The sequence below is a fragment of the Cetorhinus maximus genome, chromosome X, assembly GCF_964194155.1.
Source record: "Cetorhinus maximus chromosome X, sCetMax3.hap1.1, whole genome shotgun sequence".
NCBI classification, from domain to species: Eukaryota; Metazoa; Chordata; class Chondrichthyes; order Lamniformes; family Cetorhinidae; genus Cetorhinus; species Cetorhinus maximus.
The window spans coordinates 3,266,874-3,338,962 of NC_135917.1; the positions used below are offsets into that span (position 1 = coordinate 3,266,874).

A 72,089-nucleotide genomic window follows, 5' to 3' on the forward strand; every position below is an offset into this window, starting at 1 on the left:
TTTGGCCAGAAGTCTTGCCCTTGCTCAACGGACCTTTCCTTCTGTCTCCAGAATTCTCATACCATCTGGACTCGTTCTGACCTCTTACCCTCTTTTCATTGGGAACTGCTGGCCATCTTAATTTCTCTACTCTGTTCACTCACTTTGACCTATCTCCCTCTGAACTTGCAGTGCTCCATTCTCTCAGGTCCAATCCTAGTATTGTTATTAAACATGCTGATAAGGGTAGTACTGTTGTTGTCTAGCAAACTGACCTCTACCTTGCAAAGACTGAACACCAACTCTCTAACACTTCCTCCTACCACCCCCTGGACCATGACCCCACCACTGAACATCAAGCCACTGTTTCACAGGCTTACTGACCTCATCTCCTCTGGAGTGCTTCCCTCCGTAGCCTCCAACCTTGCACAGCCCGCTCTATCTCCTTCCCAAGATCCACAAACAGAACTGCCTTGATAGACCAATTGTTTCATTCGTCCTGTTCTTGCCCACTGAACTGATTTCTTTCTATCTCAACTCTCTTTTTCTCCTCTTGTACAGTCTCTTCTCACCTACATTCATGACTCTTTTGCTGCCCTCTGCAACTTTTAACAGTTTCCAGGCCCTAACCGTCTCTTTTTCACCATGAACTTACAATCCCTCTAAACTTCCAGCCCCCACCAGGATAGTCTTGGGGCTCTCCACTTCTTCCTTGAATGGAGACCCAACCAGTCCCTATCCATCACAACCCTCCTCCACCTGGTTGATCTTGATCTCACATTGAACAACATCTCCTTTGATTTCACTGATTTCCTCAAAATAAAAGGTGTTGCTACGGGAACCCATATGGATCCTAGCTATAACGTCAACTGTATCCCTCTTCGCAGATGCTGAGTTTTTCCAGGTATTTTTGTTTTTGTTCTAGATTTCCAGCATCTGCAGTATTTTGCTTTTATCTTTGGATCCTGGCTATGCCTGCCTTTTCGTGGGATATGTGGAACATTGTTGTTCCAGGCCTACTCAGATCCCCTTCCTCAGCTCTTTTTCTGGTACATTGATGACTACTGATGTCATTTCCTGCTCTTATCCTGAACTGAAAAATGTAACCAACTTTTCTTCCAATTTCCACCCTTCCCTTGCTTTCACATGATCCATTTCTGACTCTTCCCTTCCTCAACTCATCTGTCTCCATTTTTGGGGATAATCCCACAGATTCCCACAGCTTCTTTGACTACACTTCCTCATACCGTGCCTCCTGGGAGGACTCGATTCTATTCTCTCAGTTTCTCTGTCTTCGTATCTGTTTTGACGATGCCACCTTCCATGCCAGTGTTGCTGATAATGTCTTCCTTTTTAAAGGATCCCCTCTAGGCCCAGCTCACATCTTTTTTGGGTTTCACAAGAAATGTGTCTTCGATGGAATAACACTTAGCCTCCTATCCCTTGCATATTTCCAATATGTAGATGATATGTTTGCCAAATTTGAATCACAGCTGCATATAAGAATTTCTTTACACACCTTAATAGGCTCCACCTTGTGCTCAAATTCACCTTTGAAATGGAGCAGCCAAATGAGCTCCCTTTCCTTAACATGCTAGTTGAGAAATCTGCCAGGAGGTTCTCTACTACCACAAGCCCACCTTCACTGGTCAATACACATTGGGATTCCTATAGTTCCACATGCTATAAGATTGGCCTTATCAGCAACCTCGTAAATAGAGCCTGAACCATTTGCTCACCGTGCAAGTTTAACGCTGAAATAGGTCGCATCAAAGCCATCCTGCGGGATAATGGCTACCCTGATCAGATCATTGCTCGCTATATATTGCACAAACTCATGAATGGGCCTAAGGCTGCCACTTTCGGTCCCGAAAAGTGCCCAATTTACCTCAGATTACCCTGGAAGGATAAGGTATCTCAAAAATTTGAGCATCAGGTGAAGCCCGCCGTTTCACGTTATTAATGTGCAGTAGCAACACAAGTGGTGTTCATCACTAACAGGATGCTGCCGTCAAGCCAAAAAGACGTACTACCGATCACACAAATGAGTAATGTGGTATATGAATTTCAATGCTGGTGTAATGGTAGGTATGTAGGCCGTACGTCCCAAAGACTGATGGATCGTATCAAACAGCATGTCCCTTCAGCTGTTCACAACAGGCAAGGTACTGATTGTACCCAACCAGCCCATGCTTGCAAAACTCAAAACATGTGATGTGATTCTGCCATTGGACAACATTTGCTAAATAATTCTGAGTGTGCTAAGAATTACACTGACAACCAATTTAAGATTATCAGTTGGGCTTGCAGTGTGGCTCACTTACGTGTGCTAGAAGCTACATTTATTAATACACAAGGCCCTGCCCTTTGCAGACAGAAAGAACATGTACACACATTGCGCTTTTTTCCAACTAAACAAAATAGGTGACAATCATTCTCTGGTTCATTTCCCAGGGCAATGCCTTGACCAATTAGAATCAGCCTGCCTGGTTTGAATTTACACAGTTAAGTGGTGCATTCTCCATGGCAACACCTCTAACAATCAGAGTCCACTTGCCAACCAATCAGTATTCTCTTCTCATGCAATATAAATTGTTGTTCCCTTTATATTTTGTATTCTTGTGTATTGTCCTGATGGGTGCAAGACAAAAAGCTTCGACAACATGTGCCTTTTTTCAGCAATAGTCTTCCTTTTTCTTCAACCAAGGCTTTCCCATCACTGTGGTTGACAGGGTCCTTGAACATGTACATTCCATTGCATACACTTATGCTCTCACCTTTTCCCCTGCCTCCCAGAACTGTGATAGGGTTTTCCTTGTCCTCAGTTCCATCCGACCGGCCTCTATATTCAACAGATCATCCTCTGCTGTTTCCGCCCCCTCCAGTGTGATGCCACCACTAAACATGTCTTCCCCTCCCCTCAGCATTCCAAAGGGACTACTCCCTCCGTGACACCCTGGTCCGCTCCTCAAGTCACCCCAACACCCTGCCTCATACTAATGACAGCTTCTTGTGCAAGTGCAGGAGATGGAACATTTGCTTCTTCCCTTCTCATTGTCCAAGGCCCCAAACACTCAAGTGAAACAGTGATTTTACATCTATGTCTTTCAATTTAGTATACTGTATTTGCTACTCCTGATGCAATATCCTCTATATTGGGGAGACTAAATGGAGATTGGGTGACTGCTTTGTGGAACACCTCCATTCAGTCCACAAGCGTGACCCCAAGCTTCCAGTTGCCTGTAATTTTCATTCTCCACTCTCTTTCCTTACCCGACTGCAGTGTTCCAATGAAGCTCAATGCAAATTTGAGGAACGTGTCATCTTTTGAGTAGGCACTTTATAGCCTTCTGGACTCAACATTGAGTTGAACAACAAATCATATCCACCCACGGTGGTTGACAGGGCCCTCAACCGTGTCCAGCCCATCTCCCGCGCATCCGCCCTCACACCTTCCTCTGCCTCCCAGAACCATGATAGGGTCTCCCTTGTCCTCACTTATCACCCCACCAGCATCCGCATTCAAAGGATCATCCTCCGCCATTTCCGCCAACTCCAGCATGATGCCACCACCAAACACATCTTCCCTTCACCCCCCCGGTGGCATTCCGCAGGGATCGTTTCCTCCAGGACACCCTGGTCCACTCCTCCATCACCCCCTACACCTCAACCCCCTCCCACGGCACCTTCCCATGCAACCGCAGAAGGTGCAACACCTGCCCCTTTACTTCCCCTCTCCTCACCGTCCAAGGGCCCAAACACTCCTTTCAAGTGAAGCAGCATTTCACTTGCACTTCCCTCAATTTAGTCTACTGCATTCGTTGCTCCCAATGCGGTTTCCTCTACATTGGAGAGACCAAACGCAGACTGGGTGACCGCTTTGCGGAACACCTTCAGTCTGTCCGCAAGCATGACCCAGACCTCCCTGTCGCTTGCCATTTCAACACTCCACCCTGCTCTCATGCCCACATGTCTGTCCTTGGCCTGCTGCATTGTTCCAGTGAAGCTCAATGCAAACTGGAGGAACAGCACCTCATCTTCCAACTAGGCATTTTATAGCCTTCCGGACTGAATATTGAGTTCAACAATTTTAGATCATGAACTCTCTCCTCCATCCCCACCCACTTTCCGATCCCCTTTTTTTCCCCAATAATTTATATAGATTTTTCTTTTCCCACCTATTTCCATTATTTTTAAATGTATTTCCATCCATTGTTTTATCTCTACCTTTTAGCCTATTTTGATCCCTTCCCTTCACCCCACCCCACCCCCACTAGGGCTATCTGTACCTTGCTTGTCTTGCTTTCTACCCTTAATTAGCACATTCCTTAGATAATATCACCACCTTCAACACCTCTTTGTCCTTTTGTCTGTGACATCTTTCGGTTATCTCCACCTATCACTGGCCCTCCATCCAGCTCTACCTGTCCCACTCACCCCCCAAACCAGCTTATATTTCACCTCTCTTCTATTTTTACTTAGTTCTGTTGAAGAGTCATACGGACTTGAAACGTTAACTGTGTTCCTCTCCGCAGACGCTGCCAGACCTGCTGAGCTTTTCCAGGTATTTTTCATTTTGTTTTGGATTTCCAGCATCCGCAGTTTTTTGCTTTTAAATCATAACCACCACTCCCCATTTTTTTTTTCCAGATGTTAGTGATGATTCTACTGTCACATTCACACCATCCTTTGTTTCTCCACTTGCTCCATTACCATCTTCTTTTTCCTCACACCATCAACCTTTTTTTGTCATTTACTCACTCCTGCCTCCCACCCTATCACAGACCTTCCTTTTGATCTCCCCCCTCCTTTGTACTTGGCTAAAACCTGTTCCCAGCTCTGATGAAAGGCCACTGACCTGAAACGCTTCTGTCCCAAATCCGTGTCTCCTTTCTCCACAGATGCTGCCAGACCTGCTGAGTAGTCCCAATATTTTCCGTCTTTATTTCAGGTTTCCAGCTGCGTCCGTGCTGCTGGGGGGGGGGGGGGGGGGACTGTTTAACGTGACCAGACGTTTAATTTGAAAATTTATCTTGGAGGGAGCGGAGTTCAGTTTAAGTAAGTTTTAATGTAAATAGTGGGTGAAATTCTTAATACGACTGAAAGAAATTAAGCAAACGAATCGCAGCTCTTTGGTGCTAAGCCGCTCTTGTCTGGGAGGACCTGTTTGATGCTCGTTGTGTTTGGAGGAGTGAATGAGTGAAGGAGCTGAGCCATGTATGTAAATACGTTCCTTTTTTTCCTGTCCATTTTTGTAACCGTTCTGATCCTCTGTGTTGTTTATTCCGACAGTTTAAATAATCTGAATGAAGGTTTAATTTTGGTTTCTTGTGTATGCCGTTGTTTCATGCAGCAGGAAGTTAAGGCCTAGAAATCCCTTGACAGCCTTCGAATCCCCCCCCCGACCAGCTTGCTACTGTTATACGATGTGATTTACAGCAAATAGCTCGTTAAATCAGACATTTATAAGCATTGTTTTGAGAATTCATGGACCATCCATACATTTGAAACACTAAAGAATCAACATTTGCTATTAATGAGACTCTTGTTTCCGGGTGCAATGCTTTAAATTTTGCTTTTTAAATACAATAGCTTATATTTGTATAATGTCTTGAATGTGCCAAAACGGTCCAAGGACCTTTAATGGGGAGGGGATTGAGCCCTCAGTGAGGTGACCCAAAGTGTTAGTTGGAGAGGTTTTGAGGAGGATTTTGAGGGCGGGGGAAGATGTAAGGTGGAAAGAGTCTAGCAAGAGAATTCAAGAATATGGACGTTGATGGCTAAAGGCCCTATCATCAAAGGGAGGTTAAAGCGGGTGTGATGTACCGGAAGTTCGGGTTTAATTAAAAAGTGAGTTGCAACCTCGGACTGGAGAAGATTCCTGAAGTAAGCTGGGGGTGAGGCCATGGAGAGATTTGTCGATGAGAATTTTGAAATTGGTGTGCTGTGACTAGGCAGTGGAAGTCGAAGGGGAGTGGGACTGAATATGGAGTAGGATGCCAGTTTGACTTTGATGGAGTTCTGGGTCCAGTGAGGATAACATTAAAGTCAAGCTTGGAGGTGATAAACGCAAAGAGGGGAGTTCAGCAGCCATGGAGATGAAAGTGGTTTTTACAATGAATGCAATCTGAAGTTTGAAACTCTTTTTATGCTTCAACAGGGTACATGAGGTTACACACTGTCAGCTTCAGCCTGTGCATGGTGAAATGCAGTTTAGGGTGCAGATTTTCAAGTGGGAGCTGAACTTTTTGTTTTATTCATTTTGAGCTGGACAAACTTTTGGCTTATCCACAATTTGATATCCAGCAAGCTGTTGCACAACACAGAGTTAAGAGGATAAAGCTAACTATCATTATATAAAAGCTGACCCCCATGCTTGAAAATCTTGTCATTTTAAAATTAATATATTTTAGAATATAGGACTCAAAATGCTGCATAACTCTGAAAAATGTTGGGGAAACCCCACATCAAGGTCTTGCTGGACAGATTGATTATCAAATTAAGCAAATCAACTCTCCAGAATTTGACAATGTATCTGGAAAAGAAAGATGGACTAGAAATCGAGAGGCCCAGGTGAATGATCTGGGACATGAGTTCAGATTCTACCATGGCAGCTAGTGGAATTTAAATGCAATTAAAATCTGGGATTAAAAGGTAATCCCAGTAATAGTGACCATGAAACTGTTGTTGATTGTTGTAAAAAACCTATCTGGTTCACTAATCTCATTTAGGGAAGGAAATCTGCCGTCCCTACCTGGTCTGGCCTACATGTGACTCCAGACTCACAGCAATGTGGTGGACTCTTAACTGCCCTCTGAAATGATCTAGCAAGCCATTCAAATCAAGGGCAGTTAAGGATGGGCAACAAATGCTGGCCTTGCCAGCAATGCCCACATCCCATGAACATAGGAATTAAGAGCAGGAGTAGGCTGTTCAGCCCCTCAAGCCTGCTTCGCCATTCAAAAAGATCATGGCTGATCTAATTTTAACCCCAACTTCACATTCCTGCCTACCCCTGATAACCTTTCACTCCCTCCCTTACTTATCAAGAATCTATCTATCTCTGCCTTAAAGATATTCCAAGACTCTGCTACAACCACATTTTGAGGAAGAGAATTCCAAAGTCTCTCAACCCTCTGAAAGAAATTTTTAAAAATGACCCTGAATATTTGTTTCTCAGACACCACTATACAATTTTGAAAATGTGCTTAAGCATAAAGGTTACAATTCTTTTTATGTAGCTGAGCTATTTGACATGCACTAACTGATGTCATTAGTGGAATTGCCCTGTTAGAAATTAGAAATTTAAAAAAAACTGAATCCTGAAATTGGTAACTGAAAAATTTCACAATTGTGAACCAAGGTTTTTTGAAGGAATCCTTTCTTTTCCTCCCTCCTGCCAATCCTTTCCTGAAAATAGTGACTCATCTGAATGTACAGTTCCACAACTGCTGATAACTCTCCACTGTCTCACCCAAGTGGACATTCCTCATTTGTGAACCTGAGCAGTGAGTGTCAGTAGGCTATTTGACCATGAGGAGTATTGCAGCCTACCTGATCCTGTTTGTACTTAGTATCCACATAGGCATATTTCCAGCAGTTTAATAGAATTAGCCACACAATGTTATCACTGATGCTGATGGCTATTATAGTATCAGTCTCTCTCAAACCAGGAACATTACTGCCTATGGGTTGTGTATTTTTATCCTGAGCTGTTGAGAGTGGAAAATGTTTAATTTTTTCTTGGAAAGTTGCAATTTCTGCTCTCGCCACTGTCCTCTGCTCCTTGCTCCTAAAGTGTTGGCTTGATGTTTGCTAGGAGCTTGGTGGAAAACTATGAAAATCAGCCGTGCAAGTGCACAATCCAAATGTTTCTAAGATTAGGTAGTTGCAAACAGCAGTATTATAGACACCCAGGCCTCTGCTAATGCTATGATGTAACCGTTTGCCAGGAGCTATGTGACAGTGGTTTGCTTTTCAATTTTTTTTTCCCTATTTCCCACTCTGAGGCAGACCCTGGCTTTTGCTTGATCATGTGACTGAGTTCAGAAAACTTAATATTTGGAGCAGTTGCAGGCATGAGCCTGCATTCTAGCCTTGTGTAGCACAATATATTGCCATACTGAATTAGTGTACCAATCTGTAGTTAATTTGAGGGTCACTGAGGTCAATTGTAACAGCTTTACTGCTGCCCTAGCTGGAAACTGCTAACTTAGCAGAGACCTAGGGCCAAACTCAAGTCTTTGCTGGCCTGCATGGCTCTGGTAGTGCTCTGGATTAAAATTCTTGAGCATTGGAGGAGCCCTTAGTCTTTCCAATAATTCTGTTTTTCCAGAATTCCACACCAGTTTATCCTGGTGTGATGATGTATTTGTTTACATGGCATTTTAGGATCATACTTTGATGCAGTGAACCTGTTGGTATTTAATTGTTCAGCATAGTGTTACTCACTTCTAAATTATGATATTTTATTGGTTGCTATATGGAAGATGGGTAGCTGGGCAGAGGCTGCAAACTGGCTACCCTAGCACCTTTGGGTGGTGTGTGGCTAGTTTGCTGTTTGTGATACTCTGGGTGGGAGGTATCTGGATGTACAGAATTATCTTTTTAAAAATCATGGTATTGTAGGGAGCAATCACTTCTGATATTTCTCCTTTATACCAAAGCATTTCTGGTCTAAATTTAATAAGATTATTGAAATGCAGGCTGGTTATCATGATTAGAATCATAGAGGCCTACAGTACAGAAAAAGGCCCTTCGGCCCATCGAGTCTGCGCCAGTCAAACAAGTGCCTAATTATTCTAATCCCATTTTCCAGCACTAGGTCCATAGCATTAATATCTCGCATGCTCATGAGGCTGCCTTATTTTAAAGGCTGCTTTCTACGCTTTCATTGGTTGGTTGTGAATCTCATGGTGAGCTGTTTAACTCTAGATTCAACACAAGGCGCTAAACATCAATATAACTTGTCTTTCTCACCTTCTTCCCCCTCCCAACCAAATCTGCACGCATGAACTGCCTAATGTGGCTAAGTTCAAGATCATCTGATCGGTTCCACTTGTCAAGCCAGTGCTGCTGTTGAAACTCTCCTTTGTGAAACTATGACAGCTTTTTAGAAATTTGTAGGGATTGCAGCTCATCATATTGAAAGCAGATATCCTGTACTTCTGATACAATGGAGCTTCCAATAATGGGAGAATTGGGGGTGGGGGGAGCCGTGCAGGTGGAGGCTAATCATTTTTGACACTTAAAGTTCCAAAAAGAGATATTTAAAAAAACTTTCGGTAATCTTTCATCCTAGTTGATGTAATGCTACAAGGGCTAGAGTATATGCCCTGTACTCCATTTCAGAAGAAGGATCAATTCTTTGTTCTGCTGTGGGTGTGCATTCCACTATTGGTTTATAGGCTGCAGTCAGAACAGACCAGAAATGACCAGCAGTCATGTTAAGTTTCACAAATTTTGGATATTATGTTTTCCAAACAACTTTCAATTGTCATTTAACTTTTTGCTGGGTTTGATCATTTTGAGTGCTGTTTATTTTGACAATTGAATATGGAGGCTCTGCAGACACTCTAGTCAGTCATTTCTGAAAAGAAATGCAGAATTAACTATGTTATGCATTTCATTGAATTCATAATTGCTGATCTGTGTCAGGATCAGACTTAGATTGACTTGTTTTGACTACAATCTGAGATGGGAGAGCAGCAACAACTCCACATCATGGAAGAATACTCATTTGTATTCTGTGCGAAGGCACCTTGCAATGTACTCAGACAATTTTTGTACCGATTTACCTATCACAAAGGTAAGTACAGATGAGGGAGGCAGTTCATCCTTTCATTGAGCCCGGAAAATAATTATTGGCAGGCTCATTTACAATGGGTGACATCACATTGATCCCAGCCTATGTGCACCCAAGATTCACAGATATACATTTTCCAGCAGAGGTCACAGACTTTAAATCAGAAATGGGAACTCTGGCTTTTTTTTTGCTTTATTACTTTAGCCTGGGTTGCTAAGGGTCATCAAATTAATTCCAAACAAGCAGATATGTTTTTGCCTTGGTCTGTGAGTCAGGTACTCTTATTTTTAATTCCTTTTTGCAGTTTTCTCCTCTCCCAATATCTAGAATCGTTCCTCTGCTGAAAAATACATATACTTTCCATCCCCATCCTTTCCTCTAGCAGTGTTTGGAGATGTGTGAAAATGCCATGTGGTGACTAGATCTCTGATACTTTTGAAAACATGCATGTACGTTGCATGTGAATAAATAATCCACAATGAAAATTCTTAATCTAAAAATTACTTTCCAAAATTTTATATTGGCCTACATAATAGATGCAGTGGTTTAATGTGTCCCAGACTGATGAAGCAAATGTCCTTTTTTTGCTGGTGGTGATATCCAAAATAAGTTTGGCAAATCCCAAGCAAGCTCTTGATGAACATAAATCAAGAGGACAAAACAACCTATAATTTAGTACAAATTAACACTCATCATTCCCCAACTCAGACCCCAAGGATCAATGATAGGGGAAATGAAAATGTGACGCTGGTACAGTGGGAGTCAGCTTTCTGAAGTTGGTGTAGTGAAGACAAATTGTGGGGCAGCATGTGGTACAACTAACCTAGTAATGTTTGTTGCTGACACTGGACGCACAAATTTGGAAACATTTTCATTCTCTCCACAATCATCGCCTAGCTTGCTGAGCACAAAATGCAGTGGTTCAAGTAGCACTTAGCTTGTGGACTAATTCCTCCTTCTCTGTAAAGACGTACCTTGATTTTCTTTTTCAGATGTTTTTGTGTACAGTGGCTGAGAAGCACAGAAATAGTCTGTGAAGATGCCGGATAAAGATAATTTATTTAACAGTGGTAATGACGAGGCTGGCCACAGCTCAGATGATATTTGCCGAGACTTCCTGCGCAATGTCTGCAAACGTGGTAAGCGCTGCAAGTTCTACCACCCTGACATTAATGAGGTGTCCGACTTGGGCGTAAAAAAGAATGAATTTGTCTTTTGTCATGACTATCAAAACAAGGAGTGCACTCGCATTAACTGCAAGTTTATTCATGGGACAAAGGAGGATGAGGAACATTACAAAAAGTCAGGAGAGCTTCCCCCACGCCTGCGCCTTACAGTGGCCATGGGTCTTGGCCTTTCACCTTCTGATCTCTCTTTTAAAAAAGGTGAGGTCCCAATCTGCCGAGACTACCTGAAAGGTGACTGTCAAAGAGGATCTAAATGTAAATTCCGGCACTTAAAACGTGATGAATATGAGTATGAAAACAGAACTTTAGAGAGGTTGACACGAGACCAAGTTCTTTCTCCTGTAGTGCGTCGATATGACCCATTCGACGACCTCTATGACACTGATCGTTATACTGATTATGACCATGTTCTAAAGAGACGAAGAGTCGATGGTTTGCGATTTGAAACTTATGATTTTAATATGCCGAATTCACGTCCAGTTGACTATCGGTTTCTAGAGGAGGAGAATCTGATGCTCCGAAAGCGTGTTGAGGAACTCAAAAAGCAGATCTCAAATTTGATGGCAACTAATGAGGTACTTTTGGAGCAAAATGCACATTTTCGCAACCAAACTAAGGTGGTCACGCTGACTTCCACTCCCACAGCGACAGAGCAAACATTGGCAGCACCAACTGTGGGCGCAATCACCAATTACAACCATGGTATAGCGCAGACTCATACCACTTTGAGCAGCCAAGCACTTCAACCTCGACCTGTCACCCAGCAAGATCTAGTGGCAACTGCTGGAGCTTCTGCTGCACCACCTACCAATGCTGCACCAACAGCACAGCATCTTAATCCTGAGATTGCTTCTCTGCCTGCAGCGCTTGCCCAGACCATTGCCCAGGGGATGGCACCTCCAGTTTCGATGGCCCCAGTGGCTGTCTCTGTTGCACCAGTGGCAGTATCAATTGCACAAGCACTGCCAGGAATTACCATTAGCCATGCCACTACTCCAATGGTTACTTATCCAATTGCATCACAGAGTATGAGGATAACAGCAATTCCTCACTGAGGACCCTTGAAGTAAGAGTTACATAAAGGCTTTGGAAAAGGTTCTTTCTGTGTTCCTATGTTGCTTCCCATGACGTGTGTTATATAAATATGCACACCAAAGCCAAATAAAATTCTGATCCAGCATTTAGTTCTATTTGTGCCTAAACTATTCATCTTCAGCCCATTATATGTTATTCCTGAACACTTGTTTAACCCCCTCCTGTTTTAGTGCTCAGCTTGACAGCTTCGTATATCCATCGCCAAATGTAACGTAAAACCAACTGCACATGGCACAGGAGCATTTTCTTCTAAAAGGTTTTGTATTTAGAATAAACAAGTCACGGGCTGTGGTGCTGCGCAAAATAATCAAACCGACTCTGTCTCCCAAGCTTGGCCATTTGCATTCTTGACGCAAAAATAAAATTTCATAGCGAGTGAAATTGTAAATTGTCCTGGCAACGAGTGAAAGAAAATTATTTTGAAACCTTTTATTGTGGATGTTGCTGGCGCTGAATGCTGCATTTTACCAGGTCACTGCACAACAGAAAGTAATTATCTGGGTCAATCTTTTCGGGATGTTTTTATGATGTAATGGGGTGCTATATAAGTAAATTTTAAACCTTATGAACCATCCAGACATTACAGTTTAACCCTCACAATTTTGGTGATACTCATTACAATGCTTTACCAAAGTGTCTAATTAACTTGGAGGTCATTACAATGATTTTATTATGAATGAACCTAAAGTGTACTTTCATCTTGGTCATTTTTGGAGCATTGGATGCCCAGTATGTAACATTAGTCTGTTCAAATTCTGCCACACTGATGGGTTTAAAATCTTTGTTCTTTGCCAGCTGCAAGGATGATACATCAACTGAGTTACTGATTACTCTGCATCTAGCCTTTCACTGCTTGATACCCTGATGCCACTTATCCTTGCTGTGAATTCACCAAAATAAAACAAAGGAAGTTTGTGTTTACTTGACACCGGCATTAATGGGAGCACAGGAAACCAAGAGTGAGCTTGGGTAAAAGTGGTTAGAGAACAAAAGCCAACGATGGTTGCTCCTGCATGTAGTTTGGGTCAGCAACACAGGAAATGCAAACCTTTTGCAAATCCTTGTTGAAGTGGAATGCATATATATTTTCACACCAAATATTGTAATTTGTATACAAATACAAGAAATGTATAACTTGTTCAATTAAAATGTCTGGAATATTAAAAAGATACTTTACATTTAAGACAGCTTAACTGCTGACTTATTTGGGACCAGAATGGAAGCGTTTGCATACAGCCTTTGATGTACGGTGAGCCAAGCTGTCACAGATTTGAGCACTTGAACGTTTCATGATCTTTTCCCTTTTTTTAAAAAGTGACCTACAACTGACTCCATTAGAAATGTATGTGGCTTGCCTTTTGCTGGCCAGCTGATTTCAAACCAGAAAATATCTTGAGCCATCTTGAACAATGCATGGTTTTTTAATACATGTATTGATTAAATCCTGGAAGTCCATAACCAGGATTAGTGCAAAACTGCAGAAAATTAAAGTAAAAATCTGTTGGGATTTTGTGCCCAATGTTCTGATTCATTTTTAAAAACTTTTGTGCAAATCTTTCCTAAACCCACATACAGCTGATTGATTTGTCTGCATTTTCTTCAAGCTTGCCAAAATGATCTTGCAACACAATTAACAGTGTTTAATGGTGAAATAGGATTTTTATATTTGCTGTTGAAACCCCCTGATGTAACTGTGGTTATTTAGTTTCATTGATTCAGGTGCTCATTTTCTTTTAAAGGGGCGGCTGTGATATGGAACCCTAAGGTTGGTTATACTTGTGCTATTTAATCAACTAGTTATTGAGGACATTCAGCCTCAATTGTTGTTTTTTTGTTAACCTTGTCTACAACTTGTATATAGTAGATGTTTTAGTCTTTTGAAATCTGCTGTAATGTTTGTCAGGCTCTTGTGGGATCTGGAATTCAGCACCAATGATCTAATCTTGCACAACTGAAACAAGTTTAATTGAGCAAATGTGTTTTTATTTGAAGTGTTTTTAATGTTATCCACCTTACTGGAAATTCTACTCAATACTTGTAATAGCTGTGCCACAATTTATATTTTGTGAGTGGGGAGGGGAATTTTCATATCACTGGACACCCTTTCCCCTGCAATTCCTCTTTCTTCATGCTATAGTTATGAACTTCCAGGATTCCCTGTGACTGAAACTTACCCAATTACAATGCTGTGTTTACAATTTATACTGGCCAAACCATGGATATTCAGGAACCCTTCCAAACTAAAGGAAATCCCAGTTTAATTTTGAGTTTGATCTAATAATGCAAACTGCTTCTTCACGAAGAGCTCTGGGGACATGACAGTACAGTAATATATCACAAACTAATACCACCGTGTAATGGTGAGGTTAGCAGTTAAAACAGTGCAAATACTAGATATTGCATTACCTTCAAGGAATGTTCAAACTAGTGTGTATTTTTTTTAGTTATAGGATTGACAAAGATGAGTGAAAATAAGGATTATCAAATGTGCAGTGTATTCCTGTTGTAGAGTCCGAATGTTACAAAACTTGCATAAAACTGGAATTGCTTTATCGGTACTAGCTAAGTCAGGATCAAATTGAAATTTATAGTAGTTTGCTTATACTGCATATTTTCAGATTTGACTTTTTGATTCCTAGTAGACTATTTTCACAACGACAGTGATATTGCATTCAATATTAAATTAAATTTTTACAATATCCTGTTTATGGAAAACCATTTTATAAAGAAGAATTTGACTCCAGTATCCGCTACTTGGATCAGAACATAAGAAATAGGAGCAGGAGTAGGCCACTCAGCCCCTCAAGCCTGTTCTGCCATTCATGGCTGATATGATTGTGGCCTTGACCCCACTTTCCTGTCGGTCCCCCATAACATTTAACTCCCTTGTTGATCAAAAATCTGTCTAACTCAGCCTTGAATATATTCAATGACCCAGCCCCTATTGCTCGCTGGGAAGAGAATTCCAAAGACTAATACCCTTCTGAGAAAATAATTTTCTCCTCTCCGTCTTAAATGGGAGACCCCTTTATTTTTAAACTGTGTCCCCTAGTTCTAGATTCCCTCACGAGAGGAAACATCCTTTCAACATCTACCCTGTCAAGCAGCAGCCCCCCACCCCCCCCCACCCAAATCTTATGTTTCAATAAGATAATCTTTCTTTCTTCTGAACTCCAATGAGTATAGTCTCAACCTTTCCTCATAAGACCTCATCCTAGGATAAAAGCAAAATACTGCGGATGCTGGAAATCTGAAATAAAAACAGGAAATGCTGGAAAAACTCAGCAGGTCTGGCAGCATCTGTGGAGAGAGAAACAGAGTTAATGTTTTGAGTCCAGACAACTCTCTGAAGATGTTGTGATATATTACTGAAGAAGAGTCATACCCAAACTGTACACAGTACTGTAGGTGTGGTCTCACCAATACAATTGCAGCAAGACTTCCCTACTTTTAGACTCCGTCCCCCTTGCAAAAAAGGCCAGCCAACATTCTGTTTACTTTCCTAATTAATTAAAATGATGTATCTGCATGCTGACTTTTTGTGATCCATGTACAAGGACACCTAGATCCCTCTGCACTGCAGCATTCTGCAGTCTCCATTTAAATATTGTTTTTCTATTCTTCCTGCTAAAGTGGATAACTTTACATTTTCCCACATTATACTCCATCTGCCAAATTTTCTGCTCAATCTCAACCTATCTATTTCCCTTTGCAGACTCTTTGTATCCTCCTCACAGCTTGCTTTCCTACCTATCTTCGTATTGTAGCCAAATTTGCTGAGACAGTGCATTTGGTCCCTTCAAGTCATTGATATAGATTGTAAATAGTTGAGGCCCTAGCACTGATCCCTGTGGCACTCCCCTAGTTACAGTTTGCCATTCTGAAAGTGACCTGTTTATCCCGACACTGTTTCCTGTTAGTTGGCCAGTCCTCTATCAGTGCTAACATGTCACCCCCAACACCGTAAGCTTTTTTTTGTGTGGCACCTTATCAAATGCCTTTTGGAAATCCAAATACACTACATCTATTTTGCTCATTGTGTAAAGTGAGAAATTATTTTACTAAACTGTCATTATGAACCTTTGGTTTTGCTTACAGATATTCAAGAACCATATTATCCCTTGCTAGCCATAGACAAGTTTGGAATGTAAAGACCAACAGCCCAAATATGGATATGTAATGCTCAGTAAAATACCCTGACATGATCATGAAAACCCCAGACTTTGCTTAGTGATGTATGAGAGAATGATCAGCCAGATGAAAGAATCTCTCTCAAAATATACTATGTACGCAACATACACTAAGCCTGTAATTATACTGATGCTTATTATTCTTTTGCCTATGTGGCACTTGACTGTTTTCTTTTATAATAACAAAGCATTTTTGCAAAGGTTTCTGATGGTTGTAATCAAGTCTCTGAGCCTAGATGAAGGTGGTTAACATCCCAGTAAAAATCAATTTAAAACTTTAAGACTAATTTCTTTTTTAATGTGTTTTGTTTCATAAATTTGAGTGGTGCAGTATGTTGCAGCCATGGAGAGCTGTGCCACAGAATGTTGGGACCTGTAATCCATCACCTGTTAAGTTATTTATCTCAAAGGCATGTCCATCAAGATGGCTGACAGGGGGGCCCCTCCACATCTTTGACCAGTGGCCCAAACAGTCTTCATCCATCTCCACCTGGCTGAATGTTTCCTGTGACTCCACTTAACTTTCTTCCAGTAAAAGGTGTTGCTATAAGAACCTGCATGGGTCCTTGCTATGCCTGCCTTTTTATGTTGAGCATTCTTTGTTCCAGTTGCACTCAGGTTCCCTCTCTGATCTCTTTATCCAGTACATAGATGACTGTCGGCTGCTTCCTGTTCCTGTCCTAGCTGGAGAATTTAATTAATTTTGCTTCTAACTTCCATCCACCCCATACCTTTTATGTGGTCAATCTTTGACCCTTCCCTTCCTGGATTTCTGTATCTCCATCTCTTGAAATAGACAGTCTGTCCATTCATATCTATTACAAGCCCACAGCTACCTTGATTACACTTCTTCCCACCCAGTTTTTCCATCTGTTTCATCTGCTCTGATGATGCTACCTACTACATCAGAGCTTCCAAAATGTCCTCCGTTTTTCTCAGCTGAAGATTTCCTTCCATGGTCCTTGAAACCGAATCCAGCTTATTCTTGTATTCCCCTGCCCCGCTGCTCATTTGGTCAACTTGCTCTGCAAACTGTTACAGTCTCTCCCTTGTCCTCACCAGTCTTGGCATTTGATGGGTCAGCCTCCTCCACCATCAAACATATCTTACCTCTCCCCTCCACTTATTGAATTCCAAAGGGACTATTCATTCCGTGACACCCTGGTCTACAGCTCTTACCACTGCTAAAATCCACTCGCATTTGTAAGAGATATAATACCTACCCTTTCACCTCCTCCCACATTACTGTCCATGATCCCAGGCACCACTTCTGGTGAGATAATGATTTACGTTATCTTCTTACAACTTCCTTTGCTGCTCATGATGTGGTCGTCTCAACATTGGGGAAACATAATGCAGTTTGGGTGATCACTGGACACCACCTTTCTCTCCCCAGGTATGACCCTATCTGAGCTTCTGACCATTTGTCACTTGCATCCTCCATCTTGCTCCCACTGACCTCTCTGGAACAATGCAAGAGGTCAAGTGCATTGGAGCTCAGTGCAAGCTCAAAGGACAGCACCTCATCTTTCTCCTCAGTACTTTACAGCTCTCTGGCCTTAATACTGACTTTAACAACTTCAGATCTGAGCCACTGCTCCTGTTTTCTCTCAGGTAGCATAATTAGGGTGGCTGGACTAATGCTTCCAGGAATGAGTGAGACACATGCTTGAGGGGGGGAATCCCTATCAATACACAGCTTGTGGGGTGGCCTATACCCCTGGGGTCTATCTGCCTTTTTTTTCCACCACACACCCAGGCCACTGGAAACTTCTCCACCCTGCCAGATTTTTCATGTTTCCGTTCACCTCTGCTATTTTGCTGTAAATATTCACACATTCTCTGGGTCTTGGAGACATATATTTTGTTTCTGTAATTTCTCCCTTTTGTTGCCTCCTATTATCCTGCACCATTATCATTTCTGTCTGTTAATCAAGTCCTGGTCTCCACCTAATCAGTTTATGGATAATTGCTTTTTAGTTTTTTTTTCTCCTTGACCCCTTTTCCCTAGCCCTGTTCCTCCTCTTAACCTGTTGTTCTGTAATATCTTTCAGTCCTGATGAAGGGTCAAAGACCTGAGACATTAATCCTACCTCCATTTGTCCACAGATGCTGCCTGACCTGCTGAATGTTTCTAGCGTTTTCTGTTTTGATTTCAAGTTCCTGCTCTCAGTTGTGCCACACTCGCGAGGTGCCAAGCTGACACCTCCTCCTGAGGAGGCAAGTCATCACATTAACACTATTTCACAATCTGAACTGCATTTGTGTCCTTTCCTATTTCCAATACTTGAAATGCTCATTTATTTTCCTACCATTCCCAAATCAGTTGATCTGTGAGGTGGAAGAACTAAAGCACAGACAATTTTGACATTCTTACACTTGGCTCAATATTTTGAAGAATATTAGCAAAATAGAAACTAGTGCTGCAAACACCATCCTGCTGTAAATTGAAAGGATTATATATATTGTACATATTGTTTGCTATACTGTGTTTCACATTTTTTTTTTAAAAAAGTGATTCCCCTTAGAATATTCTCCCAAGCTGTAGGTTAATGTTTCAACTGATACAGGTCTCCAGGACAATAGAACTTGCACAGTTCAAGTGTATACTTTGTTTAAAATGATATAAAAGACTCTGCATTTGTTTGTATGGAATCTGTCAAATGTAGAACAATAAAGAGCATTTTAATTTAAGAGTAAAGCTCCCTGTCTAGCCCTCATTTATTTTTGAAAAACACATTTAAAATAGTTGGTTAAAAGTCTATTTCTGGTTTTTAAAGTTGCATTTATGAGACCTTAAGTAATGTCACTGTTGAAGGATTAGTTGACTCTGCTTGTTGAGTCTGAACACCGCCAAGTCTGACTTTTGTTGAGCATGCAGATTTGACTTCATGCAGGAAGGATGTGCTAGCCCTGGAGAGGGTCCAGAGGAGGTTCACGAGAATGATTTCAGGAATGAAAGGCTTAATATATGAGGAACGTTTGAGGACTCTGGGTCTATACTCGATGGAGTTTAGAAGGATGAGGGGGAATCTGATTGAAAGGCCTGGATAGAGTGGACGTGGGGAAGATGTTTCCATTAGTAGGAGAGACTAGGACCTGAGGGCACAGCCTCAGAGTAAAGGGAAGACCTTTTAGAACAGAGATGAGGAGAAACTTCTTTAGCCAGAGAGTGGTGAATCTATGGAATTTATTGCCACAGAAGGCTGTGGAGGCCAGGTCATTGAGTGTATTTAAGACCGAGATAGATAGGTTCTTGATTGGTAAGGGGATCAAAGGTTACGGGGAGAAGGCGGGAGAATGGGGTTGAGAAACTTATCAGCCATGATTGAATGGCGGAGCAGACTCGATGGGCCGAATGGCCTAATTTCTGCTCCCATGTCTTATGGTCTTATGGACCTGAATTAAATTTTGTTTGATAATTCCCATGGAGGACATTGGGATGCTTTACTATGTTAAAGGTGCAATATAAATTCAAGTTGTTGATGAGAAAGTGCTAAGTATACAATTGGATGAGAAACAGCTAAGTGTACTATTGCATGATCTTTCATGATATTCCTGCTTTCTCTCCATACCCCTTCATGCCCCTAATATCCAAAAATTTATCAATTTCTTCCTTGAATATACTCAAGTGACTTGGTCTCCACAGACTTCTGTGGTAGAGAATTGCACAGGTTGACCGCCCTCTGAATGAAGACATTTTTCCTCATCCGTCCTAAATGGCCTGCCCTGTATCCTGAGACAGTGGCCCCTGGTTCTAGACTCCCCAACCAGGGGAAACATCCTCCCTGCATCCAGTCTGTCTAGCCCTGTTAGAATTTTATACGTTTCAATCAGACCCTCTCTCATTCTTCGAAACTCTAGTGAATAGAGGCCCAGTGGAACCAATCTCCTCATACGACAGTCCTGCTATCCCCAGTATCAGCCTAGTGAACCTTCGCTGCATTGGCTAAGTTGTTATAGCTTGATCATTTACACTCTGGTAGAGCATAGGCCAGATGCAGGGGAATGACCCCACCACTCTCTATGCCAACAATGTGCCTCCATTCTCAATCTCATAAACACAGACTCTAATGTGTCAGTGTCACACTTTTATTTCCAGCACCAGGTATACTTACTTGTGCAGCACTCAAGCATCTCTGTGCTTTGGAGTCGTGCTTACTAGCATTGAAACTGGCCAGATTTGTTTCACTTAGGATCGTTTCCCTCCATCCCAAACTAGAAAATAGATATGAATCCCTTCAAAATAGATTCAAATCAAGGTGCCAAAGGTAAAAGGACCATACCTCGTGTAATTAAAAGATTTTTTAGTAATGAGTGGAACCTTGGATTAGTGTAAAAACAAAAAACTTGGATTAGTGTAGTTCCTCAGTGAATTGTAATGGCAGGAGACTGGATCTTGTTATACTTTCTTGAAGAATCTCTTGACAGAGAGAAGTCTAAGGAGAAGTTACCCCAGATCCCAGCACTTGGTTACAAAGGAAGATGCAGCAGGTCACCTGTTTTTTTTTTTATTCACGGGATGTGGGCTTCGCTGGCTGGGCCAGCATTTATTGCCGATCCCTAGTTGCCCTTGAGAAAGTGGTGGTGAGTTGCCGCCTTGAATCTCTGCAGTCCATGTGGTGTAGGTAGACCCACAGTGCTGTTAGGGAGGGAGTTCCAGGATTTTGACCCAGTGACAGTGAAGGAATGGCGATATATTTCCAAGTCAGGATGGTGTGTGACTTGGAGGGGAACCTCCAGGTGGTGGTGTTCCCATCTATCTGCTGCCCTTGTCCTTCTAGATGGTAGTGGTCATGGGTTTAGAAGGTGCTGTTTAAGGAGCCTTGGTGAATTCCTACAGTGCATCTTGAAGATGGCACACACTGCTGCTACTGTGCGTCGGTGGTGGAGGGAGTGAATGTTTTTGGATGTGGTGCCAATCAAGCGGACTGCTTTGTCCTGGACAGTGTCAAGCTTCTTCAGTTTCGTGGGAGCTGCACTCATCCAAGCTAAGTGGGAAGTATTCCATCACACTCCTGACTTGTGCCTTGTAGATGGTGGACAGGCTTTGGGGAGTCAGGAGGTGAGTTACTTGTCGCATGATTCCTAGCCTCCGACCTGCTCTTGTAGCCACAGTATTTATATGGCTAGTCCAGTTCAGTTTCTGGCCAATGGTAACCCCCAGGATGTTGATAGTGGGGGATTCAGTGATGGTAATGCCATTGAACATCAAGGGGTGATGGTTGGATTTTGTCTTGTTGGAGAGGGTCATTGCCTGACACTTGTTTGGCGTAAATATTACTTGCCACTTGTCAGCCCAAGCCTGGATATTGTCCAGGTCTTGCTGCGTTTGGACATGGACTGCTTCAGTATCTGAGCAGTCGCGAATGGTGCTGACCATTGTGCAATCATCAGCGAACATCCCCACTCCTGACCTTATGATGGAAGGATGGTCGTTGAAGCAGCTGAAGATGGTTGGGCCTAGGACACTGCCCTGAGGAACTCCTGCAGTGATGTCCTGGAGCTGAGATGACTGACCTCCAACAACCATAACCATCTTAAACAAAAACAGAATTACCTGGAAAAACTCAGCAGGTCTGGCAGCATCGGCGGAGAAGAAAAGAGTTGACGTTTCGAGTCCTCATGACCCTTCAGCAGAACTGAGTGAAGTTAGGAGAGGGGTGAAATATAAGCTGGTTTAAGGTCGGGGTGGGGGGAGAGAAGTTGGGGGGGGTGCTGTGGTTGTAGGGACAAGCAAGCAGTGATAGGAGCAGATAATCAAAAGATGTTACAGACAAAAGGAACAAAGAGGTGTTAAAGGTGGTGATATAATCTAAGAGAATGTGCTAATGAAGAATGGATGGCAGGACACTCAAGGTACAGCTCTAGTGGGGGTGGGGTGGAAAGTCTGACAGGGTATTATAGTTATAGATTTAAAAATAATGGAAATAGGTGGGACAAGAAAAATCTATATAAATTATTGGAAAAAACAAAAGGGAGGAGGAAGAAATGGAAATAGGGGAGGGAGTTTAAGATCTAAAGTTGTTGAATTCAATATTCAGCCCGGAAGGCTGTAAAGTGCCTAGTCGGAAGATGAGGTGCTGTTCCTCCAGTTTGTGTTGGGCTTCACTGGAACAATGCAGCAAGCCAAGGACAGACATGTGGGCAAGAGAGCAGGGTGGAGTGTTAAAATGGCAAGCGACGGAGGTTTGGGTCTTTCTTGCGGACAGACCGCAGGTGTTCTGCAAAGCGGTCGCCCAGTTTGCGTTTGGTCTCTCCAATGTAGAGGAGACCGCATTGGGAGCAACGAATGCAATAGACCAAGTTAGAGGAAATGCAAGTGAAATGCTGCTTCACTTGAAAGGAGTGTTCAATCGACACCAACACCCATCTGGGACCCTCCACCCCTGCTTGTCCCTCCGTCCCCACCCCATCTTCCAATCCCAGCCCCAGCCGTGTATTCACTATACCCCCTGACCTTCCCCTCTCCGATGCTGAACGTTCAGTGCTCAGCAAAGGACTTAGTTTCATACCCTTACGCCCTCATCTCAATGAGTTTCGGGCTCGGCACAATGCTGAACTCTTCTTCCGCCGTCTTCGTCTCCGTGCTCACTTATTTGGGCAGGAGTCCTCTCCCCGTTCAACGGATCCTTTTACCCACCTCCAATATTCTCCCTCCACCTCGACCCCTCCCTCTGGATTCTTAGCTTCTCTTGATCTTTTCATTGAGAACTGTCGGCGTGACATTAGTCGTCTCAATTTCTCTGCTCCTCTCACCCATTCTAATCTGTCTCTCTCTGAACTTACTGCACTCTGTTCTCTCAGGTCCAACCCCAACATTGTCATCAAACCCGCTGACAAGGGTGGTGCTGTTGTTGTCTGGCACACTGACCTCTACCTCGCGGAGGCTGAGCGTCAACTCGCAGACACTTCCTCCTACCTCTCCCTGGACCATGACCCCACCACTGAACATCAAGCCATTGTTTCCAGGACTGTCACTGGCCTCATCTCCTCTGGAGATCTTCCTCCCACAGCTTCCAACCTGATAGTTGCCCAACCTCGGACGGCCCGCTTCTACCTCCTACCCAAAATCCACAAACAGAACTGTCCCGGCAGACCGATAGTGTCAGCCTGTTCCTGCCCCACGGAACTCATTTCTCGTTATCTTGACTCCCTTCTCTCTCCCCTTGTCCAGTCCCTTCCCACCTACATCCGTGATTCCTCTGACACCTTACGTCACATCAACAATTTCCAGTTCCCTGGCCCCAACCGCTTCCTCTTCACCATGGACGTCCAATCCCTCTACACCTCCATCCCCCACCAGGATGGTCTGAGAGCCCTTAGCTTCTTCCTTGAACAGAGGCCCGAACAATCCCCATCCACCACTACTCTCCTCCGTCTGGCTGAACTTGTTCTCACACTGAACAATTTCTCCTTTAACTCTTCCCACTTCCTCCAAATAAAAGGTGTGGCTATGGGTACCCGCATGGGCCCCAGCTATGCCTGTCTCTTTATGGGGTATGTGGAACATTCCTTGTTCCAGTCCTACTCTGGCCCCCTCCCACAACTCTTTCTCTGGTACATCGATGATTACTTCGGTGCTGCTTCATGCTCTCGTCGGGACCTGGAAAAATTTATTAATTTTGCTTCCAATTTCCACCCCTCCATTATTTTCACATGGTCCATCTATGACACTTCCCTTCCTTTCCTTGACCTCCCTGTCTCAATTTCTGATGATAGACTGTCCACCAATATCCATTACAAGCCTACCGACTCCCACAGCTACCTCGACTACAGCTCCTCACACCCCGCTTCCTGTAAGGACTCCATCCCATTCTCTCAGTTCCCTCGCCTCCGTCGCATCTGTTCTGATGATACCACCTTCAAAAACAGTTCCTCTGACATGTCCTCCTTCTTCCTTAACCAAGGTTTTCCACCCACGGTCGTTGACAGGGCCCTCAACCATGTCCGGCCTATCTCCCGCGCATCCGCCCTCACGCCTTCTCCTCCCTCCCAGAAACATGGTAGGGTCCCCCTTGTCCTCACTTATCACCCCACCAGCCTCCGCATTCAAAGGATCATCCTCTGCCATTTCCGCCAACTCCAGCATGATGCCACCACCAAACACATCTTCCCTTCACCCCCCCTGGCGGCATTCCGTAGGGATCGTTCCCTCCGGGACACCCTGGTCCACTGCTTCATCACCCCCTACTCCTCAACCCCCACCTATGGCACCTCCCCATGCCCACGCAGAAGGTGCAACACCTGCCCCTTCACTTCCTCTCTCCTCACCGTCCAAGGGCCCAAACACTCCTTTCAAGTGAAGCAGCATTTCACTTGCATTTCCTCTAACTTAGTCTACTGCATTCGTTGCTCCCAATGCGGTCTCCTCTACATTGGAGAGACCAAACGCAAACTGGGCGACCGCTTTGCAGAACACCTGCGGTCTGTCCGCAAGAAAGACCCAAACCTCCCTGTCGCTTGCCATTTTAACACTCCACCCTGCTCTCTTGCCCACATGTTTGTCCTTGGCTTGCTGCATTGTTCCAGTGAAGCCCAACGCAAACTGGAGGAACAGCACCTCATCTTCCGACTAGGCACTTTACAGCCTTCCGGGCTGAATATTGAATTCAACAACTTTAGATCTTAAACTCCCTCCCCCATCCCCACCCCCATTTCCGTTTTTTCCCCCTCCCTTTTGTTTTTTCCAATAATTTATAAAGATTTTTCTTTTCCCACCTATTTCCATTATTTTTAAATCTATAACTATAATACCCTGTCAGTCTTTCCACCCCACCCCCACTAGAGCTGTACTTTGAGTGTCCTGCCATCCATTCTTCATTAGCACATTCTCTTAGATTATATCACCACCTTTAACACCTCCCTGTTCCTTTGTCTGCAACATCTTTTGATTATCTGCTCCTATCACTGCTTGCTTGTCCCTACAACCACCGCCACCCCCCCAACTTCTCTTCCCCGCCCCCCGACCTTAAACCAGCTTATATTTCACCCCTCTCCTATTTTTACTTAGTTCTGTTGAAGGGTCATGAGGACTCGAAACTTCAACTCTTTTCTTCTCCGCCGATACTGCCAGACCTGCTGAGTTTTTCCAGGTAATTCTGTTTTTGTTTTGGATTTCCAGCATCCGCAGTAGTTTTTTGTTTTTAACCATAACCATCTTCCTTTGTGCTAGGTATGACTCCAAACAGTGGAGAGTTTTCTCCCTGATTACCATTGACTCCAGTTTTGCTGGGGTTCCTTGATGCCACACTCGGTCAAATGCTGCCTTGATGTCAAGGGCAGTCACTCTCACCTCGGGAGTTCAGCTGTTTTGCCCATGTTTGAACCAAGGCTGTAATGAGATCAGGAGCTGAGTATCCCCGGCGGAACCCAAACTGAGCATCAGTGAGCAGGTTATTGCTACGCAAGTGCCGCTTGATAGCCCTGTTGATGACGTCTTCCATTACTTTACTAATGATTGAGAGTAGATTGATGGGGCGGTAATTGGCCGAGTTGGATTTGTCCTGCTTTTTGTGTACAGGACAAACCTGGGCTATTTTTCACATAGCCAGGTAGATGCCAGTGTTGTAGCTGTACTAGAACAGCTTGGCTAGGAGCACAAGTCTTTGGTACTATTGCTGGAATATTGTCAGGGCCCATAGCCTTTGCACTATCCAGTGCCTTCAGCCATTTCTTGATATCACGTGGAGTGAATCGAATTGGCTGAAGACTGGCATCTGTGATGCTGGGGACCTCCGGAGGAGGCCGAGATGGATCATCAACTCGGCACTTCTGGCTGAAGATTGTTGCGAATGCTTCAGGCTTGTCTTTTGCACTGATGTGCTGGGCTCTCCCATCATTAAGGATGGGAATTTTTGTGGAGCCTCCTCCTCCAGTGAGTTGTTTAATTGTCCACCATCATTCAGGACTGGATGTGGCAGGACTGCAGAGCTTAGATCTGATCCGTTGGTTGTGGGATCGCTTAGCTCTGTCTATCACTTGCTGCTTATGCTGTTTGGCATGCAAGTAGTCCTGTTTTATAGCTTCACCAGGTTGACACCTCATTTTTAGGTATGCCTGGTGCTGCTCCTGATATGCCCTGCACTCTTCATTGAACCAGGGTTGATCCTCTGGCTTGATGGTAATGGTAGAGTGAAGGATATGCCAGGCCATGAGGTTACAGATTATGTTCGAGTACAATTCTGCTGCTGATGGCCCACAGCACCTCATGGACGCCCAGTCTTGAGTTGTTAGATCTGTTCGAAATCTATCCCATTTAGCACGTGGTAGTGCCACACAACACGATTAGAAGGTATCCTCAATGTGAAGGCGGGACTTCGTCTCCACAATGACTGTGCGGTGGTCAGTCCTACCGATACTGTCATGGACAGATGCATCTGTGACAGCCAGGTTGGTGAGGATGAGGTCAAGCAGGTTTTCCCCTCTTGTTGGTTCCCTCACCACTTGCCGGAGACGCGGTCTTTGTCCTTTAGGACTCGGCCAGCTCGGTCAGTAGTGGTGCTACCGAGCTACCCTTGGTGGTGGACATTGAGGTCACCCCACCCAGAGTACATTCTGCCCCCTTGCCACCCTCAGTGCTTCCTCCAAGTGATGTTCAACACAGAGGAGCACTGATTCAGCTAAGGGAGGGCGGTACATGGTAATCAGCAGGAGGTTTCCTTACCCATGATGCCATGAGACATCATGGGGTCTGGAGTCGATGCTGAGGACTCCCAGGGCAACTCCCTCCTGACCGTATACCACAGTGCCGCCACCTCTGCTGGGCCTGCCCTGCCGGTGGGACGGGACATATCCAGGGATGGTGATGGTGGAGTCTGGGACATTATCTGTAAGGTATGATTCTGTGAGGATGACTATGTCAGGCTGTGGCTTGACTAGTCTGTGAGACACCCCTCCCAATTTTGACACTAGATGTTAGTGAGGAGGACTTTGTAGGGTCGACAGGGCTGTGATTGCCATTGTCACTTCCGGTGCCTAGGTCGATGTCTTTGAGACTTTGTAGCGGTTTGTTACAAGTGGCCTACCATTTCAGAGGGCACCTGTAGAGTCACATGTAGGCCAGACCAGGTAAGGACAGCAAATTTCCTTCCCTAAAGGGCGTTAGTGAACCAGATGGGTTTTTACAACAATTGCCAATGGTTTCATGGTCATCATGAGACTTTTAGTTCCAGTTTTTGTTTATTGAATTCAAATTCCACCATCTGCCGTGGCGGGATATGAACCTGGGTCCCCAGAGCATTACCCTGGGTCTCTGGATTACTAGTCCAGTGACAATACCTCCATCCCCCCCCACTCCGTTTGCCAACCCTTTAAGCTGGGAAATTGTGTCGAGTGGGGAAGAAAAGGCAAAGGTAGCACCTAACGAGGAATAAAAATAAATCAGTTGATCTTGAGGATTTGATGTTTTTTTTTATCCTTTTTGGTGAATACCATTGTAGACTTTGGACTTTCTAAATCTGATTGGGGGTTGGCACCTGAAGTGGGTCAAGTATAAGTGTCACTTCACTGGTCCACTTGGCACAAAAGGAAAAATGCTACAATTCAAGTTGTGTAGGATTTATTTTTTCCTTTTTTGCTGATGTCTACAAGTTACAAACACTGGAAAACATGAAGGCGGTTTTAATCTTTACATTAACTTTCTATAGTAACAACTAAAAAAATACACAAAGTAATATAGATTGTAAAGCCTTGTACATACATAACTGTGTGGTGCTTATAGAGAGTTGGTATTGTGTTTCTGTAACTTGTAGAAAGGAATCCAATTTGGTCACTTTAGCAATAATGGATAAGAGCAAGTGTCTGTGAGCAGTTTTTTTTAAAGCAGACAATAAAAGAGTAAAATAAGACTCAAAAATCCCATACTATAAATTTAACTTGGGCTTGAATTTAATAATGCTCCACATTCACTACAGGCAACACAATCGAATTAACTGCCAAATTCTTTTCCAAGTGCTGGGTTGGATGAGGAAGTTCTATAGCAGCATCTCATTAACCACCTTTCGTACATAACTGATGAGAATTTCAGCAAATCTGTATAGTCTGTTTAATATTTTTCATTGACTTCTCACTCCTTTGACATCTTACTAGAGAAGACGAGAAACGAATGATTGTGGTGGGATATTTGAACAGCTTAAGTCGCAATTGGTCCACATATGATTTATTTTTTTAATGGACATGCTTTTTTGAAGAGTTAAAACTGCAGGTTTTTAATAAGTGTGCCATATTAAAACACCTCCCAGAGATGGTGCTTTTGAACAAAATACATTCCTTTCTAAAGCAATCTGCAAAGACTGAAAAAGGAAGTTTAAGCATTGAGCAATTTAAGGAAATTCAAATGAATGACTCGCTTAAATGGTTAAAGCATTGTCAATTCAGTGCAAATTTTGAGGTTAGGAGGCATCCTGGATCCCTGATTACATTTTGAGTACTTGACTTTAAGAATGAGCAATGAGTTTTATTTCACTTGCCATTTTAACTATACCTCCATTTGATCTGCTATGACTTCAACAAATTTAGTCAGAATTCATATAAACTTTCATTAGAATAATGCTGTGCCACTTTTCAAAATGTATTCATTCAAAATATATTGCCTTAATGATACCACAAAAATGCACTGTTAACAAATGTAGCATCACTTCCAATTCAAAAAAGTTAGGCTGAAAAGACCAGTGATTACACACAAGGAGTTGCTCTGAAAGAGGCAAGAAAAGTCCAAACTGTTTGCCCATGAATACAAGAACTGATCCTAGTAACAGTGGCAGTGTTAAATTGATGTTTTATTTCATGTGACTAGGGTTTGGAGGTGGTGGTGGGGTGGGGGGGAGATGAGTGGTGCAGGGGAAGAAATATTCATTCTAAAATGAATGAGGGCAGTATTCGTCCTTCTAAAAGCAACCTCCTATAACCTCACCACAAAGCACAAATCTCACACAGCTTGTAAGAAATCCACATGTGGAAACCCACAGGTATGTTACAGATAAAACCGTTTATAGTAATGCTGATGAACTCTAGCTGTAAATTTTGTTTAACTATTCCCTGATCACTTTTGTTTCCCAGTTAGCATTCACTCTAGCCCAAGGAATTCATAATGGGGAATAAACTGGCATAGATTTATCAGTGGAATTTACACTATTAGGTTTAGTACAAGGTAATGTCGAGTGTAAATTTGGATACTAATCAGAGCTATTTTAATGTATTTGTTTCTTTCATTCCCTACTTCTATCTGCCTTATGCTGCTGCTTTTTTACTTCAACCAAGAGGTTAGAACGGTCTGGGCTACTTCATGGGTGTCATCGGTGCTGTCCCAGTGATTGGCTAACGGGAGGTGCACTTTTTGAGGTAGAAGTATTCATCCCTTCCTCCACCTTGCAATATGCTTGCATATCCTTCAAGGGTCTCAACTAGCAGCTTCAGCAAGAAGTGACAAAGTACCCAAATGAGGACAGATGAGTTTGTATGTTAAAATGGGATTTGGAGTTGCAACTGTTGGGGTTGGGAGTCCGATGCTCCACCACTAAAAACCCTGCACTCCCAACAATGCTAGTATTGTGATTGCTCAATTTTCAAAACTTGTTGGGTTTTAGTCTGGGATTTAAAAAGGTTAGGGTCAACAGCAGGGGAATAAAAATGGATGAACAGTTTTCTACTTTTTGCGGTATTGTTCACTTGTTTCGTTTGGGCTTGAATATGCAGAAAATGCTGAGGCGCTGTTGTTGCTGCTGCCCCCCAATGGACTACAGTTACATGTGCTTCCTGGTATACCAAGCATGAAACTGATAATTCAAACAACCCTACAAATGAATAGTAAAGGATTTGTTTCCAGATTTGATGAAACTTCATTTACATTAAGTTTTTTTTAACAATGGATTGTGTGGCATTATTAACTAATATACTTAAGAATTTTACAAATGATGATGACCAGGTTTCTGCGTCATTCTAAAACCATCAGAAATTTGGCTTCAACCGTTCAAACCTAAAGATGCAAATACTCATCCCTAGCTATAAATTTTCACAATTGCGTTTTCAAAATGAAAGGGCTTCCTTCTGTCTCTTTATCTTTTTCATCTGATTATGTCGAACATGCCGATTTTCTGAGAAATGAGGGTTTTGAACGTGATGTGATCAGTCTTGTAGTTTCCAAATTTAGGTCGGTTCAGACAACAATTTGTCCATTTTCAGGTGAGTGCAGCAACAAGCATAGCAGGAATAAAAGCACTGGCACCGCTGCCATAAAATAGATTTTCTGTGGTTAAGAAATCCATATTAAAATTTCAGATCCTCATGACTCTCGGGCCTAAAGGTGACGTGATACCAAAAAATGAGGGAATGTGTCCAAAATCAGCTAATACGTGGGCAAGACAAAACTAAGAAGTAATTTATTTCAAAAATTAGATTGCTAAAGCTCTTATTGTTGAATTTCTGTTTTGCAAAAATAACAATAGGATGATAATATCAGACTGTTGTATCTGCAACTTTTCATCTACTAAAAGGTTATCATCCTAGTTAGACAGTAATTTTGCTGCCTTTTTATAATCGTAAAGGAGTTATGTTGCTCTAATCTGTAAGTATCTTGCGAGGGAATATTTGAAAAAATACTTCAGAAGGTTATATAATTATTTATTATAAACTATTTGGCATGGTAGGGGAGGGGCTGAAATTGTACTGCAAGTGACCAAACACTGGCTGTAATATGATCTATTTGCCAGGAAGAAAAGTTTTCCAAGAAATAAGGCTTATTAGCAAAATTCCCCAACATGGTGACTTTGCTCTTTTGCATTTTCCTTAATTAATAATTTTCTTTAAAGTAAGCACCCTGCCCATGTTGGGGAATCAGGTGGGGGACATTTTTTTAAAAAAGCAAGTTAAAAGAATTTTCATAAAAATCCATTCTACTTCAAAATGATAGATTAAACCAGTTGTATCTGACTTTTACTGTTGGTCTTCACTAATATTAAACTTGCTTACATTTTTCATGAACTTCAAGACTTAAAAAAAAATACCAATGTTCTTTTTCAATCAAAACAACCTATTAGATATTTCAAGCATAAGATTCTATAATTAACAAACATGTTTTAAAAAGCAGGTTATAAATTTAATGTAACTGTTGTAAAGCATAGTCAAATAAGCTCATGATGAGATCCCACTTCTAAATAGGATTTTTTGCCAATTAATGAGTGGATTATTACATTCAAACCCCTGAATTTGAAGAATCATAGGAACAAATCTGAGTAATCTTCATTTGCTTTTTTTTCCCAGATACCTTCCTGTCTGTACAGCAATTGTAGATATAGCCTCTGATCTATAATTCACTGCTCAGGGACATTAACAGCATTCATATTCTTTCAAGCACACCTTCAGTAACAACAGAGTAAATTTCACAATGTCACTTGGTGATAGGATAGTTCTTGTGTTGTAAACTCCTTTTTTAAAAATCTATTTATAAGGCTTGTGTTTTGAGTTCGATGGGATCACTCCTAGGTTCTTGTTGTCCCTCGGCTTCTGGGGGGTGAGCTCCTTTAAGAATAGCCAGTCTCTCTGAGAGACCTCTCATCCTGGGGAAGAGGATAAAATCGTACAGCAGTGCTGCTATAGCGCCTCCTATCAGAGGACCTACCCAGAACACCTGCAAAAGAAAAGAAATAACAACATTGAGACATTAATAATATTATCTAATTTGAATTGAGCACTTTCCATCAATCTTTTACTTTCATAAAGCTTATGACAACTAGGGTATCGTTCCATAAATGCTGACATCCCAACAGTACCTCGTCCAAGTGGCTAATTTTGTGTGTAAACCTAGACAATGATGGTACCAGGCTATTGTACTATGGAAGCATTACAGACAAGTCAGGTCCTGTGCACATATACGCTTTCCTGCAAGGATCACTTGTAGTGATTAGCAGAAATTCTGACTATTTTTCTTCATAGTTTGAGGATGCTTGACATCCTGGCTGCAATCAGCTAACTTGGCTTAACCCATAAGAGCTTAATGATCTGATGATTCAGTCGCTATCCTGAGTTAAGCATTTTTAATATATTTTACACAGGTTTGGCACAGTATAACACTGGCATGTAAAGACTGTACAACTGCATCAATTTAGTAGAACATTGAAAAGAAGTGGCCGTGAAAACCAGGATAATCCTTTGTTCCTTCCCTCACCCAGCCAAAGTAAGATTTTCTGATTTTGCCCAATGTCTGCAATTATACACATTGCAGTTTCTACAATAACATCCATCTTTTTCACTGCTTTATAATTTATTTAAATACTTTTTGTAAGGTTAGTAAACAAATAAGGTTACCTTCTACCAGACCACTTAGTGATCCAGTGAGATTTTTTCATTTCTCATGACAGGCTTCCTTATGAATTCCCTAAATGAGATTGCTAATTTAGTGACAATTTGTGCTGAATTATGGACAATTTTGGTTTTTAATTAAAACATAAATCCCTCTTTAGAAGTTTTAAAGCCCAGGAGGAGGCCATTTAGCTTTTTAAATGAGTCTTTCAGGTTACTTGAAAATCATAAGTGTGCTTAAAGAGTAGGCTTTATTTAGATGGAGAATGGCTTGCTAACTGGTATATGGGGACTTATATAGAACTTTTGAAATTTCCGAACTGATACATTCTCTGAACTGCAGCAAATACATGTGCAACCTTTAAAAGAGCTTCACAATGGAGTATAAGATCAGCTGCACACTAGGACACAACCTCATTAAAGAAGTACCCTTGCCCTCATTGTAATAAATTGAAATCCTTGAGCTGTATTTGAGGAATCCTTGGTCATGGGTTAGAGTGATGGGTAACTTATTCCTTAAAGTTCTCGGGGTACAAAAACCCCCATGGTTCCTAACTTGGTGTGTTCTGGTTAACTGGCTGGTGATTGAAGCAGTTTTGTTGCATTTTACAACAGTCTCTCATATTTTCATTTTTTTAAGCACGTGTTCTTTGTACAGTTGCCCTGTATGTTAGCTGAATTCAGTTTGTTCTTACCCAGTGATTTCCAAAGTTTCTAGTAAGCACGGCTGGTGCAAAGGATCGGGCTGGATTCATTCCACATCCTGTGTAATACAGCTGGAGAAAACAAAAGATAGCCTGGTATTATTCCAGCCAGATATAAGTTCAAACAAAACAGTTGTTTTAAATCAATTCTTAAGTGGTGCTAATTACAGCTCAGCACCACCTCACGATCAAGTTTATTTCCCTGTTTTGATTTTAATAGTCAGGGCTAAACAAGTATGAAAGGAGAAAAGACCATTTGCCAATCAAACCTAATTTTTTCAGTAGTCCATGGAGTCCGATGTGACTTTTTGGCAACTGTTCATTCTGTCATAGCCTCCCCCAAGCTTATTTATCTCTCTGGTTTACAATCATGGAGAAAACTTGTAATATGACAGAATTGGGATTAGGATTGATACAGTAAAAATCAATTAAATTTGCCTAAAAGAGGCTGACGCAAGTATAATGGCCAACTGGGTGTGATACCTGTCTTTGCTTGATGTTCGTACGTGTGTACTTTCCAGCATGAGTTGCTGAATAGTGATCAAGAGCATAAGCCCTGGGTAACTTATTTTCCCTTCCTAGCCCAGGGTTGAGTGGGGGTTCTGATGGCCAATTTTAGCACCTCAATTGTGCCTTGCCCGAGATAGGCTAACTTAGTACACACAGGGCATATTTTTGGTCTGTGTAGCTCCAGTACCACACCAACATGGCATTTAGCACATATGATGTTAGGAGAGTACTCATTACCTTTTAGTCCAGTGTTGACTCTGCTCTATTTTAAAATCTAGTCCTTTTAGTAAAGCTGAGGTAGAAATTTGCAGACTTACCCCAAAGAAGTGACCCACAGTGAGAGAAAAACCAATGATGATAGCTGCTGAGCCCATGAATCCATTTCTGCGAATGTCTGTTGTGGCAAAAATACAGAGAACGAACTGAAGGGTAAGGAATATCTCCACAGCTGTACCCTGGCCAAGACCCACTCCAGCATGCAGCTAAAGAATAAAGAGAAATGGAAAATCATAACAGACCAGAAATAAATTTAGAGGAAAATATTTACGCATGTCTTAGAATACCTTAATTCCTTTGCCTGCTGACAAAATCAATGAACCACACAGGCCCATAAAATTCTACAGCCCTCTCCCCTCCCTTTTGTACCTGGGGTGAGCTCATTCTCCAGTTTGAATTCCATCTTAAACTTCAGGCACTTTAACATTTAGTGGATGCTACATGGCAGAAAGGAGTGCAAACTTTAAAAAAAGTGACTTAGTGAGCAACCATTACTGGATTTAACTGTCATTACTTCAAGAGCCAAACAATCAATGCACTGCAGTAACTCATCAAGGCTGCTTCGACAGCACCTTCCAAACCCGTGACCTCTACCACTTAGAAGCACAAGGGCAGCAAATGCATGGGAACACCGCCACCCCTCCAAGCCACACACCTTGGAGCTATATTGCCGTTCTTTCACTGTCGCTGAGTCCTGGAACTCCCTTCCTATCAGCACTGTGGGTCTTCCTACACCACGTGGACTGCAGCGGTTCAAGAAGGCAGCTCACCACCACCACCACCTTGAGGGCAATTAAGGTTGGGCAATAACTATTGGCCTAGCCAGCGATGCCCACATCCCGTGAATGAATTTTAAAAATGAAATAACCCAATTGAGTATATTCTGAACACTGGAGCTGGGCTCACTCAGTTTTGTTTCCCCAATCTCCGTAACATCTCATTCCCACCCCTCCTTTTGTGAATCAAACATCCGCTAAACGAGAACAAGCAACATGTCTATTGGGCTGATAATTTACTTTGAATATTAGTGCTCATCAAGTTGAGGGACGTCTGTGCTGGATAGAGAATGGAACTGTTCCACTTTTAAAACTAGTTTTTAGCATCAAACATCTGGGTAAAACCAAAGCACTGTCTACTTTTCCCCAATATTATGACTTAACCCTCAAGCTCAGAAGAGCACCATGAAATACACCAATTGTTTTCTTTTATTTTCCATACGCTACTTTTGCACGGCCTCTGAGTGAGAATGGCAACTTGCGCTAAACTAGGTGTAATTTCGAGTTGTGGAACCATGTTCACGTGGAACTGGATCGAGACTGCCCAAACTTCTTTCAAATAGGATCCTTGCAGCTAACACTGCAACGAGTCTTGATTTCAGGGAGAAGAAAGCCTTATTTTGGGGGACAAAATTAAATAATTAAAAAGTAATGCTTTAACCTACCTCCCATCATGAAGAGTTGAATTATGATCTCCTTCCACAACTGTCAAGAAAAATCTATGCCTGTGAATTTAACACTGGAATAATGTATTACATAATTAACTAGGGTTTTCTTCAGCATGTAGGAGGCTTATAACATCCTAGAATTAAATCACAATCACAATGAGTTTTGCCCAAATATCTAAGAACTTTTATGCTTAGCTTTTTAAATACCTGTCCTCTGTGAAATCCTAGTCACTTCCTAATTTCCATTTACCCATATAGTCCAACAAAATATTTTTGAGGAAAAGTTGCGTTCTTTTCTAATCATGTGCTTAAAAATTCACATTTTTCTTGCAGCTGATATCAAAGGTTCATTATGACTCTAATTATTCTTCATTACCATCTGCCCACTCCTTATTCTCTTGTGCACTCTACAATATATAACATTTTAAGAATAGGAAATGGAGCCAAAAACACACTGTTTAGGAAAACCAGATGGTCAAAGGATGAATTAGTAAGGCACATATAGTTCTCTCATTGCATATTCACACTATGTTGCAACATATAAACAGTAACATTTATGCCTGTCATAAGCTTACTGTGCATGTATCGTACAACAATGTTATGCCATTTTAATTGGAGACCCACCCCTTTTTTACATATGCTGTTTTCTTGGCTGAGGTACACATCTGAGATGCCAAACATTTTGCAACCCCTCATTAAGATATTTTATCCTAACAAATGCTTTGCTACAGCAAGCAGCTCATGGCAGGAATCAGTGGCACGTTGAATTGGAAATCCAAAGTGATCCAAATGGATATGAAAATAAAGACTCACATTTTCCTAGTGCTTTATTATATCTCAAAATATATCTCATTGTTTCACATATAATGAACTACCTTGAAGTTCAGTGACCTATTATGCGAGCAAATACATACAGCAAGAGCCCACAAACAATAATGTGATGAATAATCAGTTAATCTGTTTGGGATGGAGTTGGTTGAGGGAGAATGTTGGATAGGATGTGGCGAACTCCCTGCTCTTTGAATATTGCCATGGAATCTTTAGCATTCATTTGAACCACCAGAACAGGTAGATGGGACCGTGTTTAAGGTTGAGTGGGAGACTTCAGGCTCAGTAGTAAATATTTAGATTTGCTTTACTTCAAACGATATTGGTCTGAAGGTATCCTTGCCAAGGAGCAACGCGTAGTTTTCCATGTTTTATCAGAGTAGTTGATTGGTCTGCATAGATGGGCAAAATGCATTATTTTTTGTAACACTTGAACCCGCAGCTTATAGCTAGAACTAAAAACTGAATAGTACTTATTGGTATTGTTATTTCATTTTAACTTTTCAAATTTGGAGGTGTTTTGGAGAATTATCCTGTTTATGGTCATTAAATCTGGTAGGGATCCTACAAGTTTGCATTTGATCCTTAAAAAAAAAAATTTAATTAATTTTCAGTGATCTTGTGGGAGGTGTCCAAGTCCTAGTGATGGATTATGCATGGGTTCCTGTACAGCCTAGTGGTAAAATATGCAACTGAGTCCTGGCAGGCTGGCAATGGATGTTGCAGCCAATCCTTGGTGGGCTAGTGGCCAATTGTACATTTAATCCATGCCAGCTCTGCCAGCTGTTTTGGATTATATCTTTATTGTTGACACGCTAGTGGTGAATTATGCATCCATTTGTTGGAAGATGAATTGCGACCTTTGCCTGTGCTGTCTGACACTTAGGCAGTCAGCTGAAGGAAGGGTAGTGGATATCCATGTGAATCCTGGGAAGTGGGGAAGGTGAGAAGCTCCACCCATTATTTCTGGCAGCCAAGAAAGACTCACAATGAGATCAATTTACAGTTTCAATCCCCAAATATTCAAAGTTTAGGGCACCAAAATCAAAACCTGAAAGCATCTTGAATACTTATTACTGAAAGGTAACACAAAGATAATACCTGATGTGATTGAACTGCTTCTTTTAAAAGAGACACTTTTACCTTGTACCCTGCACCTTATCATGCCTTTCAGATACATCTCAAAGTGCATCATATACAATGAAGTATTCTGAAGTCAATTGATTTAGTAAGTAGGCAAATACAGCAGCAATTTTGTATACATCAAATCCCTAAAATGCAATAAGATCAACGACCAATGAATTTATTTTTGGCGGTGGTCTGCACACACCAAGATCCCACAAACAGCAATGAGAGCAATGACCAGCCAGTCCAATTTGGTTGTATTTAGCGCACAATAAAATCCCACAAACAGAAATCGGAGTAATGATCAGCTAATCGGTTTTGGCGACGGTTTGTGCAGCACAAGATCCCAAAATCAACAATGAGACCAACCACCAGCTAGATTGCTTTGGTGTTTTGCGCGCAGCAGGATCCCATAAATAATAGTGAGATCTATGATCACCTAGCCTGTTTTAGTGGCGCTTTGCGCACAGCAGGATCCCATAAATAATAGTGAGATCTATGATCACCTAGTCTGTTTTCTTGGCGCTTTGCGCACAGCAAGATCCCAGATGTATCAATGAGATCAGTGGCCAGCCAGACTGCTTTGGCGGTGTATTGCATACAGCAAGCTCCCACAAACAGAAATTAGATCAATGACCCATCTAGTCTGTTTCAGTAGCGTTTTGCGCACAGCAAGATCCCACGAGCAACAATGAGATCAGTGGCTAGTTGGTCTGCCCTGATATTTGGCGCACAGCAGGATCCCATAAACAATAGCGAGGTCTATGATCGCGTCTGTTTTAGTGTTGTTTGCGCAGAGCAAGATCCCACAAACAAGTCAGACCAATGACAACTGTTGTCTGTTTTAGTGATGTTTGCGTACAGCAAGATCCCGCGAGCAGCAATGTGGCCAGCTGGACTGCTTTGGTGTTTTGCGCACAACATCGCATAAACAGGAATGGATCAGTTACCATTTAGTTTGCTTTTGGTGCCAGTTTGCACACAGCAAGATCCCACAAGCACCAAAGAGTTGAGTGACCAGTCCTCCCTCCTGTATGTTTGGTTGAGTGTAGCATGTTGGCCAGATCGCGAGGTTAACTCTACTCTTCAAATAGCAGCTTGGGATCTGTTCGTCTAAACTGTACACCAGCCGGAATTGACACTCAGGCACCCACACTAACATTTGCAAGGGAGCTGGCACTTTTTTTTTACCAATTGCGTCCACAATCTGAATACACTGACTTCAAATGTACACATTGCCGTGTTCACCTTGACCAGGTGTTGTGTCAGAGACCCTATTCGTATTGCAGCCTTTATTCTGGGGTAAATCAACTGCAGATGCTAAAAGGGGTAATTACCAGCCAGTTATTCGTTTCTCACCAGTAAATATTTTCCTGGAGAAAGCAGTTGACATCATGCTAGAACACTGGTCCGTTTGCAATGCCTGTACATTTGCTTTGTAGCACTGTAAAGGGTGGACAAAATGTGGTTCTACTTGAAACCACATGAACTTTTCCCCAAGTTATTCCGATACCTGTACCTCCACAGCTGACCGAACCATAAAATTCGTGTTAAGTGCAAACCTTGGCAAAATATCTTTTTTAGACTTGATACCAGACTGGGAGATTGTGGAGTCTTCTCTCTGAAGTGTCCAGAGGTCTTGCCATGAAAATTCACCTTCTTACCGGAAAGGTTTGACATGTCTACATTAGAGGGAAGGGATGGGGAGGAGGGTGGGTTTTTTTCCACATGCCTCCACCAGGCACAAAAATTTACCTGTGACTGCTGGCATCTGTTCATCACGACCATGTCACTGAACTTTAAAGGTCCTACTGTTACCCATGCAGATCCCTGAGCCATACCACAATCACTTCAAAGGAGCAATGCAAATGCGAACACTATATAGGGAGCTTTTAATTCAATCAGCTGTATCTCCAGAACTTAACACGAATTCACAGCTGAGTGAAGCTTTGCTTTTGCCTCTTGTTTTTTCTTAAACTTTATTTTCCAGCAATTTACAAGAATAACAAATGTATATAACATCGAAGGCACCTCGTGCTCCCTGTCACACTTGCTAATATCTCAAGCAAACTCGAGGATTTTATAAACCGTTGGATAGATTTCTAAAACCTTGAAAATGTCTGGGCCGGAGGGTGGTACATTTAACCCACAGGGCTTTCATTTAAAATCAAATTCTTAAGCAATGTTAGCGCGCCTGATAAAAGTAACACTCCAAATAAAACCATAAATGAACAAATTCAGTTATGTTGTATATGAATTGAAACAGAAGTTAAGACTTTTCCTTAAAATGATCTATCGTTTGACATCAAATTGATGGAGTATTCTCTAAGGCTGTCATTTTGCTTTAATCGAATAAATATTAATCTCAGAACCACTCACATCAGCTAAACGCCTCCAAACACGCTAGATATTCAGCTTACATTGTAAAGCAATAATCACGAAAGACTAATTTCAATAATCGTTTGTATAAAGCAAAGCGAGCATCGGTCTACGTTTGAGGGTTAACCAATTTAAATACTAGGCACAGATTTTCCCTTTGTCACATTGGACCCTGGATAAAGGCTGGAGTTGGACTGCATTTTATACAAAACCGACACCTATGAGATAATCTCATAGAAACAGGAAGGTTTTTAATGTAATTTTCTAAATATACGGCTCTTCTGTCTTTACATATCGAAACTGGCAGATTAAAATGAGAACAGTAAATGGAACCGAAATCTAACTGAAGGCAAGACGATAACCCTTCCATTAATCTCATGCTCCGTGCTCTCCATTTTCACCTTGTTTACAATACCTGACTGTTGGCATTTTCATCGTTCAATAAATTTCACTGAATTAAATCGTATCGACCAGTCAAGGAGCTCCACAGAGAAATCCTGGACTCTTGTTCTGCTTATATTTTTAAATTAATCTTAAATTATGGCTGAATTGAGTACTGTAAATAGCTCCATGGATAAAACCATTGATAAATATTACCATATTTCAAAAATGAGGTGTTACTTGTACGTCGAATTGATTTGTCAAGGGTATCAGATCAGCCTTTTGAGACAGTGTCAGGTAATTTATTGCAGTGTTTTACAGGTTTTCGGGAAATGAGGAACTTAAAAAAAATTGAAATGATTTATTTACGTTTTGTGAACAAAACCTCATTTTATTTCGTTTAATTCCCAGTGAGTGGCCTCCCTAATTTTCCTGGCTATCTCTGGATTCTAATTTTGGACGAATGTTTCAATCCCAAAGTCCAGACTGATTCAGAATTCGGAAACTTCTTGAATATGTTCTCAAGAGCAGCAATTCTCGTTTTCTCTTCGTTCACCCCTTTGACTCAAGCGTTCACACATTCATCACTTTGACTCACAGTAGGCTAAACAAATATCTATTTAAAGTGTAGTAATCCCATTTAAATGACGAGAGATTTGAAAAGTAAAGAGCAACTTTTCAACACCTTCCATCCCCGAACTTCAAAATCTTTCAAAAATACTATTAATGTGAAGTGTCAATTTACCTGGCTTATTCACTGTTATATTTCCCTGTCACTGCAATTACATTAATTCCCACGTCCTCGTTCTTATAATATCAGCTGGAATATGACTGATATATGAATATTATATAAATATTACTCTATATTCAAGTCAGATATATTTTAGACACCCTTGCATTTATTGTTTCAAAAAACGTTTTAACAGAGTTCCAAATGTACTTTCTTTCAAACATTAAGTTGCCAATTAGATAAAGTTTATTTTTTTACAGCAATTTAATTTAATTGTATAGATCTTCGATTAATGTGTCTCACATCCTTAATACGTTTTTTATTTCAAAATGTGTTAGTTACCTCAATCCATTCTCAAAGCTATTTCAAATCTCGAGCCTGCTGTTTCAATAAACGATACTTTTAAAAGTCAAATTTTGGTCTTTACACCCAGTATATTTTTAAATGCCTAGTTACTCTTTTCATACTTTGATCTTCCAGGACATTTGCCGTTTTTCTTACCACTTTAATATTTGCTTTCAAAGTAAGGTTTTAGTTTGTACAGATTCATATTTTAACTTTCTTTTTCTTCATAAGTGCACGTTTGCCAACATATTTACCGTGTTGAGCCCCAGGTTGCCCCGTACCGAGGGAGGGGTGACCCCATACAGCACAGCTGCCCCCGCCACTGCCCCCAGGAGCTGAGCTACTATGTACATTACACAGCGGAATATGCTCAGTTGCGCCCCCAGCAGATAGGCGAAGGTAACGGCCGGATTGAGGTGTGCCCCGCTGACATGTCCAACCGCCTGTACCAGGGCAGCCAGGACAAAGCCAAAACCCAAAGAAACCAGCAGCACGTTCATGGGGCCCGGAGACCATCGCATGGTAAAGCCCAGTCCAAAAAACACGAAGAGCATGGTGGCAAAAAACTCTGCAAAGACTGCCCTCCAAAAGGAGATAGATTTTAGCTCCCACATCATTCCAGATCTTCCAAAGAGCAGAATATTAAAAAAAAACAGAAAATAAAAAAAGTGATGAAATTGTCTCCTGACTCCTCAAACGTTCCCCCCAAAATTTAATTGCACAGAATGAAGTATTTATAGGGGACTCTGAATCTGACAACATTATCTGGGGGAGGGACCTGTCCAGTTTGTCACTGCATTTAACTGTTTCATCTCAGGACACTGGTCATATTCCAATAATTTATATTTCTAGTATTCTCTGTCTGCAATCGACTATAAACTTGATAACTATGTCAAAAATACAAGAATGATTAGGAAGGCAACGAGGAGCCACAAATGAAATGATAAAATGTGAAAATAAATATTCCAAGTATTCTACAGACATATGAATAGCAAAAGGACAACTGATAAAGAGATAAGGTCACCAAGGGATGCACAAGATAAACTCTCAGACAATGAGAGTGAAATGTCAAAAATAAAGACATTTGAGATAGAAAGGAAGGACATAATTGATAAACTAGGCAAACTTTAAGAGGATAAAAACCCCTGTATTGCATCCACGCACACTAAAATAAGCCAGGGAAGAGATAGAAGAGGTATGAGATATATTTAACAGCATAGTGTCAGAGGACTGGTGAACAGCTAATGTTATTTCTATATTCAAAAGGGGAAATGGAACAAATCCTGGAAACTATAGACCAGTTAGCATTATGTTGCTGGTAGGAAAGATATTGCTATCTTGACTCAAAGATGTAACAAAGAAACATTTAAAAAAATAAATAATAGCATGGATTTCAAAAGGGAAGGTCATGCTTGACCAACCTTATTGAATTCTTTGAAGGAGTAACAAAGAGTAGACCAGGGTGATGCAGTAGATGTAATCTAAATGGACTTTCAAAATGTCCTCAATAAGGTATAGCATGGTAGACACATGAGTAAGGTCAGAGCATAGGGGACAAGTAGCAGAATGGATAGCAAGCTGGCTACAAAACCGAAAGCAGAGAGTAGGTTTAAAGATGGTCGCTCAGATTGGCAAAAGTTGGAAGTGGTATTTTATAGGGAATGGTGCTGGAACCACTGCTGATCACCACTGATATCAATGATTTGGATTCCGGAATCAGAAGTACTACATTATCACCCGATTTGGTGTCATTTGCAAATTTTAAAGTTAATGTTGAGGAAGACTGCAACAAAATACAAGAAGACATTAACAAACTTGCAGAATGGGTGTCTAAATGGAAAATTAATTTCAATATAGATAAATGTAAGGTAGCACATTTTCATAGGAGGAATAAGAAGGCCAAATACTCCTTGAAAAATAATATTCTAAATTGGGTAGAAGCTCAAAGGGATCAAGGGGTAGAAATTCACCTTAAAAGTAGCATCACAGCTCAACAAAGTCATAAAATTGCTAACATAGCACTGGAATATATTTCTAGAAAAATAGAATTCAGAGGCAGAGAAGTTATATTAAACTTACTTAAAACCTTGATATGACCAAACTTATAACAGTATGCACAGTTCTAGTTTCCATTTTACAAAAAAAGATATAGAAGCAATGAAGAAGTTGCAAAAATGATTTTAAAATAAGACACTAGAGCTAAGAGGTTCTAACTATCAGGAAAAATTGAACCAGGTGGGTCTCTTTTCTCCAGGAAAGAGCAGGCTGAGGGATGACCTGGTAGAGGTCTTTAAAATTATGAAGGGGTTTAATAGGGTAGACATAGAGATGATCTTTCCACTTCTGGGGGTGTTCAAAACCAGGTTCAATGAATATAGAGTAGTCACTAATAAATCCAATAAGGAATCGAGGAGAAATTAATTGGGATGAAGTTCAATCTCTACATATACTCCACTCTGAATTTATGTCAGCTGTGGTTCAGTTGGCAGCACTCTCACCTCTGAGTCACAAGGTTGTGGGTTCAAGTCCCACCCCAGAACTTGAGCACAAACATCAAGGGTGGGATCTCCTGGTCCTGCCGCAAGTCAATGGACTTCTGGCTGGGGCGCTGCCTTGCCCACAGTGGGTACCGCCCGTGATGGGGCCAGAAAATCCCAGCCCAAGGCTGACATTCCAATGTAGCACTGAAGGACTGCTGTACTGTTGGTGGTGCTGTCTTTTGAATGAGACATTAAACCAAGGCCCTATCTGCCCTCTCAGGTGGGCGTAAAAGATCCTATGGCACTATTTTGAAGAAGAGCAGGGGAGTTATCCCCGGTGTGCTTGCTAATATTTATCCCTCAATCGACATCACTAAAACCAATTATGTGATCATTATTGCATTGCTTTCTGTGGGAGTTTGCTGTGTGCAAAAATTGGCCACATTTCCTACATTACAACAGCAACTGCACTTCATAAATACATCATTGGCTGTAAAGCACTTTGAGACATCAGGCGGCCTTGAAAGGTAGTATATAAATGCAAGTCTTTCAAGTCTATCTGGAGTTTGTTAAATAACCTCTACCTGCTCCACTATGAACTGTTCAGTAATCTTTACATATACTCCTGTCTGAATTCTGTTAAATAATCCTCAGTACATATTGAGGTGTGAACAAGTGGATATTTATGGGCACAATTTGTTATTTTAATTACTGTAATATTCTCATTTGTAGCAACAGGTTGATCAAAAACACCAAATAACACAAACTTTCAGCATTGAAAAATGTAAGTAAACAAAGCTGCATCTTAATGATCAAAGGGATAGGGAAGTGTCAATTCACCATCCAGTGTGCCTTTGCTTGCAGGGTTAATACTGTGACGTGTTGTGGGAGGCGGGGATTTGCTCACATACACCATTACATAACAATTGGAAACTTTTCTGGTTAATACTGCCATTGTCCTGGTGGATTTAGTAGGATTTGATACATTAGCCCAGAAAAAGTAATTTCATTTTCTGGAGTTCCAACTGCACACGCTTCGAAACCATGGATTTGAGAGTTTGAATGTAACTGAGTATTTGTATATTTGGGAGATTGTGAATGCAAAGTAGTGTAAACCTAATGTGAACATAGCTTTGCATACTGTGTATATTAGTGACTGAACAGAAGCCTTGAAAGAGTATGTATGTTGAGGCAGGGGGTTTTAGAAATACAAAATACAGTATTGTTGTGCACATTACATTGAGAGGAGGATATTGTTTTCTCTCTTCAGGTGTTGTCCCCCTCTTTTAAATCTGCTGTCACCACCCTCTCCTCAAATAAAACAATCCTTAACCCAATTGTCCTTGAAAACTATCACCCCATCTCCAACCTCTCCTTCTTCTCCCAATTCCTTTAATGTGTTGCCTCCCAAATCTGTTCCCATCTTTTCTGGAAACACATGTTTGAATCCCTCCAAATCAGATTCCTGCCTCTGCCACAGTACCGAAATGGCTCTCATCAAAGTCACAAATGACATCCTATGTGACTGTGACAAGGGCAGCAGATGCATGGGAACACCACCACCTGCAAGTTCCCCTCCAATCCACTCACCATCCTGACTTGGAAATATATCGCCATTCCTTCACTGTCACTGGGTCAAAATACTGGAACAACCTTCCTAACACCACACAGACTGCAGCGGTTCAAGAAGGTAGCTGACCATCACTTTCTCAAGGGCTATTTAGAATGGGCAATAAATGCTGCCCAGCAAGTGACGCCTACATTCCATGAAGGAACATAAAAAAAAATGCAGTACTGGTAGGCCTCCCACAATCTATTCTCCATAAACTTCAAGTCATCTAAAACTCTGCTGCCCATATTTTAACTGGCACCAAGTCCCATTACCCTAAGACTTCTGTGCACACTGACTTATATTGGCTCCTGATCAAGCAATGGCTCAATTTTAAAATTCTCACCCTTCTTTTCAAATTCCTCCATGGCCTCCTCCCTATCTCTGGAATCTCCCCCAACTCTCCAGGATATCTGCACTCATCTAATTCCAGGCTCTTGCGTAACCCCAATTTTAATTGCTCCGCCATTGATAGTGATCCCTTCAGCTCTGGAATTCCCTTCCTAAACCTCTTTGCCTCTCTACCTCTCTTTCCTAATTCAAGATGCTGCTCAAAACCTCCATCTTTGACCAAAGCTTTGGCCGTCTGCCCAAATATCATCTTATGTCTCTTGGTGTCAAATGTTGTTTTATAATGCTCCTGTAAAGCACTGTTTTATGATGTCACGGGTGCTAGATAAAAGTGTTGGAGTCCTGAAATAACAGCACAATTCATTCAGAGCCATGAAATAATAGTCCATATTATATTCAGGGGAGTTCTGAAATAACAATGCACATTACTTTCAGATAGACCTGAAATAACAGTGCAGAATACATTCAGGGGAGTTCTGAAATAACAGTGCACATTACATTCACATAGACCTGAAATAACAGTGCACATTACATTCACATAGACCTGAAATAACAGTGCACGTTACATTCACATAGACCTGAAATAACAGTGCACGTTACATTCACATAGACCTGAAATAACAGTGCACGTTACATTCACATAGACCTGAAATAACAGTGCACGTTACATTCACATAGACCTGAAATAACAGTGCACATTACATTCACATAGACCTGAAATAACAGTGCACGTTACATTCACATAGACCTGAGATAACAGTGCACATTACATTCACATAGACCTGAGATAACAGTGCACATTACATTCAGACAATCCATAAATCACAGCGCACTTTACATTGAGGGGAATCCTGAAATAATAGTGCACGTTACATTCACATAGACCTGAGATAACAGTGCACATTACATTCAGGGGAGTCCTGAAATAACAATGCACATTACATTCAGGGGAGTCCTGAATTAACAGTGCACATTACATTCAGGGAGGCCTGAAATCACATTGCACATAATATTCAGGGGAGTCCTGAAATAACAGTGCAGATTACATTCAGGGGAGTCCTGAAATAACAGTGCACATTACATTCAGCAGAGTCCTGAAATAACAGTGCACATTACATTCAGAGGAGTCCTGAAATAACAGTGCACATTACATTCAGCAGAGTCCTGAGATAACAGTGCACATTACATTCAGAGGAGTCCTGAGATAACAGTGCACATTACATTCAGGGAGTCCTGAGATAACAGTGCACATGACTTTCAGGGAGGCCGAAATCACATTGCACGTAATATTCAGGGGAGTTTTGAAATAACAGTACAGATTACATTCAGGAAATCCTTAAATAACAGTACAGATTATATTCAGGAGAGTCCTGAAATAACAGTGCACGTTACATTCAGGGGAGTCCTGAGATAACAGTGCACGTTACATTCAGGAGAGTCCTGAAATTACATTGCACATAATATTCAGGGGAGTTTTGAAATAACAGTACAGATTACATTCAGGAAATCCTCAAATAACAGTACAGATTACATTCAGGGGAGTTCTGAAATTACAATGCACAATACATTCAGATAGACCTGAAATAACAGTGCACATTACATTCAGGGGAGTCCTGAGATAACAGTGCACATTACATTCAGGAGAGTCCTGAATTAACAGTGCACATTACATTCAGGGAGGCCTGAAATCACATTGCACATAATATTCAAGGGAGTTTTGGAATAACAATGCATATTACATTCAGGGAGTCCTGAAATAATAGTGCAGATTACATTCAGGGGAGCTTTGAAATATCAGTGCTTGTTACATTCAGGGAATCCTCAAATAACAGTACAGATTACATTCAGGGGAGTTTTGGAATAACAGTGCACATTACATTCAGCTAGACCTGAAATAACAGTACAGATTACATTCAGGGGAGTTTTGGAATAACAGTGCACATTACATTCAGCTAGACCTGAAATAACAGTACAGATTACATTCAGGGGAGTTTTGGAATAACAGTGCATATTACATTCAGGGGAGTTTTGAAATATCAGTGCTTGTTACATTCAGGGAATCCTCAAATAACAGTGCATTTACATTCAGGGAGTCCTGAAATAACAGTGCAGATTACATTCAAGGGAATTTGGGGATGGGTAACAAATGCTAGCTTAGCCAATGACACCAACATCCCATGAAAGAATAAAAAAACCCTGCAGTAACTGTCTATTCCATCTAGGTGTCACCTGAAATAATTGCACATTGCATTCAGGGGAGTCCTGCAGTAACAGCAAATTCCATCCAGGAAGGTCTTGCTGTAAAGTTGCACAATTCTCCGTCATAGTCCTAAAACGCTTAATTGATCATTTGTACTTTTTATCAACTTGTCCACCAATCCTGCTATTTTCGTGTGCCTAGATGAGTTCTAGAACTCAATAAAATGCTCTTTCTGTTACATGTTGCAGAACTATACAACAAAATACAGAGGTCATAACGGTGGTAGTAAGTATCACAAAAGAAAATTGGTATCAAGAAGAAACATATTACTAACCCTGAATAGAAAAATGCTGAACAGTTGGGAATATTTAAAAACATGCATAGAGGTCCTTACCCACTGGGTCTAACTGCCTGCATGCATCTCTTTGGTGTTGTGGAGGATGGATTCTGTCATGGAGTATGTTATTCTCATTTGGTCTACTGACCTGTATGGCTTTGGACTGCGCTAGCTCTAGAATCAAGAAAGGAATTTTTTTCTGCAGCCTGCAAAATAGAACTGTAGTATTTCATCACTCACTCAATGTGTGCTTTGTTGAATACTGAAGCTGCTGACTGTGACAAGTATTGTTGAGGTTTTTTGATGATTTCCTCCATTTTTGCTTCGCTTTTCCAACTAGTTCCATCATGTGCTCGTTGCACTGTAGTTAGTAGATGCTCATGCCATAAGAAAGCACAGAACAAGAAAAGATCATTTGGCCCATTAGACCTATCCTTTCCACAGATCATGCACAATTTGACCTTTTGTGGAGTCTACCCAACTTATTAATCTCTTGAGTGAAGTTTGTGTAGTTTTTCCCTGTCCCCTAAAACTTAGTCAGCAAAGCGTTAGAATGTTTATTTAACCATATAACCAGCATCATTCGCCTTTGACCAGAATTTTTTTTTTTCTACAGAATGATTTGGTCATGGCCCAGAAACCATCATGTTGCAAAAAGTACTTCATTGTTCCTAGCTATTCTTTGAATCATAGAACAATGCAGCATAGAAGGAGGCCATTTGGTCCACCATGCCTGTTCCAACCCGTATTGTCTATTCAGAACCTACAGACCTGTTCCTAACCAGATATTTATTGATTTAAAAAAAAAGAAATTAAATAACACAGCATCAATTGCTTTCATTGCAAGTGTGTTGCAATTATACATTGTTGCATGGAAAAAAAATCACTCTGTGACTTGAAGCTTGTAAATATAATTCTCATGTAATATCGTTCTACATACACTGTCTAAGTTAAATAGCCAGCTTACGTCTATATTTATCAATGGCTGTGAACATTTTGAAGACCAGGGTCATGTCCCCTCTGAATGATTTGTTTCTTTAATGAAAAACAAGTTCAGCTCTGCAAGTTTTTCTTCATAACTTCAAGTCCTAAATCCAAATGATCCTTGCTGTTCTTTCATTTTCCTCGATGCTTTAGCATTCTTTTAACATTAGGTGTGCAAAATTGTACATACTTCACCAATGTTCTATAGAAATTAGGATAACTTGTTTTGAATTATCAAATGGCATTGAAAAGCATCCGAGTACATAGTTAACTTCGCTGATAATAGCTTCTTATTGATTTGATACTTTCAGTGAATGGCCAATAGTGATATTCAAATTGTTTTCCTTTTCACTTTTGCTCATGTTCATCCCTTCATTTTCTATACATTTTATGTTTCCTGTTTCAATATTCATTATCCTACGTTTGTGTATGTTAAAATCTGTCTGCCTAGAAATTTAATTATCATTCGAAGGAAGTGAATAATTGCAGAGGAAGAGAGTTTGATAACTTTTGTTGAAGAGGGTGGTTGGCAAATCATGGTAAAGACTTCTGAACAGGTTTAGCAGTTTGGCCTTCATAACAGCCTGTTTGTCTGTTTACTATCCAATTCTGTCTATCTGTAATTCAGTCACTGTTTGCCTTTCAGATGGCGAGCTATCAACTACTCTAGAGGATGTCACATCATTAAAAACAACATATTTTTGATGGGATTCTCCAATGTCCTGATGAGAAACCATGTAGGATTAAATATGCTTCCCTATGTGCAGATGTGACTGGAAGATGAACATTTGTTTGTCATGACCTCGCAATTGAGTCCTCTGAATCTTGCATTTGATTCACCATATGGGAAGATATGGCGCAAGAGACCATCATTACAAGGACACTGGAATGCTACACTTAGTGGGTCCGATTTTAACTCTACGCAAGTGAATGGGTTTTGAATAGGTTAAAAGGGTTGCTCCTAGGATATCATGCTAGGCATGAAGGGAATTGTTTCATTACTGGATAAAAACATCTCAACTTGACTCTTTGAGACCCCCAAGCTCTTAGCCCATTCAGGTCAGTTACCCAGCTTTAGACAATTTAATTAAAATACTTAACATTCTTGCACCTGTTGTTAGGTCACCCTCGCTGAGTTACTTCAATACCAGACCTTGGATTTCAGATGAATTACAGTAAGTGTAACTTTTAAGGTTTTCTGCCTCATACAGATATAACCCGTGATTCCACTTTTAAGAGAGAACTTGCATTAAGAATGCAGCTTTCACGTCCTCAGGATGTTTCTAAATGCTTCACAGCCAATCAATTAGTTTTGTAGCCACTGCCATTAATGGCAATCAATTGGCACATAACAAGGTCCCTCAAACAGCAATGAGATAGTTGAGCAGTTACTCCATTTTTGCTGTGCTGGAGAAATCCAGTTTGTAACCACCAAAGGGAGAAGTTGCTATTGTTTTTCTTTCATGTAATGCTTTCTGGGAAGAATGACATCACCATGAACAGCTTTTGCTCCTGTAGTGCTTAAGATGATTTATTCTTAAAAATCTTGCCTAATTTTTGGAGCTGCTTTTCTGTCAACCTTAACCGTGGGAAGCTGTTGTGTCAAGCTTTCAATCAAGTTTACGGTCAAGGTGTAGTTTCAGCTTCTGGTCATTAGGTGGTGTGGTAAAGTACATTTCGGAAGTTTTTCTCGCAACTCTGTCGCCATTTTGTTCATGCAGAGGGAGTAAGTGACAATGCTGGCTGAGGTAGTGACTCCTTACAAAGGAGCCAGCAAGTGCTGCTGAAGGAATAAAAACAAGAACAATGATTCTGCAAAATTTTGCTTTGCGCAAGCTGGCCAAAGTTTCCAGATCCACATTGGCATCTGTCTGATCATGTTGGACTAAAATGCAATGGTACAAGCTGCATACCTCCACCATGCAATACTGGGTGGATCACAGTGCTCAGCACATAAATTGCATAATGCGTAAATTGCAGAAAAACAGGGTATAGTCCTCTTTGAAAAGTCTTGTGGCATCAAGTGAAACAAAGGAACCTACTTACCACTGCCCTCCCTCAGCTGATGAATCAGTGCTCCTCCATGTTGAACACCACTTGGAAGAAGTACTGAGGGTGGCAAGGGCACAGAATGTACTCCGGGTGGGGGACTTCAATGTCTATCACCAAGAGTGGCTTGGTAGCACCACTACTGACCAAGCTGGCTGTGTCCTGGAGGACGTATCTGCCAGACCAGGCCTACAGCAGGTGGTGTGGCATTATCGCCATGCTAAATGGATAGATTCAGAACAGATCTAGCAACTCAAAACTGTGCATCCATGAGGCGCTGTGGGCCATCAGTAGCAGCAGAATTGTATTCAGCCACAATCTGTAACCTCATGGCCTGCATATCCCCCATTTTACCATTACCATCAAGCCAAGGGATCCTAGTGCAGGAGGGCATGGCAGGAGTAGTGCCAGGCATACTTAAAATGAGGTGTCAACCTGGCGAAGCTACAACACAGGACTACTTGCGTGCCAAACAGTGTAAGTAGCAAGTGATGGACAGAGCTAAATGATCCGACAACCAACGGTTCAGATCAGATCTAAGCTCTGCAGTCCTGCCACATCCAGTCTTGAATGGTGGTGGACAATTAAACAACTCACTGGAGAAGGAGGTTCCACAAATATCCCCATCCTTAATGTTGGGGAGCTCATCACATCAAAGCAGAAGACAAGGCTGAAGAATTTGCAACCATTTTCAGCCATAAGTGCCGAGTCGATGATCCATCTTGGCCTCCTGAGGTCCCCAGCATCACAGATACCAGTCTTCAGCCAATTCAGTTCAAGAAATCAGTTGATATCAAGAAACAGCTGAAGGCTCTGGATACTGCAAAGGCAATAGAACCTGCTAGTACTGAAGACTTGTGCTCCAGAACTTCTTCGACAACCTGTTCCAGTACATCTACAACATTGGCATCTTCTTGATGATGTGGAAAATTTCCCAGATATATCCTGTCCACAAAAAGCAGGACAGAGCCAACTCGGGCAATTATCACCCCATCAGCCTCTTCTCAATCATCAGCAAAGTGATGGAAGTCGACAGTTTCATCAAGCGGCACTTACACAGCAATAACCTGCTTACTGATGCTCAGTTTGGGTTCTGCCAGGGTCATGAATGACCTCATTATAGCCTTGGTTCAAATATGGACAAAAGAGCTGAACTCCTGAGGTGAGGTGAGAGTGACTGCCCTTGGCATCAAGGCAGCTTTTGACCAAGTGTGGCATCAAGGAGCCCTAGCAAAACTGCAGTCAATGGGAATCGGGAAAATGCTCCACTGGTTGGAGTCATATCTAGCACAAAGAAAGATGAACGCAAAATACTGCGGATGCTGGAAATCTGAAATAAAAACAGAAAATGCTGAAAAAACTCAGCAGGTCTGACAGCATCTGTGGAGAGAGAAACAGAGTTAACGTTTCAGGTGCGTATGACTCTTCTTCCTCAACAGAGGAAGATGGTTGTGGTTGTTGGAGGCCAATCATCTCAGTTCCAGGACATTGCTGCAGGAGTTCCTCAAGATAGTATCCTAGGCCCAACCATCTTCAGCTGCTTTGTCAATGATCTTCCTTCCATCGTAAGGTCAGAAGTGGGGATGTTCGCTGATGATTGCACAATGTTCAGCACCATTCGTGACTCTTCAGGTACTGAAGCAGTCCATGTCCAAATGCAGCAAGACCTGGACAATATCCAGGCTTGGGCTGAAATGTGGCAAGTAACATTCATGTCACACAAGTGCCAGGCAGTGACCATCTCCAACAAGAAATAATCTAACCATATCCCCAAGGCATTCAATGGCAATACTGAATCCCCCACTATCAACATCCTGGGGGGTCACCATTGACCAGAAACTGAACTGGACTGGCCATATAAATACTGTGGCTAGAAGAGCAGGTCAGGGGCTGAGAATCCTGAGGTATGTAACTCACCTCCTGACTCCATAAAGCCTGTCCACCATCTATAAGGCACAAGTCAGCAGTGTGATGGAATACCTTCCAATTGCCTGGATGAGGGCAGCTCCCACAACACTCAAGAAGCTCGACATCATTCAGGAACAAAGCAGCCTGCTCGATTGGCACCCCATCCACAAACATTCACTCCCTCCACCACCGACGCACAGTGGCAGCAGTATGTACTTTATGCAAGATGCACTGCTGCATCCTTCGATAGGTCCTTCAACAGCACTTCCAAACCCATGACCTCTACAGCCTAGAAGGACTAAGGCAGCAGATGCATGGGAACGCTTCCATCTGCAAGTTCCCCTCCAAGCCATTCACCATCCTGATTTGGAAATATATCGCCGTTCCTTCACTGTCGCTGAGTCAAAATCCTGGAACTCCCTTCCTAACAGCACTGTGGGTGTACCTACACCACATGGACTGCAGCGGTTCAATAAGGCAGCTCACCACCACCTTCTCAAGGGCAATGGGGATGGGAAATAAATGCTGGCCTAGCCAGTGATGACCACGTCCCATGAAAGAATTTATCTAACTTTTTCGGTTTTGATCAAACATTTTAGATGCAGTTAAAGGAAAATGCCACGTTGAGTCATTCAATAAAATGTGATATTGAAAAGTTCAAAAAATTTTGAGTCCCTGGTACTTAATGTAGGTCTTATATAATGTTGACGTTGAGTGAATTGTCTCGTTGTATATTCAGTTCTTACTTTCCACATTGTATATTAATATTATCGGTTAGATTCAACTCATGACAGTGGAACAGCCAATTTAGAGCAGATGATCAACAATGTAATAAAATTGAGCAATTGTAATCTTAATTTTTTTTGTTTTACCTATCAGAATTTTGAAGTAGTTGGGGATCTCCTCCTGGCTAATTGCAGTAAAGTCGTAAACACAAAAGTAAAGAACCTGTTCATGATTTCACTACAAATATTGAACAGGGGAAATCTCCTCTTGTCATTCTCAGTAATGGTGAGGATTTACTTGCAGCCCACAGCAGGCAACTCCATTCTTTTGGATCACATCTGCTGAAGTCATTGTTTACATTGAAAGATCCTACTCAACAAGAGCAAAATTTGAACTTCTTGTGCTGCAAGAAAGTAATGAGATGACGCGGGTATACCACAGGGCAAAAATAAAAGAAAGACTTGCATTTATATGGTGCCTTTCATGACCACCAGCTGTCTCAAAGCAACAACTGAGGTATTTTTCTGTAGTGTAGTCACTGTTGTAATATAGGAAACACAGCAGCCAATTCACACAGCAAGTTCCCAAAAATATGACTAGATAATTTATTTTGTGATGTTGATTGAGGGGTGAATATTGCCCAGGACACCAGGGAGAACTCCCCAGCTCTTCTTTAATGTAGTGCTGCGGGATCTTTAACATACACCTAATAGAACAGACAAGGCCTCGGTTTAATGTCTCATGCAAAAGACAGCAACTAACCACTCCCTTGGAGTGTCAGCCTTGATTTTTGTGCTCAAGTCCTGGAGTGGGACCTGAACCCAGACCTTTCTGACACTTAGGCAAGAGTGGCTACCATCTGAGCCACAGCTGATCGGAACATGGACTCGTGCCTCTGATTGCCTACATGCTGAATTCTTGATTTTAAAGCGCGTAGATAAAAAAACAAAGATGAGGCAATTCCTACATGGAGGGAGGGAGGGAGGTGAAGTTGAACAGACAATCACCCTTGGCTACTCTCATGCACTTCCTCGCAGCCAATTATGGAGCTACATTGGACCAAGCTTCTAATTCCATTACTCCTGTCTTTACTGAGCTACATTGGCTCCCAGTACACCAATGCCTAATTTTAAAAATTCTCACCCCCATATCAAATCCCTCCATGGCCTCTCCCCTCTCTACCTCTATAACTTTCAGACCTACAACCCTCCAAGAACTCTGCATTTCTCCAACTTTGGATTCTTATGTATCTACCACTCTCTTTGCTCCACCATTGGTGGCCGTACCTTCAACTGCCAAAGCCCTAAACTCTGGAATTCCCTCCCTAAACATCTGTAGCTCTCCATCCCTCTTCCCCTTTAGATCCTCCTTAAAATTTACATCTGTGACCAAGATTAGGGCAGATCACTTCCCCTGATATCTCCTTAGGCTGAGTGTCAGTTTTTGTCTCATTACTTCCCTGTGAAGCACCTTGGCATGTTTTACTGTGTTAAAAGGTGCAGTATAAATACAAGACATTATTTCTTTATTTTGACACTGGTGGAAAATCATGTGAGTAGCAGCAACCACTTTCACTAGCTTATCATTTTTACTACAGCTGCAAGAATAGATTTTGCAGCAGCATACAAAATATATAAAGTATATATGGCTTGTGGGCTCTGCAGTGTATTTGTCTTTTGCTATTGAGTGTTGCCAGTTGGAGCACAATGAGTGAGAGCAGTGTGGACCTGATTAGGCAAGTCTATTGTACTGAGAGTTTATTCCAGTACAATTCTGCTGATGGTGACACAGTTGTTGCCTGGGTTTGAATACTCAAGCCTGCTATTGGCTGGAGAACTAAATAAATCCATCCAAATAGCATCGCATCCCTGACCTTTCTGTAGAGCTTTGAATATCCCCCAACCCCCACTCTCCCCAAAAAATTTGGGAATTGCCCAAACCTAGTTATGTTCTTGCCTTAAATACCAGAAACTCATTCTCCATGAGTTTATTTTAATGAAGATGATGAATTCTTCTGTGTTTTAACTATTCAAATAAACCTGGTACTGTGCAAGGTCCTATGTTACAGACTGATATCCTGTGAAGACTGCATCACTTAGCATTAATACAGAACATTATAAGATGAGCAAGGACACTATCCATTCTGGTACTAATCCCTGCAGATCTGGATGGTCCCATGTTTGATTCCTGTTGCGTGTTGAGTTTACTGATCTCAGCAGACCAGTAGTTGAAGGTGCTATAATTGGGCTCAGTGTTCTAGGCTAATGAAAGGAAAATCATCCATTGTTCCTGCTATTGATCGCTCCCTAAAGTGGTTAAATAGCCTGCCAATTCTCACCATCATGGCTCACACATGAAGGATAGCCACCTAGGCACCCACAGAACTGTACCCCACTGACTTCAGGAGAGGAGGGAAAATTGTAAAACTACAATTTAGAATGATAATATACACAATATTAGGTCTCTCTTGAGAAATACAGGCAGTAAACCAATTCAGGAGTTCAACTGACAACGATTCAAAGTTTGCTTTCCTGGCTTATGATGTCATGTAAATTCCTTAATTAGATTACCGCCAGCCATCCCTGTATGAGATGGATCTGTACAGAAAGTGTTGTATATTTGCATAATTTACGATATTAAAAATCTTGTATTCTGAGAGGCAAAATGTCACAAAAGTCACTATGAGTGTCATAGAGCAGAACTTAAATGAAGGCAGCCATCAAAATGGTCATATTAAAACCTTTCGAGAAACATCAGAACTGACTATGTGCTAAGTAACAGTGTCCTGCTGTCATTGTATTTAGGGTAATAATTCAACAGAGATGATTAAATGAGAGCAACAACAGCTTGCATTTATATAACCCCCTTAACATAAAAAAATGTTTCTTGAGTTACAGCTTTTTAGAACAATACATTCATGCACCAACGCCATGATTGATTATCTTGTAATTGTCATCTAAAAACCTTTCATTTATACAGCACCTCTTGCTTCCTTAGGATGTCCCAAAGCACTGCACAGCCAATGAAGTACTTTTTAATATAAAAGCAAAAAACTGCGGATGCTGTTTAATAGTACTTTTTAATGTAGACAACACAGCAGCCAATTAGCACGCAGCACAGTCCCATGAACAGTAATGAGATAAATGACCAGATATAATGTGTTTTATTGATGTTGGTTGAGGAATAAATGTTGGCCAAGACACCAAAGAGAACTCTGCTTGTTTTCAAACAGTGCTGTGTGATCTTTTATGCGCATTTGAGAGGGCAGACAAGATCTTGGCTCATTCGAAAGATAGCATCTGGACAGAGAAGAGGTTCCCACTCATGAAAGGATTGAGAACGAGAGGGCACAGATTTAAAGTAATTGGCAAAAGAAGCACAAGAGACATAAGAAGCAGCTTTTTCATACAGTGAGCGGTTAGGATCTGGAATGCTCTGCCTGAGAGTGGGGTGGAGACAGGTTCAAGCGAGGCTTTCAAAAGAGAATTAGACTGTTATTTGAAAAGGAAGAATGTGCAGGATTACGGGGAGAAGGCGGGAAAACAGCACTAAGTGAATTGCTCATTCGGAGAGCTGGTGCAGACACAATGGGCTGAATGGCCTCTGTCTGTGCTGTGAAAATTCTGTGATTCTTTGTACGACTTCCTCAGTACTACACTGAAGTGTCAGCTGAGATTTTTGTGTTTAAGTCTCTGGAGCGGGACATAAACCCACAACCTCTAACTCAGAGGTGAGGGATCTACCACTAAGCCACAGCTGACACAAGAAGCTAGTTGAAACATAGTGTGCATGTGTTGTTTCATTTCCTCTCAATGTCACTGACTTAAGCCAGAATACTCATCTATGCCAGTCATCAGCTCTCAGGAACCCTGATCAAGCAGCCAGTCTTCATGTGGCAGCCTAGATAGTGAAACTTTGATTTTCTGATTGATATTATGTTAACATAAGCAGTAGTTAATTAAAATAAAACAAGTTACCTCCAGTATTAATGCTAGTTAAATAAAAGATTGAATAAAGAAAGTATTATCCAAGGTTCATTGAGGCTAAGTTAACACATTATACAAATAATTGAAACAAAAACAAAAATTGCTGGAAAAACTCAGCAGGTCTGACAGCATCTGTGGAGAGGAAGACAGAGCTAACGTTTCGAGTCCGTATGCTTTTATTTTATACAAATAATTGAACTTTCCATTCATGGATTTAAGTGCTCTTCATTAAATATCCATTGAGTAGGTTTTGTTTATGTTTTTAATGGCAGTGGATTTCTTTTATTCATTTTCAGAATGTGGGCAACCCTGGCAAGGCGGTATTTATTGAACCTCCATAGTTGCCCTGAGGAGGTGGTGGTTTTATTATTTGTTTCTTCTACAACTAGGTGTCATGCTGGACATTAAGAATCAATCATGTAATGTGGGCATGGAGTTGGATGAGGTATGGATGGCAGGTTTCCTTCCTTGAAGGACAACAGTGAACTAACTGGACTTTTCTGACAAACTGGGAGATTTTAGGCTCATTCCTAGGTGCCAGTCCTCAAATTGCCATTGAACTCACAATATCTGGATTGCGCGACCAGTATCATAACCACTCGGCTACCACAGCCTGAGCAATTAGAATACCTGTGTTCTCACAGTGTAAGGTTAATCGTCTGTGTTAATGATGGTGGAAAGTTGCAGTGTCTGTGTGCTAAATAACAGTATGAGGTGTCCATATTAACAGCAATGTGAGGCTAGAGTGTCTGTAGATTAGTGGTGGTGTTGGAAATATGTCTGTCTGAACAGAAGTGTGAGGTGAGATGGGTACCCGTAGTTTATGACACTTGAGAAAACCTAAGTGTCAAAAGGAAAGTAGAAAGTCAATCACAGTACAAGTCTAATTTCTTTATTGTCTATACAAATTAAGCAAAATGCTGTATATAATTTAAACAACACTGAAAGAGTTATTACTGAGATAAATTAGATTAAGACTAAAGAATATAGTGTTGATAAGCTTTACTAATCCAAAATCAATATATAAATTGATTAAAGAAAGAGAAGTGTCTGCGATTAGGTAGTACCAGTAGTATAGAATGGGTTCAAGCATTAGCAGTTTACAAAATGCAAAAGCGGCAACATCTAATAATATTTGGATAAATTGTACCCCTGTCTATACACTTTCTGAAAAAACGTCCCCTCCCTATAATGTGTGTTGATACACCATCACTCTGATACAGCACAGATTGATTGAAGATCCATCATTGATAGAAAAACCATACCTCTGCATAACCTCCCCGCTTGCTATGACACTGAAATGTTACACTCCCAAGGAAAACTGACTGATGTATCAGACCTAACTACAACACTATTTAATATTTCCACACCCCCATGCTGCTCAATATCCCACACCCTCACTACAATTCATATAATGGGTCAGCGTAGAACAGTTTTTAAAGCTCCCAATGATAGTTTCAGTGATGGTTTGATACCGTAATAACTATTCCAATTTTCTGATAATTCCAAATTTGTCTTTTATTCACTGGGCTAAAAAGGATGTCATATTATTTGTTTATTTCAACAAATCCTTTCTAATAGACCTGTATCTAATACCTGTTACTAACGGTAGATTCTGTTTAATTCTTTCAGCAGAACACAAAACTATTCAAAAAAGTATTTTAGAATGCTTATTATGACCTGGTATGACTGCTATGAGAATATAAAAACTTACATATCATTGGATCATTGCAACTCTGTGAAATGATTTAAAAATTAAGTTTCAGCATCTATTAAGGAAACAGTGGGTCTAAAAAGTTAAAGTCTCCTTTCCCAAGAGCAAGTCAGGTTTCATTGCCCACTCATCCCTGGAAGCTGAATTCAAATCCAACCCAGATCGATAAGCTGAAGATGACATATATGGTAGCTGTGAAATGGGGTTTTCTCAGTCTAATTCTCAGTGGAGAAGAGTCCACAGCAGAAAAACTGGCAACAATTTGGCACAAGATGTGAATCCATTCAGAATGATGCATGGTAAGCAGAAATATTACGTCAGTGCTCGACTAAGTCTGGGGTTGAGGCACATTGTTGAGGCAGAGTAGATCACCCTGGAGCTATATCTATAGTAGGAGTGCTTAAGACTGACAGACACATTTTGAAATTATTCCTTTCCTTTAAGAGAATCATCCCTCACATTCATTTGACAAAAATAATTTCTTGGTTTCTGGATAGTAACTTGAGCCTCAGAGTCTTCAGAAAATGCAACCTGTATCAATATCGGTCTAACTTTGTATCTACAGTGAAAGGAAGTTCCCTGACTGTTCCCTCTGACCTGGAGGTAATTATATGATTGAAATCTGCATGTGGTCTAGCTGAAATGGCTGAACAATGTACAATGCATGTTTTTGATAGGCTGGTCTTTTCTAGTTTGTTATCAACTGAACGTAATGAACATGGTGTCAGGTTTGGAATTAACTCACTCAATCTACCAAAACGATTTAAAAAGAAATACAGGAGTTAAAAAAAGATAATATTTCAAATCAAATTCTATTTTCCTATCAGCTGAGCACTCAAAACTGATCAGTACTATTTTTGTTTGATTGTATCCTGCTCTGATGATTCAACTTTTTTGGATACAAGGTGTTCAGGAAAGACGGAGAAGAAAGGAGATGGGGTAGCAGTTCTGATTAAGGAGAATATTACAGTGCTAGAGAGAAAGGGTGTCCCAGAGAGGTTAAGGACAGAATCTTTCAGAGGTATCATTACACTATAGGGTTGTAAACCCTCCATGATTGGCCTGGAGTCTCCAGGAACTGAAGATCAATCACCAGGTCACTGCTGTGTGCAACCGTGGAGAAAAATGATTGGGACATTTTGTCATTTACTTTGAACATTCCTTTTTACGAGATATAAAAATATTGAAAGTGGGAAAAAGGCTGTTTGGCTGATAGTCAATCATCATCCAATTGGGTAATGAGTCTTTTTGCTTTCCAGTTAGCGTAGGAAGGCCAGATAAACCTGTATAAAACACTATTTTGGCCTCAACTAGAGTCCTGTGTGTTCAGTTCTGGACACCACACTTTTTAATGCCTTCACATCCTAGAGAGGGTGCAGAAAAGTTCACGAGGATGATTCCAGAGATGAGGAGCTTCAGTTACGTAGATAGATTGGAGAAGCTGGGGCTGTTCTCCTTGGAGGAGAGAAGATTAAGACGAGATTCCATCGAGGTGTTCAAAATTATGAGGGGTCTGGACTGTAGATCGGGTGATACTGTTCCCGTTGACAGAGGATTGAGAACTAGAGGACACCAATTTAAGGTGATTGCTAAAAGCAGTGACGGCGACATGAAAAAAATGTTTTTACGCAGCAAGTGGTTAGGATCTGGAATGCACTGCCCAAGAATGTGGTGGGGCAGGTTCAATCGAGGCATTAAAAAGAGCATGGGATAATTATCTGGAGAGAAAAAATTTGCATGGCTACGGGGAAAAGGTGGGAGAACGTGACTAGGTGAGTTGCTCTTGCAGAGAGCGGCACAGACACAGCGAGCCAAGTGGCTTCCTTCTGTGCTATAACTATTCTATGACTAACTGGGGTATTATTTAAAATAAAAAAAAGAGTTAAACACTAGAACTTAAGCCATTGAACATTTTTCAATCTATTACTCATAATGTACCATTTCCTGCTAAATTAGAGATGGCCGGTAATCTAGCTAGCATTTGGAAAAGTTTCAAGAGCATTTAGGACAATTATGAGATTGCATCACACCTCATTAAGTGGCCAAAAGATGTCAGAACTGCTATACTAATTACCATTATGGGCAAGATGCACTGTAAATAATTGTTGATCTTCAGTTTAAGACAGACGAAGACAAACTTGATATAGAGGTTGTTCTTAATAAGATTGAACAGGTTTGTGTTGGAATAAACATTAACATATTTTGGAATGTGCTAGAAATACACAGTGTCGAAAGGAAAGAAGCCTATCTTGCCTGGGGTTGGAAATATAAAGAACTGTTCCTTAAAGTGCCCTGGGGAAAGGAGTAATCAAGCTAAAAATGACTCTGCCTTAGTAGAATTTGGTCCAATTATTACAAGCAAATTGCATACTTATATTGCCTTTGTAATTTTGTTAAAAGAAAACATTAATATTTTGGAGAGATTTAAAGGATTGATTAATTGGGTACACACTTTTTTGAGTTTTTTTTAAAGGATCATTAACTTCCATGTTTTAGATTGCTTGTCAGCCCCAGGGTATGATCACAGAACTTCAGCTACTGTGTTTATCACATAACCCTTGAGTCTTTGAAAGGTGGTGGAATAACACTTCACAAAAGCAAAATACTGCGGATGCAGGAAGTCTGGAATAATAACGGAAAATGTTGAAAATACTCAGCAGGTCAGGCAGCATCTTTAAAGAGGGAAACAGAGTTAATGACCTTTCGTCTTTTTTTGGAAAGGTTTTTGACCTGAAATGTTAACTCTGTTTCTCTCTCCAAAGATGGTGCCTGCCCTGCTGAGCATTTCCAACATTTTCTGTCCTTAGTTATAAGGCTGACCAAAGAAGACCTGGCAAAACATATTTAAGGAGGACCTTCAAGAGCTGGAGACCACCTGGGCTGGAGTGAAAGAAATTGCAATGGATCGGGGCTGGTGGCAGAGTCTTGCTGCCCATTGTCCCACATGGGATGGGAGGAACTAAGACTTTGACTTAAGCTTTTGCTACCAAAAAATGTACTAACCAGTAAAGGAACAAGTGAATACTAGCAGTGACACAACAGAATATGTTTACAGTAGCTGTTAAAGTTAACCAACTCATCAAGTAATACAAAATAATAAATAGACCTTGTTATGAAAATGAAAATTAATTGGCTTCCAAGGATTCGTTTTAATGAGGATATAATGCACAGCAAAATATTTTCTTTTTAAATCAATATTATTTTGTAGAGTTTCCTGTTCTGCTCAGAGGGGTTTTCAACAGAAACTGTTCTCTTTTACAACTTATGTCTCCCACTGCTCACCTCAAAAGCAAATCATAAATCTGATGACATACATCAATGAAAATACATGAGCTTCCCTTTACTTTCCACCCAACTTTTATTTCCTGTTCTGAAAATTTTGAGCTCTTGTTGGGATATGGTTCCATTGGCGCTGACATAGGGTTCTACTGGTCCTGGGATATGGTTCTGTGAGCTGTGTGGTGAGAGCACCAGAAAAATATTTAAATGAGCTGACTTTGCATCATTGGATGAGGCCAGTATATTTTTGCACAGGCATAGCCAGTGCTCAAGTGACCTTGTTAGTGGGGCATTCAACCATGGCAGAATCTCAGCCCAGCTGATGTTCATATATGTGCTTTCTAATGAACAGGAGTAAGAACCCAGCTGTCCTCCTTAACCCGCAGTAATAGTAATGCCCCAAAAGGTGCCCTTGTGAACTAACTCAGCACACACTGGAGGATTTGAACTTGGGGCTTTCTGGTCTGTATACATCAGGACCACACTAGCCAGCACACTCACCAACGGAACCACCAGGGGTGCTAACACTAATTGTTAATATTTGTGACAAACCATGTCTCTAGCACAGATTCAAGAAAGCAATCCAGGCTATCTATATAGGTCAGTGAAACAAGTGTATAAGGTTAACTTTAACTGTGGTCCTGCACTTTTGCAGTCTGTTTTGCTCGCATCGCAGACTGCGTGACCGTCAGTAATGATGAACGGGACACACTGGCGGTTTCCACAATCTCGATATCTTTGCAGGTGATACAGGCAATGAGCTTTTCTTGGGAGGCGCTGGAGGCAAAAAAGAACTCATAAGAAATACCACCAAGGACAGCACCAAGGACAGGGCCAATCCAGTACACCTGCAAGAACAATGAATAGAAAGTTCCAATTAACATTATTAGCACTCACTGTTTGATGTGGTGGCATATCTATGCCACAACTTTTTTTAAATATTCGTTCATGGGATGTGGGCATCCCTGGCCCTGGTGGAACCTAAACTGAGTGTCAGTGAGCAGGTTATTGCTGTGTAAGTGCTGCTTGATAGCACTGTCAATGACACCTTCCGTTACTGTGCTGATGATTGAGAGTAGACAGATGGGGTGGTAATTGGCCAGGCTGTATTTGTCCTGCTTCTTGTGGACAGGGCCTGCCTGGACAATTTTCCAAATTGCCAGGTAGATGACAGGTTTGTAGCTGTACTGGAACAGCTTGGCTCGGAGCGCAGCTAGTTCTGGAGCAAAAGTCTTCCGTATGACAATTGGGATGTTATCAGAGCCCATAGCCTTTGCAGTATCCAATGCATTCAGCCGTTTCTTGATATCACGTGGAGTGAATTGAATTGACTGACGACTGGCAACTATGATGCTGGGGACTTCCAGAGGAGGCCAAACTGGATCATCCACTCGGCACTTCTGGCTGAAGTACTTCAGCCTTGTCTTTTGCACTGATGTGCTGGGCTCCCAAATCATTGAGGATGGGGATGTTTGTGGGGCCTCGTCCTCCAGTTAGTTGTTTAATTATCCACCACCATTCACAACTGGATGTGGTAGGTCTGCAGAGCTTTGATGTGATCCATAGGTTGTGGGGTTGTTTAGGTTAACTTAACCTAATAGCTTTGATGACCTTAATAGACGTCATCCTCGAATTGAGGGACAGCCAACAATAAATAACTTTGAGTTCTCGGTTGGTAGCTGTCACTTGAATCCACCTGCTATTGTTAGGATGAATATTGTTCATTTTCAACCAAACTACTGGAATAAGACATTTCATTAATAATCAAATACACCTGCCACTGAACACCTCTACCAATCATAACGTTAGAATCCAGCACTTGCATGGAGGTATGGGCCATAAGAACACAAGCCTCACATTACTGAAGTTGACCTTCATTGGAGGAATGTTTGAAGGATGGTGTTAGACTGCTCCCAATTCCTGTAAATCTCATTCCACAAGCCAGCAAGAGAAATTGACTGTTTTTGGCACTTCTTTAATAACATTGCAAGGAAATAATACCTTAAAAAATAAATACTCCAAACTCTGGAGTAACAGTAACAAAATGGAAACACCATAGGGAGAGAAAAAAAAAAGCAATAAACCTGAAGTCAACAGAAGGGAACTTCAGTGCAAACAGTTTTGAAATCAGAAAAAGGGTGTTCAGTACACAAAACTTTATAGGAGAGCAATATTGGGAGGAGGCACTCTGCACAAGCCCCAGCCAAAAATGCACTTGTTAATTCTGTTGGCAGATCTTCAGCAGACTGACAAATGACAAGGCAAGGGAAGTAAATAATATTTTAAAACGTTATTTGGGTAAGTACCTTATTGAAAGTACCTCTTCCCCAGTATTGCTCTTTAACAAAGACTTTGTTGGGAAAGGCCATTTGGCATTACAAACTTGTCACTTTTTTCAACACCTGTCCCATTGTTCACTTTGTCACCATATCCCTGAGTCTTTTCTCCAAAAACATATCGAGTTCTCTCTTGAACCCATCCATACGGTCTGCTTCAATCACCTTTCTTGGTAAGTTATTCCATAACTTTATTACCCTTTGGGTGAAAATTTTTCACCTTCCAGAATATTCTGCAGAATATTACCCCTTTGAGTATTTAATGGCCATTGTAGTCTTTAATTGTAAATACAGTGACACTGGCCTCATAAATTACTTGCATAGAAACCACTGCTGTAACACAGTCTACCAAACATTTGGTGACAGGCTGGGAATAGCTCCAAGGAATCTCCTGGCAATATTGAGCTAGGAATTAAATTCTTATCTGATTCCAACACGCTTTTAAAAATAATTCTTTCTTCAGGTGCTGACACATGATAGAGTCCAGTTCCAAGTGCTGTGGCAACCTGCCACCACCTTGCCTAAGTAGCCACTCATATCATATGAAGCCAAACAGTAAATGCCGGGAGGTTCCTTAACCATGGACCCATCAAAGTCAAGCCAGTTCTGTCCTCACCTGGTGTCCACACATTTTCACTTTTCAGCAAAGTTCAGTACTTATCAGGAGTGGAAATCCTGAATGATTTTTCTCCTCCTAACAAGTGGGCACTGAGGCAAATTATAGCAGCCCCTCTCCAATTCCAACTCCTCCTTCAGGTACCATGCCCTAAGAGGGTGTTGGTGACCATGGGCTTCCATTGGATCGTTCCATGATTATGCTTGGCAAAGTACTGCAGTATGGCTGACCAGGAAACTCTCCCATTCTTTCCGCCTGCCATCGGGCGTATTGGAAGGATTTACAGGCTGATAATCAACCTGTTTGGCCACATTATAAGAACATTGGAACATAAGAAATAGGTGCAGGAGTAGGCCATTCAGCCCTTTGAGCCCACGCCGCCATTCAATGAGATCATGGCTGATCTTCGAATTCAACATCATTTTCCTGCACTAACCCTGTATCCTTGATGTTTTTAATAAGTAGAAATCTATCAATCTCAGTCTTGGACATACTCAATGACTGAGCCTCCACGGCCCTCTGGGATAGAAAATTCCAAAGATTCACCACCCTCTGAGTGAAGAAATTCCTCCTCATCTCGATCCTAAATGGCCTGCCCCTTATTCTGAGACTGTGTCCCCTGGCTCTAGACCCCCCCCCCCACCCCAACTCCTCCAGCCAGGGGAAACATCCTTCCTGCACCTACCCTGCTGAGCCCTGTAAGCATTTTGTATGTTTGAATGAGATCACTTCTCATTCTTCGAAACTCCAGAGAATAAAGACCCAGTCTGTTCCTCATAGGACAATCCCTCCATCCCAGGAATTAATTTAGTGAACCTTCATTGCACCCCCTCTATGGCAAGTATATCTTTCCTTAGGTAAGGAGACCAAAACTGCACACAATACTCCAGGTGAGGTCTCACCAAAGCTTTACATAATTGCCGTAAGACATCTTTACTCTTATACTCAAATCCCCTTGCAATAAAGGCCATTTGCCTTCTTAATTGCTTGCTGTACCTGTATGTTAGCTTTCAGTGACTCGTCAACAAGGACACCCAACTCCCTTTGAAGTTCAAGCTTCCGAGCCTCCCACCATTTAAGAAATACTCTGTCTTTCTGTTCTTCCTACCTAACCTCATATTTATCCACATTGTATTCCATCTGCCAAATTTTTGCTCACCCACTTATCCTCTCCAAACCCCCTTGAAGCATCTTTGCATCCTTCTCAGAACTCACAGTTCTACCTAGTTTTGTGTCACCTGCAAACTTGGAAATATTACCTTTAATTCCCACATCCAAATCATTGATATAGATGGTGAATAGCTGGGGCCCAAGCACCTTGTGGTACCCCACGAGTCGCAGCCTTCTAACCTGAAAATGACCCATTTATTCCTACTCTCTGTTTTCTATCTGTTAACCAGTTCTCAATGCCAGTATATTCCCCCTAATTCTATGTGGTCTAATTTTGTTTACCAATCTCCTGTATGGGATCTTATCAGAAGCTTTCTGAAAATCTAAATATGCCACATCCACTGGTTCCCCCTTATCTATTCTGCTAGTTACATCCTCAAAAAACTCCAACAGGTTTGTTAAACATGATTTCCCTTTTATATGTTGACTCTGCCCAATCCTGACATTATTTTCTAAGTGTCCTGTTATCATCCTTTATTATAGATTCTAGCATTTTCCCTACGACTGATGTCAGGCTAACAGGTCTGTAGTTCCCCATTTTCTCTCTCCCTCCTTTCTTAAATAATGGAGTTACATTTGCCACCTTCCAATCTGCAGGAACCATTCCAGAGTTTACAGAATTTTGAAAGATGATCACCAATGCATCTACTATCTCTATAGTCTCCTCTTTCAACACTCTAGGATGTAGATCATCAGGTCCAGTGGATTTATCTACTTTAAGAACCATTCATTTTTTTCTAGTACTATTTTTTACTCATATTAATATCTTGCAGTTCCTTGTTTACACTAGTCCCTTGATTCTCCATTATTTCTGGGAGGTTTTTAGTATTTTCCTCTGTGAATACAGACACAAAGTATTTGTTTAGTTTCTCTGTCATTTCCTTATTCTCTGCTTGAAATGGACCCACATTTGTTTTTGCTAATCTTTTCCTTTTTACATACCTATAGAAGCTTTTACAGTCTGTTTTTTATGTTTCTTACTAGTTTACTCTCATATTCTATTTTCCCTTTCTTAATCTTTTCTTGGTCCTCCTTTGCAGAATTCTGAAATGCTCCCAATCCTCAGGTTGACCATCATTTTTGGCAAATTTATATGCCTCTTCCTTTGATCTAATACAATCCTTGATTTGTTTTGTTAGCCTCGGTTGAAACACTTTCCTTGCTGGGTTTTTATACATTAAAGCACAGTATTTTTGTTGTAAACTATGTATTAGTTCTTTAAATGTTAACCATTGCCTGTCTACCGTGGAACCTTTTAACATAGTTTCCTAATCTACCATAGCCAATTTACCCCTAAAACCCTCATAGTTTCCTTTGCTTAGACTTAAGACCTGAGTGTCTGATTGAACTACATTACTTTCAAACTTAATGTAAACTTCTATCATATTATGATCACTCTTTCCTAAAGGCTCCTTTACAACAAGATTATTAATTAGCCCTTTCTCATTACACAATACTGAATCTAAAATAGCCTGTTCCCGAGTTGGTTCTTCAAAGTACTGCTCTAGAAAACCATCTTGCATACGTTCCAAGTATTTGTCCTGCACAACATTAGTACCAATTAGGTTTACCCAGTCTATATGAGCATTGAAAACCCCTATGATTACTGTATTACTCTTGTTATGCGCACCTCTAATTTCTTGATTTATACTATGATTCACATTATCACTGCTGTTTGGTGGCCTATAAACAACTCACACCAATATTTTCTGACCCTTGCTATTTCTTAGTTCCACCCAAACTGATTCTACGTCTTGATCTTTAGAACTAAGATCATCTCTCATGACAGTACTAATGTCCTCTTTAATTAACAGAGCTATCCGATTATCTTTTCCCAGCTTCCTGTCCTTCCTGAATGTCACTTACCCTTAGATATTCGGGTCCCAGCTTTGGTTTCCTTCTAGCCTTGTCTCTGTAATGGCGATCAGGTCATACATATGAATTTCTATTTAAGCTGACAATTCATCTATTTTATTGCGAATGCTGCGGGCATTCAGATACAGAACCCTTAATTCAGATCTTTTGTAAACTCTGGCCCTATCCACTGGCACACTCTTAAGTTTGTAATCACTGTCCCTTCCTGCTATACTCTGATTGTCATACTTTTACAACTACCTTGATCTATTGCCTTGTCATTTCCCTTTAATTTACTAAATCTTCACCTATATGATCCTATCCTCCCCTTTATTTAGTTTAAAACCCTCTCTACTCTCTAGTTATATGGCTCTCTAGAACACTGGTCCCAGCACGGTTCAGGTGAAGTCTGTCCCAATGGTATAGTCCCCACTTTCCCCAGTATTGGGGCCTGTGTCCCACGAACCAGAACCCGCTACTCCCACACCAGTCTTTGAGCCACGCATTCATCTCTCTAATTTTATGTACCCTATGCCAATTAGCACGTGGCTCAGGTAATATACCAGAGGTTATTACCTTTGCGGTTTTGCTTTTTTAATTTAGCACCTAGCTCCTCATACTCTATGCAGAACCCCTTTCCTAGTTCTACCTTTGTCATTGGTACCTACATGAACCATGACAACTGCATCCTCCCCTCTCACTGCAAGTTCCTCTCCAGCCCTGAGCAGATATCCCAAACCCTGGTACCGGGCAGGCAACACAGCCATCTGGACTCTCGCTCTTTGCTGCAGAGAACAATGTCTATCCTCCTGACTATACTGTCCCCTATTACCACTACATTGTTTTTAACTCCCCCCACTTGAAAGGCTTCCTGTACCATGGTGCCATGATCAGCCTGCTCATCCAGACCGCAGACATAAAAATAGGTGGGAAGGCAAGTGGTGGGGATGACTGAAAGAGTCTACAGAGGGATATAGACAGGTTAGGTGAGTGGGCAAAAACTTGGCAGATGGAATATAATGTGGGAAAATGTGAGGTTTTGCACTTTGGCCAGGAAGAATAGAGGAGCTGAATATTATTTAAATGGAGAAAGACTGCAGAAAGCTGCAGCACAGAGGGAATTGGGGGTCCTCATGCATGTATCACAAAAAGCTAGCATACAAGTTCAACAGGTAATAGGTAAGGCAAATGGATTGTTGGCCTTTATTTCAAAGAGAATGAAGTATAAAAATGGGGAAATCGTGCTAAAACTACACAAGGCACTAGTTAGACCACACCTAGAATACTGTGAACAGTTTTGGTCCCCTTATCTAAGGAAAGGTACACTGGCATCGGAGGCAGTCCAGAGAAGGTTCACTAGGTTGATCCCGGGTAGGGAGGGATTTTCTTATGAGGAGAGGTTGAGTAGGTTGGGCCTGTACTCATTGGAGTTTAGAAGAATGAGAGGCGACCTTATTGAAACATATAAGATTCTTAAGGGGCTTGACAGGGTAGATGCTGAGAGGTTGTTTCCCCTTGTGGGACGGTCTAGGACCAGAGGGCATAATCTCAGAGTAAGGGGTCATCCATTTAAAACAGAGATGAGGAGGAATTTCTTCCCTGAGGGTAGTAAATCTGTGGAATTCTTTACTGCAGAGGGTTGTAGAGGCTGGGTCATTAAGTATATTCAAGGCTGAGATACACACAGATTTTTAATCAGTAAGAGAATCAAGGGTTATGTGGAAAAGGCAGGAAAGTGGAATTGAGGATTACCAGATCAGCCATGATCTCATTGAATGGCCGAGCAGACTCGATGGGCCGAATGGCCTACTTCTGCTCCTACATCTGTTGGTCTTATAGCCCTCGCTCTTGTCCGTACAAGCTGCAAGAACCTCAAACTTGTTGGTTAGTTGCAAGGGCTGAGGCTCCTCCAGTCCCACCTTCTCAATCCCCTTACCTGCCTGTCTCACAGTCACATTCTCCTGTCCCTGACCACTGACCAAATCAGATGACACTAACCTAAGGGGTGTGACTGCCTTCTGGAACAAAGTGTCCAGGTAACCTTCCCCCCTCCCTGCTGCGTTGCAATGTCTGCAGCTCGGCCTCCAGCTCAATGACTCTGAGCTGAAGCTCCTCAAGCCGCAGACACTTAGGCCAGAATTTTTGGCTCGGCGAGCGGGGGCGGGGTCCACTCGCTGAGGCGTAAAATGACACGGGGCAACGTCAGGCATGTGTCCCAATGTCACCGCACGTCATTTAGATTTTCAGTTCGGTGGGCACGCAGCTGAGTCGGCTGCACGCCTGCCAAACTGTCAAAGGCCTATTAAGGCCATTTAAAAACTAATTAAACCAACAAACTGAGCTGTCCATCCAACCTTAAGGTTGCCGGGCAGACAACGAGCCCAGGCGGCCTTCGCGTTTTTCATGGAATCTCACCCACGGGTGGGATGAGGTTTCATGAAGTGTTTATAAATTGAATAAAAATTTTTATAAAAATTCATTGACATGTCCCAGCTCATGTGACACTGTCATATGCGGGGATGTGTCTTAAAATTTTTTCTTTTCTTTATTTAGCTTTTTTAAAACTTAAACTAATCTCCCTGAGGCACCTCTGTGCCTCAGGGAGATTTCTGCATGAAAGAGCGCAGGCCCCGACTCAGGGAACCCCCCCCCCCCCCCCCACCGCCCACACAGGGAGTGCTTTCAGGCGCACATCACGCTGGGCAGGCCTTAACTGGCTCACCCATGTAAAATGGCGGCGCTTCCCCAATCGGGTCCACACCCATAAGACCATAAGACATAGGAGCAGAAAATCGGCCATTCGGCCCATCGAGTCTGCTCCGCCATTCAATCATGGCTGATAAGTTTCTCAACCCCATTCTCCCGCCTTTTTCCCGTAACCTTTGATCCCCTTACCAATCAAGAACCTATCTATCTCGGTCTTAAATACATTCAATGACCTGGCCTCCACAGCCTTCTGTGGCAATGAATTCCATAGATTCACCACTCTCTGGCTAAAGAAGTTTCTCCTCATCTCTGTTCTAAAAGGTCTTCCCTTTACTCTGAGGCTGTGCCCTCAGGTCCTAGTCTCTCCTACTAATGGAAACATCTTCCCCACGTCCACTCTATCCAGGCCCGCCCCCGCACAACCCCCCCAATGGGGGGGAAAATTCTCCCCTTACTGAAGATGTGGTTGCCATGGATTGTTGTGGCATCCAGCAGCGCCCACGTGCTACA

At 41.5% G+C, this 72,089-nt stretch overlaps 4 protein-coding genes across 8 annotated transcripts in view; 1 reads left to right on the top strand and 3 right to left on the bottom strand.

Annotated features, from left to right (window-relative positions):
• LOC144672703 (zinc finger CCCH domain-containing protein 10-like) overlaps positions 1 to 1,274 on the bottom strand; it is a 12,640-nt gene extending 11,366 nt beyond the window's left edge. For all 3 annotated transcript variants that reach the window (XM_078534629.1, XM_078534627.1, XM_078534628.1), the window contains exon 1: positions 1 to 1,274. This exon is cut by the window's left edge. The gene's annotated coding sequence lies outside the window, so the exon portion shown is untranslated.
• Positions 1,275 to 4,987: 3,713 nt separating this feature from the next.
• On the top strand, positions 4,988 to 56,569 carry LOC144672705 (zinc finger CCCH domain-containing protein 10-like). Of its 3 annotated transcripts, none has more exons than XM_078534633.1 (2): positions 4,988 to 5,037; positions 10,777 to 18,957. In XM_078534633.1, the coding sequence occupies exon 2, from the start codon at positions 10,824 to 10,826 to the stop codon at positions 12,024 to 12,026; it is 1,203 nt and encodes a 400-aa protein (XP_078390759.1). In that variant the 5' UTR covers positions 4,988 to 5,037; positions 10,777 to 10,823; the 3' UTR covers positions 12,027 to 18,957. The 3 variants fall into 3 exon arrangements, 2 of the variants coding, with proteins under 2 accessions (XP_078390759.1, XP_078390758.1); XR_013574137.1 differs by lacking the exons at positions 4,988 to 5,037; positions 10,777 to 18,957 and adding exons at positions 5,045 to 5,196; positions 49,882 to 56,569; XM_078534632.1 differs by lacking the exon at positions 4,988 to 5,037 and adding an exon at positions 5,045 to 5,196.
• LOC144672712 (lens fiber major intrinsic protein-like) lies at positions 28,124 to 42,621 on the bottom strand. Its single transcript, XM_078534650.1, has 4 exons — positions 41,529 to 42,621; positions 34,084 to 34,248; positions 33,248 to 33,328; positions 28,124 to 31,881 (listed from the first exon to the last, which is right to left on the bottom strand). Exons 1-4 carry the CDS (start codon positions 41,889 to 41,891, stop codon positions 31,696 to 31,698), a joined length of 795 nt encoding a protein of 264 aa, XP_078390776.1. The 5' UTR covers positions 41,892 to 42,621; the 3' UTR covers positions 28,124 to 31,695.
• A 6,957-nt stretch (positions 56,570 to 63,526) lies between the features above and the next one.
• The window catches only part of LOC144672713 (aquaporin-4), a 21,602-nt gene continuing 13,039 nt past the window's right edge, over positions 63,527 to 72,089 (bottom strand). Inside the window, exon 5 of the mRNA XM_078534651.1 lies at positions 63,527 to 63,745. Coding sequence (XP_078390777.1) covers positions 63,527 to 63,745 — 219 coding nt within the window. The remainder of the gene's footprint in view (positions 63,746 to 72,089) is intronic.

Coding starts and splice junctions, on each gene's coding strand:
- LOC144672712 (XM_078534650.1), bottom strand. CDS start 41,891: ATGATGTGGGAGCTAAAATCTATCTCCTTTTGGAGGGCAGTCTTTGCA. Junction 33,329..34,083: donor CTGTGGGTCACTTCTTTGGG/GTAAGTCTGCAA, acceptor TGTTTTCTCCAG/CTGTATTACACAGGATGTGG. Junction 31,882..33,247: donor GAAACTTTGGAAATCACTGG/GTAAGAACAAAC, acceptor TTTCTTTTGCAG/GTGTTCTGGGTAGGTCCTCT.
- LOC144672705 (XM_078534633.1), top strand. CDS start 10,824: ATGCCGGATAAAGATAATTTATTTAACAGTGGTAATGACGAGGCTGGC.